Source organism: Lontra canadensis, unplaced genomic scaffold, assembly GCF_010015895.1.
Source record: "Lontra canadensis isolate GAN:19392208 unplaced genomic scaffold, GSC_riverotter_1.0 scaffold190, whole genome shotgun sequence".
In the NCBI taxonomy this organism is placed as follows: Eukaryota; Metazoa; Chordata; class Mammalia; order Carnivora; family Mustelidae; genus Lontra; species Lontra canadensis.
The window spans coordinates 1,556,458-1,627,536 of record NW_022631184.1 but is presented as its reverse complement, the minus strand read 5'-3'; the positions used below and the strand labels follow the sequence as shown (position 1 = coordinate 1,627,536).

At 50.9% G+C, this 71,079-nt stretch overlaps 1 protein-coding gene across 1 annotated transcript; it reads right to left on the bottom strand.

The window, feature by feature from the left end:
- Positions 1–41,440: 41,440 nt before the first annotated feature.
- On the bottom strand, positions 41,441–70,223 carry ZNF496 (zinc finger protein 496). Its single transcript, XM_032847576.1, has 10 exons — positions 70,089–70,223; positions 69,713–69,924; positions 68,535–68,651; positions 67,748–68,174; positions 67,163–67,346; positions 64,648–64,724; positions 48,160–48,292; positions 47,627–47,734; positions 46,784–46,897; positions 41,441–42,326 (listed from the first exon to the last, which is right to left on the bottom strand). Exons 4-10 carry the CDS (start codon positions 68,135–68,137, stop codon positions 41,578–41,580), a joined length of 1,755 nt encoding a protein of 584 aa, XP_032703467.1. The 5' UTR covers positions 68,138–68,174; positions 68,535–68,651; positions 69,713–69,924; positions 70,089–70,223; the 3' UTR covers positions 41,441–41,577.
- Between the last annotated feature and the right edge of the window lie 856 nt (positions 70,224–71,079).

The window sequence follows — 71,079 nt, the reverse complement described above, 5'->3', positions numbered from 1 at the left end:
GAAAAGGATAGGATCACCTGGTGGACTCGGTGGGTTAAGTATCTGACTCTTGGTGGCAGCTGAGGTCATGATCTCATGGGTAGTACGATGGAGTGTCCTTGTCCTGGTGCGTGCTGTGTGGGGAGCCCACGCCAGATTCTCTCCCTCTGCCCCTTCCCCAAGTCATGCCCACTCACCATCTGTCTCTCTCAAACAAATCAATGATGTTCAGAATGGAACCACTAGCCTAGTCTCCCAACCAGTTGGCTTTCTCAGGTCTAAGAAACAACTCTGGGTTCAGGCGAAGGGAAATCTCCACTGGCTACGCCAGAGAGTTGGTCAGCACATGCTTCCATTCTTCTTTTAGAAAGAGAGGGACCACGTCTGGCCTTAGATATTTCTCCTGCCCTTCAAGCCAGGGACGAGAGACAGCAGTTGTTCTGGGGAAGCAGAAGATTCCTGTCTGTGGAAGCTCCTGTGTTTGCACCTGGGCCTTCCATTAATATTCACTGAATATCCCCGAAAAGAGCCCTTACCAGGACCGGCAGAATACTCTGCCCGTCCTCGCCATCTGCTCTTCAGAACAGAGGCATCAGAGTGAGTCAAAAGAGTCAAGCCAGCTGAGCAGCCATTCCACCACTCACTGCTAGCAGCAAAGCAGCATGCAGTCACAAGAAGGCGCACCAGATTCCTTGGCAAAAGCCGACACTGACAGTTCTCACTGGGCACAGGACCACAACAGAAACTTGCCACCAATCACTGAGTGCTGGCTGTGTGAGTGAGAGCTCCATAAGAAAAGAATGTGAACCAAGGGAAGGTTGGAAATTCAGTAAGCTTAGGAGAATGGAGGAGGGCCCAGTAGGAGGGCCAGTGTCGTCCATTCCAATGGGAACAAAACAAATCTGACAGTCGTTTTCTCTTTGTTTCCCTTTGCTACACAAATGTGACCAGGTGTCTCTGAAAACCTCCGGCCCCGCCTCTGCTGCCATATTCCAGTCCCCTATCCGGCCCAATGTCCATGTATTTCTGAGACCAAATTACAATGGATCCTGGGGCCCAAATGAATACACAGGCCCAGGGGCTCAGCCAGACTCCCAGGTTAACAGAGACACAGGATTCGAATGGCCTCAAGAATGAAGCTAGTATGGAAGGAGAACCAGGCATTGGAAGTTGATACAGAGGGCCCTATTTTTCCAACAGAGCTGAGAATGTGATGAAGTCCAAAAGGACAGGACTAGAGTTGAGGGCGGGACTCAGGAGGCTCCTCAGGCCCTGGGTTTTTGGCCTGGAGGGTCAAAGATGGCGGGAATGGCCTCAGGAGAGCATGCTGGTTTCTCCCGCTCTGAAGGTGTTAGATAGCACCCAATGAAATGGTTTCCTCCTGGCTGAGAGGCTGAGTTCTGCCATCAGTCTAATGCTCCCATCCATAGGAGAAATTGGATGTCAGGCCTCTGGGGTCCAGAGACTGAACCCCCAACCTAGCGTTAGGGTTTTGTCCTGGGAGAATGGCAGGCTTGATGTGACACTGCGAAGTCAGGCTCTCCAGAGGGCTGAGTTGAGGGCGTTGCTCTGGCTGCATGTCAGGCTCCGGGATTGTGGTGTGGGGGTCCTCGGAAGGTGTGGGTGGCTTTAGGGGGGATGGAGGTTTCTCCCGCCAAGAGGGTTCTGCACAGGGCCATGGGGACCTGTTTCCTTGTGGGTGGCAGCCAGAGTCCTGCATTGTGAACATGGGTTCCCCAGTCTGGAGGGCTAGAGAGCCAGGTCTCTGGGGATGGAAACCTGAACACCCAGCCTAGGGTTAGGGTTAGGTCGTAGGGGCATGGCAGCACCGAACTGCCGACACTGAGGTTAGACATCCCAATGCCTGAGCTGAGGGCGTGTGTTTGCAGGATCATGAGACTCCTGGTTCTTGGTCCTTGGGGGCGCCTGAAGTAGGTGTGGCCTCAGGGAGGCATGCAGGTTTCTCCCGCTCTGAGGGTTCAGCACATTTCTAAGTGGCAGGGTTTCCTCCTGGGATCAGGTGAAATTATGGGGTGCAACACAGGGGTCGCCCATCTGGAGGGTTTCGGAACCGTGCCTCTGATGACGGAAGCCTGAACACCCAACTTAGGCACAGAGTTAGGGTTAAGGTTAGGGTGATGTCTTAGGGAAAAGGCATGTCAGAACTGCCAGCGCAGATAAGGGCTCCCCCAAGGGCTGAGTTGAGGGCGGGACTCCTCAGGCCTTGTTTTTTTTTGGCCTGGAGGGGCCAAGATGGCGGGAATGGCCTCTGGGAACATGCTACTTTCTACCGCTCTGAGGGTATTAGATAGCACCCAATGAAACGGTTTCCTCCTGGCTGAGAGGGTGGGTCCTGGTGTCAGTCTGATGCTCCCATCCATGGGAGGAATTGGGTGTCAGGCCTTTGGGGTCCAGAGCCTGAACACCCAACCTAGGGTTAGGGTTTGCTCCTGGGAGAATGGCAGGCCCGATGGGGTAGTGCGAAGGCAGGCTCCCCGGAGGGCTGAGTTAGAGCATTGTTCTGGAGGCCCGTCAGGCTCCGCGATTGTGTTCAGGGGGTCTTCTGAAGGTGGGGGTGGCTTTAGGGGACATGCAGGTTTATCCCACCATGAGGGTTCTGCACAGGGCAAAATGGCACAGTTTCCTCATGCATGGCACCCAGAATCCTGCCTTGTGAAATAGGAGTCCCCAAACTGGAGGTCAACCGGACCAGGCCACTGGGGACGGGAAGTCCGAATCCTCACCCTAGGGTTAGGGTTAGGGTTAGGCCGACGGGTCATGGAAGGCCCGATCTGCCCACGCCGAGGTGGCCTCTCCCTAGGGCTGAGTTGAGGGCTTGTGTCTGCAGGATCGTCAGACTCCTGGTTCATAGTCCTGGTGGGCGCCTAACATGGATGTGGCCCAAGGGATGCATGCAGGTTTCTCCCGCTCTGCGGATTCAGCTAATTTCAAAGGGCATGGTTTCCTGCTGGGATCAGGTGCAATTGTGGGGTGCAGCTCAGGGCTCCCCCATCAGGAGAGTTTGGGAACCAGGCCTCTGAAGACGGAAGCCTGAACACCCAAGCTGGGGTTAGTGTTAGCTTCAGGGTTAGGGTGAGGGTTAGGGTTAGGGTTAGGTTTAGGGTAAGTGTTATGTCTTAGGGACAAAGCATGTCAGATCTGGCAACACAGATATGGGCTCCCCCAAGGGCTGAGTTGAGGGTGGGACTCAGGAGACTCCTCAGGCCCTGGGTCTTTGGCCTGAAGGGGCAAAGATGGGGGAAAAGGCCTCAGGGGAACATGCTGGTTTCTACAGCTCTGAGGGTGTTAGATAGCACCCAATGAAACGGTTTCCTCCTGTGAGAGGCTGAATCCTGCCATCAGTCTGCTGCTACCACTCATGGGAGGAATCGGTGTCAGGCCTCTGGGGTCCAGAGCCTGAACCACCAACATAGGGTTAGCGTTAGTGCATAGGGGCATGGCAGCCCAGATCTGCCAGTGCTGTGGTGACCCATCCCAATGCCAGAGTTGAGGGCACATGTGTGCAGGACCATGAGACACCTGCTTCCTGGTCCTTGGGGGCCCCTGAAGTGGGGGTGGCCTCAGGGAGGTATGCAGGTTTCTCCCACTCTGTGGGTTCATCACATTTCAAAACTGCAGGGTTTCCTCCTGGCATCAGGTGAAATTATGAGGTGCAGCTCAGGGGTCCCCCATATGGGGGGTTTGGTGGCCAGGCGTGGGATGATGGACCCCTGAACACACAACCTGGGCTAGGGTTAGTATTTGGGTTAGCGTTAAGCTTAGAGTTAGAGTTATGTCTTCAGACGAGCCAAGTCGGAGCTGCCAGCACAGATATTGGCTCACCCAAGGGCTGAATTGAGGGCGGAGGTCCCGCAGCTCGTCAGTCCCAGGTCTTTTGGCCTGGAGGGGTGAAGATGGTGGGAATGGCCTCAGCGGAGGGTGCTGGTTTCTAGAGCTCTGAGGGTATTAGATAGCTCCAAATGAAACTATTTCCTCCTGGTTGAGGGGCTCAGTCCTGGCATGAGATTCATGCTTCAATCAACAGGAGGAATTGGGGGCCAGGCCTCCAGGTCCAGAGCCTGAACACTCAAACTAGTTTTAGGGTTTTCTCCTGGGAGAATGGCAGGCCCAATGGGGCAGTGCGAAGGCAGGCTCCCCGGAGGGCTGAATTGAGGGTGTTGCTCTGTCAGCGCATCTGGCTCCAGGATTGAGGTCAGGGGGTCCTCCAAAGGTGGCGGTGGCTACAGGAGGCATGCAGGTTTCTCCCTCCATGAGGGTACTGCACAGGGCCAAATGGCACAGTTTCCTCATTGATGGCAGCCAGAGTCCTGGGTTTTGAAAAAGGAGTCCGCAATCTGGAGGCTAGGGGGCCAGGACTATGGGGACGGAAGTGTCAATACCCAACCTAGGGTTAGGGTTAGGTCGTAGGGGCATGGCAGCCCCGGTCTGCCGGCACTTCGGTAGCCTTTCCCTATGGCTGAGTTGAGGGCGTGTGTCTGCAGGATCATCAGACTCCTGGTTCGTGGTCCTGTGGGGCGCCTACGGTGGGGGTGGCCCAAGGGATGCATGCAGGTTTGGCCCGCTCTGTGAGTTCAGCATATTTCTGAATGAAATGGTATCCTCCTGGCATCAGGCGAAATTATGTGGTGCATCACAGGGGTTCCCCATCTGGAGGCTTTCGAGACCATGCCTCTGATGACGGAAGCCTGAACACCCAACCTAGACATAGGGTTAGGGTAAGGGGTAGGGTTACTGTTATGTCTTAGGGACAAGGCATGTCGGATCTGCCAGCGCATATATGGGCTCACCCAAGGGCTGAGTTGAGGGCGGAACTCAGGAGGCTCCTCAGACGCTTGCCTTTTGGCCTGGAGGGGACAAGATGGCAGGAATTGCCTCTGAGGAACATGCTGATTTCTACCCAACCTAGGCCAGGGTTAGTGTGAGGGTTAGGGTTAGACTTAGCATTAGGGTTATGTGTTAGGGACAAGTCATGTCGGATCTGGCAACACAGATATGGGCTCACCCAAGGGCTGAGTTGAGGGCGGGACTCAGGAGGCTCCTCAGGCGCTGGGATTTTGGCCTGGAGGGGCAACGAGGGTGGCAATGGCCTCAGGGAGCATGCTGGTTTCTACCGCTCTGAGAGTAGTAGGTAGCACCCAATGAAACGGTTTCCTCCTGGTGCTCCCATCCAGGGGAGAAATTGGGTGTCAGGCCTCCGGGGTCCAGAGCCTGAATCCCCAAACTAGGCTTAGGGTTTGGTCCTGGCAGAATGGCAGTCCTGATGTGCCCTTGCTGAGTCAGGCACTCCAGAGGGCTGAGTTGAGGCCATTGCTCTGGCGGCCCGTTAGGCTCCAGGCTTGTGGTGTGTGAGTCCTCGGAAGGTGTGTTTGGCTTTTGCGGGCATGGAGGTTTCTCCCGCTAGGAAGGTTCTGCCCAGGACCATGTGGTCCAGTTTCCTCGTGGGTGGCAGCCAGAGTCCTGCATTTTTAATATGGGGTCCCCCGTCTGGAGGGCTAGGGAACCAAGCCTCTGGGGACGGAAGCCTGAACACCCAATCTAGGGTTAGGGTTAGAGCATAGGGGTATGGCAGCCCTGACCTGTTGGCGCTATGGTGACCCATCCCAATGCCTGAGTTGAGGGCCCGTGTCTGCAGGACCGTGAGACACCTGCTTCCTGGTCCTTGGGGGCTCTTGTTGTGGGAGTGGCTTCAGGGAGGCTTGGAGGTTTCTCCCACTCTGCGGGTAGAGCATATTTCTAAACGGCAGCGTTTCCTAATGGCATCAGGTCAAATTATGGGGTACAAGCTCAGGGGTCCCCCATCTGGGGGCTTTAGGGACCAGGCGTGAGAGGATGGATGCCTGAACACCCAACCTGGGCTAGGGTTAGTATTAGGGTTAGGGTTAAGCTTAGGGTTAGGGTTATGTCTTCGGGACAAGGAATGTCGGATCTGTCAGCACAGATATGACCTCACCCAAGGGCTGAGTTGAGGGCAGGATTCAGGAGGCTCCTCAGGCCCTGGGTTTTTGGCCTGGAGGGACAAAGATGGCGGGAATGGCCTCAGGGGAACATACTGTTTCTCCGGCTCTGAAGCTGTTAGCACCCATTGAAACGGTTTCCTCCTGGCTGAGAAGCTGAGTCCTGCCATCAGTCTGATGCTCCCATCCATGGGAGGAATTGGGTGTCAGGCCTCTGGGACCCAGAGCCTGAACCCCCAACCTAGCATTAGGGTTTGGTCCTGGGAGAATGGCAGGCCTGATGTGCCAGTGCGATGTCAGGCTCTGTTGAGGGCTGAGTTGAGGGCACTGCTCTGGCGGCCTGTCAGGCTCTGGGGTTTTGGTGTGAGTGTCCTGTGAAGGTGTGGTGGTTTTTAGTGGGGTAGAGGTTTCTCCCACCAGGAGGGTTCTGTAGAGGGCCAAATGGCACAGTATCCCCGTGGGTGGGACCCAGATTCCTGCGTGGTGAATAAGGAGTCCTCAAGCTGGAGGGCTCCTGGGCCAGGCCGCTGGCGACGGAAGTCTGAATAACCAGCCTAGGTAGGGTTAGGGTTAGGCCAACAGGGCATGGCATGCCCGATCTGTCTGCGCTGACGTGTCCTCTTCGTATGGTTGAGTTGAGGGCTTGTGGCTGCAGGATCGTCAGACGCCTGGTTTCTGTGCCTGGTGGACACCTAATGGGGATGTGGCCCAAGGGATGCATGAAGGTTTCTCCCGCTCTGTGGATTCAGCTCGTTTCAAAGGGCATGATTTCCTCCTGGGATCAGGTGCAATTGTGGGGTGCAGCTCCGGGATCCCCCCTTGGGAGAGTTTGGGAACCAGGCCTCTGAGGACGGAAGCCTGAACACCCAACCTGGGCTTCGGGTTAGGTTTAGTCTTAGGTTTAGGGTTATGTTAGGGTTAGGGATAGGGTTAGGGTTATGACTTAAGGACAAGGTATGTCGGATCTGGCAACACATATATGGGCTCACCCAAGGGCTGAGTTGAGGGCGGGATTCAGGAGGCTCCTCAAGCTCTGGGATTTTGCCTGGAGGGGCAACAACGGTGGCTTGACCTCATAGGAGCATGCTGGTTTCTACCGCTCTGAGGGTAGTATAGCACCCAATGAAATGGTTTCCTCCTGACTGAGAGGCTGAGTCCTGCTGTCAGTCTGATGCTCCCATCCATGGAACGAATTGTGTGTCAGAAGTCTGGAGTCCAGAGCCTGAACGAATTGTGTGTCAGAAGTCTGGAGTCCAGAGCCTGAACACGCAACCTAGGGTTAGGTTTGGGTCCTGGGAGAATGGCAGGTCTGATGTGCCAGTGGGACATCAGGCTCTCTGGAGGGCTGAGTTGAGGGCCTTGCTCTGGCGGCCCCTCTTACTGCGGCATTTGGTGTGGGTGTCTTTGGAAGGTGTGGCAGTCTTTAGGGGGTGGAGGTTTCTCCCGCCAGGAGGGTTGTGCACACGGCCATTAGGCAATTTTTACATGTAGGTGGCACCCAGAGTCCTGTGTTGTGAATAAGGAGTCCCCAGACTGGAGGGCTCCTGGGCCAGGCTGCTGGGAACAGAAATCTGATTAACTTGCCTAGGGTTAGGGTTAGGCCGGCAGAGCATGGCAGGCCCAATGTGCCCGTGCTGAAGTGGTCTCTTCCTATGAGAGAGTTGAGGGCTTTTGTCTGCAGGATCGTCAGACTCCTGGTTCGTGGTACTAGTGGGCGCTGAACGTGGATGTGGCCCAAGGGATACATGCAGGTTTTTTCTGCTCTGTGGATTCAGCTCATTTTAAAGGGCAGGGTTTCCTCCTGAGATCAGGTGCAATTGTGGGGTACAACTCAGGGCTCCCCCATATAGAGATTTTGGGAACAAGGCCTCTGAGAACAGAAGCCTAGGAACCCAACCTTGCCTTCATGTTAGCTTTAAACTCAGGGATAGGGTTAGTGTTAGGGTTAAGGTGGTGTCTTAGAGACAAGGCATGTCGTATTTGGCAAAACAGATATGGGCTCAGCCAAAGGCTGAGTTGAGAGCGGGACTCAGGAGGCTCCTCGGGCACTGGGATTTTGGCCTGGAGGGTCAACAAGGGCGGCAATGGCCTTACTGGAGCAAGGTGCTTTCTACCGCTCTGAAGGTAGTAGGTAGCACCCAATGAAACGGTTCCTCCTGGCTGAGAGACTGAGCCCTGGTGTCAGTCTGTTGCCCCATCCATGGGAGGAATTGGGTGTCTGTCCTCTGGGGTCCAGAGCCTGAACTCACAACCTAGGGCTTGTGTTGGGTTCTGGGAGAATGGCAGGCCTGATGTGCCAGTGGGAATTCAAGCTCTCCAGAGGACTGAGTTGAATGCCTTGGTCTGCCGGCCCATCAGGGTTCGGGATTTTGGTGTGGGTGTCCTCGGAAGGAGTGAGATTATTTAGGGGGGGTGTAGGATTCTCCCGCCAGGAGGGTTCTGCACAGGTCCAAATGGCACAGTTTCCACGTGGGTGCCACCCAGAGACCTGCGTTGTGAATAAGGAGTCCCCAAACTGAAGGGCTCCTGGGCTAGGCCGCTGGGGACGGAAGTCTGAATAACCAGCCTAGGGTTCAAGTTAGGTCAACAGGGCATGGCAGGCCCGATCTGCCCGCGCTGACTTGGCCTGCTCTTATGGCTGACTTGAGGGCTTGTGTTTGTTTGCAGGATCGTCAGATTCCTGATCCGGGGCCCTGGTGGGTGCCTAACGTGGATGTGGCCCAAGGGATGCATGCAGATTTCTCCCGCTCTGCGGATTCAGCTCATTTCAAAGGACATAGTTTCATGCTGGGATCGGGTGCATTTGTACGGTGCAGCTCAGTGCTCCCCCATCGGGAGAGTCTGGGTACCAGGCCTCTGTGGACGGAAGCGTGAGCACCCAACCAGGACTTCGGCTTAGGTTTAGGCTTAGGGTTAGAATTAGGTTTAGGGTTTGGTTTATGTGTTAGGGACAAGGCATGTCGGATTTGGCATCACGGATATGGGCTCACCCAAGGGCTGAGTTGAGGGCGGGACTCAGGAGGTACCTCAGGTGCTGGGAGGTGCAACGAAGGTGGCAATGGCCTCACAGAAGCATGCTGGTTTCTTCCGCTCTGAGGGTAGTAGATAGCACCCAATGAAACGGATCCCTCCTGGCTGAGAGTCTGAGTCCTGCTGTCAGTCTGATGCTCCCATCCATGGGAGGAATTGGGTGCCAGGCCTCTGGGGTCCAGAGCCTGAACACGCACCTAGGGTTAGGGTTGGGTCCCGGGAGAATGGCAGTCTTGATGTGCCAGTGGGAAGTCAGGCTCTCCGGAGGGGTGAGTTGAGGGCGTTGCTCTGGCAGCCCATCAGGATGCGGGATTTTGGTGTGGGTGTCTTCGGAAGGTGTGGGGATCTTTGGGGAGATGGAGATTCTGCAGGAGGGTTCTGCACAGGGCCAAATGGTACAGTTTTCACGTGGTTGGCACCTAGAGTCCTGCGTTGTGAATAAGGAGTACCCAAACTCTGTGAGGCCACTGGGGACAGAAGTCTAAATAACCAGCCTAGGGTTTAGGGCCGACAAGGCATGGCAGGCCTGATCTGCCCATGCTGACCTGGCCTCTTCTTATTTCTGAGTTGAGGGCTTGTGTTTGCATGATCGTCAGACTCCTGATTCGTGGTCCTGGTGGGCGCCAAACGTGGATGGGCCCAAGGCATGCATGCAGGTTTCTCCCTCTCTGCAGATTCAGCTCATTTCAAAGGGCATGGTTTCTTGCTGGGATCAGGTTCATTTGTGCGGTGCAGATCAGGGCTCCCCCATCGGGAGATTTGGGAACCAGGACTCTGAGAACGGAAACCTGAGCATCCAACCTGGGCTTTGGGGTAGGTTTTGGCTTAGGTTTAGGGTTAGATTTGTGTCTTAGGGACAAGGCATGTCGGATCTGGCCACATAGATATGGGCTCACCCAAGGGCTGAGTTGAGGACAGGACTCAGGAGGTTCCTCATGCACTGGGATTTTGGCCCGGAGGGGTAACGACTGTGTCAATGGCCTCACGGGAGCATGCTTGTTTCTAGCGCTCTGAGGGTAGTAGATAGCAACCAATGAATCTGTTTCCTCCTGGCTGAGAGGCTGAATTGTGATGTCAGTCTGATGCTCCCATCCATGCGAGGAATTGGGCGTCAGGCCTCTGGGGTCCAGAGCCTGAACACGCAACCTAGAGTTAGGGTTCAGTCCTAGGAGAATGTCACGCCTGTTGTCCCAGTGCGAAGTCAGGCTCTCCGGAGGGCTGAGTTGAAGGCGTTGCTCTGGCGGTCTGTCTGGGTGCGGGATTTTGGTGTGGGTGTCCTCGGATAGTGTGTGGGTCTTTAGGGAGAATGGAGTTTTCTCCCACCAGAAGGGTTCTGCACAGGGCCAAATGGCACACTTTCCACGTGGGTGGCACCCAGAGTCTTGCATTGTGAATAAGAAGTCCCCAAAATAGAGGGATCCTGGGACAGGCCACTGGGGACGGAAGTCTGAATAACCAGCCTAGGCTTAGGGTTAGGCCGACAGGGCATGGCAGGCCAGATCTGCCCGCGCTGACGTGGCCCGTTCTTATGGCTGAATTGAGGGCATGTGTCTGCAGGATTGTCAGACTCCTGATTCGTGGTCCTGGTGTGCGCCTAACGTGGATGAGGCCCAAGGGATGCAGGCAGGGTTCTCCCGCTCTGCAGATTCAGCTCATTTCAAAGGGAATGGTTTCATGCTGGGATCATGTGCATTTTTGCAGTGCGGCTCAGGGCTCCCCCATCGGGAGAGTTTGGGAACCAGGCCTCTGAGGACGGAAGCTTGAGCACCCAACCTGCGCTTCAGGTTAGGTTTAGGCTTAGGCTTAAGGTTAGGGATAGGGTTAGGGTTATGTCTTAGGGACAAGGCATGTCAGATCTGGCAAAACAGATATGGGCTCACCCAAGGGCTGAGTTGAGGACGTGACTCTGGATGCTCCTCAGGCACTGGGATTTTGGCCTGGAGGGGCAACCACGGCGGCAATGGCTTCACGGGAGCATGCTGGTTTCTACCGCTCTGAAGGTAGTAGATAGCACCCAATGAAATGAATTCCTCCTGGGTGAGATGCTGACACCTGCCTTCAGGCTGATGCTCCCATCCATGGGTGGAATTGGGTGTCAGGCCTCGGGTGTCCAGAGCCAGAATACGCATCTTTGGGTTTGGGTTGGGTCCTGGGATAATGGCAGGCCTGATATGCCAGTGCGAATTCAGGCTCTCTGTAGTGCTGAGTTGAGGGCGTTGCTCTGGCAGTCTGTCAGGGTGCGGGATTTTGGTGTGGGTGTCCTCGGAAGGTGTGGGGGTCTTTATGGGGCATGGAGTTTTCTCCCGCCAGGAGGCTTCTACACAGGGCCAAATGGCACAGTTCTCACATGGGTGGAACCCAGAGTCCTGCGTTGTGAATAAGGAATCCCCAAACTGGAGGGCTCCCGGGTCAGGCTGCTGTGGACGGAAGTCTGAATAACAAGCCTAGGGTTATGATTAGGTCAACAGGGCATGGCAGGCCCAATCTGCCCGCGCTGACATGGCCTGCTCTTTGGACTGAGTTGAGGGCTTGTGTCTAAAGGATCGACAGACTCCTGATTCGTGGTCCTGGTGGGCGCCTAACGTGGATGTGGCCCAATGGATGCATGCTCGTTTCTTCCCCTCTGCGGATTAAGCTCATTTCAAAGGGCATGGTTTCTTCCTGGTTTCAGGTGCAATTGTGGGTGCATCTCAGGGCTCCCCCATGGGAAGAGTTTGGGAACCAGGCCTCAGAGGACGGAAGTCTGAGCACCCAACCTGGGCTTTGAGTTAGCTTTAGGCTTAGGGTTAGGGATAGGGTTAGGGTGAGGGTTATGTCTTAGGGACAAGGCATGTCGCATCTGGCAACACAGATATGGGCTCACCCAAGGGCTGAGTTGAGGGTGGGACTCAGGAGGCTCCTCAGGCACTGGTATTTTGACCTGGTGGTGCAACGAAGGCAGCAATGGCCTCACGGGTGCATGCTGGTTTCTACTGCTCTGAGGGTAGTAGGTAGCAACCAATGAAACGGTTTCCTCCTGGCTGAGAAGCTGAGTCCTGCTCCCATCCATGGGAAGAATTGGGTGGGAGGCCTCTGGGGTCCTGAGCCTGAACATGCAACCTGGAGTTAATGTTCGGTCCTGGGAGAATGGCAGGCCTGATGTGCCAGTGGGAAGTCAGGTTCTCCGGAGGGCTGAGTTGAGTGCGTTGATCTGGCGGCCCATCAGGCTCCAGGATTTTGGTGTTATTGTCCTTGGAAGGTGTGGGTGTCTTTAGGGGGCATGGAGTTTTCTCCCGCCAGGAGAGTTCTGCACAGGGTCAAATGGCACAGTATCCACGTGGGTGGAACACAGAGTCCTGCGTTGTGAATAAGGAGTACTCAAACTGGAGGGCTCCCGGGTCAGGCCGCTGGGGACAGAAGTCTGAATAACAAGCCTAGGGTTAGGGTTAGGCCGACAGGGCATGGCAGGCCTGATGTGCCCGCACTGACGTGGCCTGCTCTTATTGCTGAATTGAGGCTTGTGTCTGCAGGATCGTCAGACTCCTGATTTGGGGTCCTGGTGGGCGCCTAAGGTGGATATTTCCCAGGGATGCATGCAGGTTTCTCCCACTCTGTGGGTTCAGCTCATTTCAAAGTGCATGGTTTCCTTCTGGGATCAGGTGCAATTGTGGGGTGCAGGTCAGGGTTCCTCCATCCGAAGATTTTGTGAACCAGGCCTCTTAGGATGAAGCCTGAGCACCTAACCAGGGCTTTGGGTTAGGGTTAGGGTTAGGGTTATGAATTAGGGACAAGGCATGTCGGATCTGGCAACACAGGTATCGGCTCTCCCATGGGCTGAGTTGAGGGCGGGACTCAAGAGTTTCCTCAAGTGCTGGGATTTTGGTCTGGAGGGGCAATGACGGCGGCCATGGCCTCACGGGAGCATGCTGTTTCCTAGGGCTCTGAGGGTAGTAGATAGCACCCAATGAAACGGTTTCTTCCTGGTTGACATGCTGAATCCTGTGGTCAGTCTGATGCTCCCATCCATGGGAGGAATTGGTTGTCAGGCCTCTGGGGTCCAGAGCCAAACACACACAAACCAGGGTTAGGGTTGTGTCCTGGGAGAATGGCAGGCTTGATGTGCCAGTGGGAAGTCAGGCTCTCTGGTGGGCTGAGTTGCAAGAGTTTCTCTGGCGGCCCGCCAGCATGCAGGATTTTGGTGTGGGTGTCCTCTAGACGATGTGGCGATCTTTAGGGGGTTGGAGTTTTCTCCCGCCAGCAGGGTTCTGCACAGGGCCAAATGGCACATTTTTTATGTGTTGCACCCAGAGTCCTGCGTTGTGAATAAGGAGTCCCCAAACTGGAGGGCTCCCAGGCCCAACCGCTGGTGACTGAAGTCTGAATAACCAGCCTAGGGATAAGGTTAGGCCGACAGGGCATGGTAGGCCCGATCTGCCCCTGCTGACGAGGCATCTTCCTATGGCTGAGTTGAGGGCTTGTGTCTGCTGGATCGTCAGACTCCTGGTTCGTGGTCGTGGTGGGGGCCTAACATGGATCTGGCCCAAGCGATGCATGCAGGTTTCTCCCACTCTGCGGATTCAGCTCATTTCAAAGGGCATGGTTTCCTACTGGGATCAGGGGCAATTGTGCGGTGCAGGTCAGGGTTCCTCCATTGGAAGATTTTGTGAACCAGGCCTCTTAGGATTAAGCCTGAGCACATAACCAGGACTTTGGGTTAGGGTTAGGGTTAGGGTTTAGGGTTATGTCTTAGGGACAAGGCATGTCGGATCTGGTAACACAGATATGGGGTCATCCAAGGGCTGAGTTGAGGGCAGGCCTCAGGAGGTTCCTCAGGCCATGGGTTTTTGGCCTTGAGGGGCAACAAAGGCTGGAATGGCCCCAGGGGAGCATGCTGGTTTCTAACTGTCTGAGAGAAGTAGATAGCACCCAATGAAACGTTTTCCTCCTGGCTGAAAGGCTGAGTCCTGCCGTGAGTCTGGTGCTCCCATCCATGGGAGAAATTGGGTGTTGGCCTCTGGGGTCCAGAGACTGAACACGCCACCTAGGGTTAGGCTTGGGTTGGGAGAATGTCAGGCCTGATATGCCAGTGCGAATTCAGGCTCTGTGGAGGGCTGAGTTGAGGGCGTTGGTCTGGCAGCCCATCAGGCTCTGAGATTTTGGTGTGGGTGTCCTCGGTAGGTGTGGGGTTCTTTAGGGAAGATGGAGTTTTCTCCCACCAGGAGGTTTTTCACAGGGCCAAATTGCACAGTTTGCACGTGGGTTGTCACCCAGACTTCTGCCTTGTGTATAAGGTGTCCCCAAAGTGGAGGGCTACCCTGCCAGGCCGCTGGGGTTGGATGTCCGAATAACCAGCCTAGGGTTAGGTTTAGGCCGAGTGGGCATAGCAAGCCCGATCGGCCCTTGCTGACGGGGCCACTTCCTATAGCCAGGTTGAGGGCTTGTGTATGCAGGAAGGTCATACTCCTGGTTTATGGTCCTGGTGGGCGCCTAAGGTGGATGTGGCCCAAGGGATGCATGCAGGTTTCTCCCGCTCTGCAATTCTGCTAATTTCAAAGGGCATGGTTTCCTGCTGGGATCAGGTGCAATTGAGGGGTGTAGCTCAGGGCTCCCCATCGGGAGAGATTGGGAACCAGGTCTCTGATGATGGATGCCTGAGCACCCAAACTGGACTTTGGGTTAGGTTTAGGGTTATGTTTAGCGTCATGGTTAGCTTTCCGAAACTAGCGCCCTCTACGCGACTCTTCATATTTTCAACACACTCATTTCCACCAGCTTCCATTATCGACCCTCTCAAAACTGTCGCGAGTCCGTAATAAACCACATTTCCTGACCCCGTTTGAAGCCTTTTTGACACTGCCACAAATGGGTGTCCGCCTGAAGAGGTTTCACTGAACACAGACCTTCCTATGGTCACTGGGATGGACTCCGAGACTATGGCCCCATATGCGACTCTTCATGATTTAAACACAGTAAGTTCCAACAGCTTCCATTTTTGACCCTCTCAAAACTGTCGTGAGTCCGTCATAAACCACACTTCCCTTACCACGTTTGAAGCCTTTTCGACAGAGGTAGACAGTTTGGATGAACACAGCTAGTACTCTGCCATTCCGTGTTTTGGAAGCCTAAGGGTTGTGGCCTGCACTTAACCCAGATTTTCCAACCTGTCCAGAGTCCATCCTTGTTCGAATCTTCTTTCCTCAACTGGGAAGAGACTGCCACGAATGGGTGTCCGTCTGAAGAATTTTCAATGAACACAGACCTTCCTTAGGTTCCCGGTATGGAAGTCCGAGACTAGGGCCTTGTATGCGACTCCATGTTTTCAACATAGGCAGTTCCAACAGCTTCCATTTTTGACCCTCTCAAAACTGTCGTGAGTCTGTCCTAAAGCACACTTCCCTTACCACGTTTAAAGACTTTTAGACAGAGATAGAGAGTTTGGACAAACACAGTTCGTGCTCTGCCATTCCATGTTTTGAATGCCTAAGGGCTGTGGCCTGCACTTAACCCAGATATCCAACCTGTCCAGAGTCCGTCCTTGTTCAATCTTCTTTCCTCAACTGGGAAGACACTGAAATGAAGGGGTGTCTGCCTGAAAAAGTTTCACTGAACACAGACCTTCCTATGGTCACTGGTATGGACGACCAAGACTAGTGCCATGTACGCGACTCTTCATGATTTCAACACAGTCCGTTCCAACAGCTTCCATGTTTTGACTCTCTCAAAACTGTCACGAGTCCGTCCTAAAGCACACTTCCCTTACCACATTTGAAGCGTTTTCTACAGAGGTAGACAGTTTGGATGACCACACGTCTTTTTCTGCCATTCCATGTTTTGGAAGCCTAAGGGCCGTGGCCTGCACTTAACTCAGAGGTATACAACCTGCCTAGAGTCCGCCTTTGTTCTATCATCTTTCCTCAACTGGGAAGACACTGCCACAAATGGGTATCCGACTGCAGAAGTTTCACTGTACACAGACCTTCCTATGGTAACTGGTATGGACGTCCGAGTTAAGGGCCCTGTACGCTACTCTTCATGTTTTCAACACAGTCAGTTCCAACAGCTTCCATGTTTCGACCGTCTTAATACTGTTGCGAGTCCATCCTAATGCACACTTCCTTCACCATATTTGAAGCGTTTTTGACAGAGCTAGATTGTATGAATGACGACAGGTTGTGTTCTGCCATTAAAAGTTTTGGAAACCTAAGGGCCGAGGCCTACACTTAACTCAGAGTATACAACCTGAGTAGAGTCCATCCTTGTTCTATGTTGATTCCTCAACTGTGAATACACTGCCACGAATGGGGTCCGCCTGAAGAAATTGCACTGAACACAGACCTTGCTATGGTCACCGGTATGGACGTCGGAGACTAAGCTGCTGTATGCAACTCTTCATGTTTTCAACACAATCAGTTCCAACAGCTTCCAAGTTTCAACCCTTTCAAAAACGTCGTGAGTCCGTCCTAAATAAAACTTCCCTCACTACGATTGAAGAGTTTTTGGCAGTGGTAGACTTTCTTGGATGACCAATGTCGTGCTCTGCCAATCGACGTTTTGGAAGCCTAAGGGCCATGGCCTGCTCTTACCTCAGATTATCCAACCTGCCTAGAGTCCGTCTTGTTCTATCTTCTTTCCTCGAATGGGAAGACGCTGCCAAGAATTGGTGTCCACCTGAAGAAGTTACATTGAACCCAGGTCTTCCTATGATCATTGGTATTGACTTCCCAGACTAGGGCCCTGTATGCAACTCTTCATATTTTCAACACAGTCAGTTCCAGAGCTTCCATGTTTCGACCCTCTCAAAACTGTCGTGAGTCTGTCATAAACCACACTTCCCCTATCAGGTTTGAAGCCTTTTCTACAGAGGTAGACAGTTTGGATGAACACAGTTCATGCTCTGCCAGTCCATATTTTGGAAGCCTAAGGGCCCTAGCCTACATTTATCTCATATTATCCAACCTGTCCAGAGTCCGTCCTTGTTCTATCTTCTTTCCTCAATTGGGAAGACTTTGCCAAAATGGGTGTCCGCATGAAGAAGTTTCACTGAACGCAGACCTTCCAATGGTCACTGGTATGGACGACCAAGACTAGGACCCTGTACGTGACTCTTCATATTTTCAACATGTTCAGTTCCAACACCTTCCATGTTTAGACAATCTCAAAACCGTCACAATTCCGTCCTAAAGCACATTTCCCTCACTACGTTTGAAGAGTTTTCAACAGAGGTAGACAGTTTAGATGACCACAGTTCGTGCTCTTCCGTTCCATGTTTTGAACGCCTAAGGACTGTGGCCTGCACTTAACTTAGAATATTCAACCTACCGAGAGTTCGTCCTTGTTGTATCTTCTTTCCTCAACTATGAAGACACTCCCGGGAATGGGGATCTGCCTGAAGAAGTTTCACTGATCACAGACCTTCCTACGGTCACTGGTATGGACGTCGGAGAATAGGGCGAAGTATGCGACTCTTCATGTTTTCAACTTCGTCAGTTCCAACAGCTTACACTTTCGACTTTCTCAAAACTGTCGGGAGTCCATCCTAAAACACACTTCACTCACTACGTTTGAAGAATTTTTGACAGGGGTAGACTGGATGGCCACAGGTTGTGCTATGCCATTCCATGTTTTGGAAGCCTAAGGGCCATGGGCAGCACTTAAATCAGAGTATACAACCTGCCTAGTGTCCGTCCTTGTTCTATCTTCTTTCCTCAACTTCGAAGACACTGCTGCAAATGGGGGTCTGCCTGAAGAAGTTTCAATGAACACAGACCTTCCTATGGTCACTCGTATGGACGTCCAAGTAGCGTCCTGTACATAACTCTTCATGTTTTCAACACAGTCAGTTCGAGCAGATTCCAGGTTTTGACCTCAAAACTGTCGTGATTCCATCCTCAAGCACACTTCCCTTACCAGGTTTGAAGCCTTTTTGACAGCGTTAGGCAGTTTGGTGATCAGTTTGTGCTCTGCCATTCCACGATTTGGAGGCCTAATGGCCATGTCCTGCAGTTAACTCAGGGTATCCAATCTGACCTTAGTCCATCCTTGTTCTGTCTTCTTTCCTCAACTGGGAAGACACTGCCTTGAAGGGGTGTCGGCCTGAAGAACTTTCACTGAACAGAGACTTTCCAGTGGTCACTGGTATGGATGTCCAACTAGGGCCCTGTACTCGATTCTTCATGTTTTCAACACAATCAGTTCCAAAAGCTTCCATGTTTCGACCTTCTCAAATCTGTCGTGAGTCTGCCCTAAAGCACACTTCCCTCACTACTTTTGAAGTGTTTTCTACAGAGGTAGACTATTTGGATTACCACAAGTCGTTCTCTGCCATTCCTTGTTTTGGAAGCCTACTGTACGTGGCCTGCACTTAACACAGAGTATCCAACTTGCCCAGAGTCTGTCCTTTTTTCTATCTTCTTTCCTCAACTGGGAAAACACTGCCATGAATGGGTGTCCACCTGAAGAAGTTTCACTGAACACAGACCTTCCTATGGTTACAGGTATGGATGTCTGAAACCAGGGCGCTGTACGCGACTCTTCATGTTTTCAACACTGTCCTTTCCAACAGCTTCCATGTTTCTACCCTCTCAAAACTGTCGTGAGTCTGTCCTAAAGCACACTTCCTTCACCACATCTGAAGTGTTCTTCCTTCACCACATCTGAAGTGTTCTCGACAGAGGTACACAGTTTGTATGACCAAAGTTCGTGCTCTGCCATTCCATGTTTTGTCCCCTAAGGGCCGTAGCTTGTACTTAACCCAGAGTATCCAAGCTGTGCAGAGTCTGTCCTTGTTCTACCTTCTTTCCTCAAAAGGGAAGACACTGCCACGAATGGGAGTCTGCCTGAAGAAGTTTCACTGAACACAGTCCTTACTATGGTCACCGGTATGGACTTCTGAGACTAGGGCCCTGTGCGTGACTCTTCACGTTTTCAGCACAGTCAGTTCCAACAGCTTCCGTGTTTCGACCCTCTCAAAACTGTCGCGATTCCCTCCTAAAGCACACTTCCCTTACCACATTTGAAGCCTTTTCGACAAGGTACACAGTTTGGATGACCACAGTTCGTGCTCTGCCATTCCATGTTTTGGATGCCTAAGGACTGTGGCCTGCACTTAACCCAGTGTATCCAACCTGCCCAGAGTCCATCCTTGTTCTATCTTCTTTCCTCAACTGGGAAGACACTGCCACGAATGGGGGTCCTCCTGAAGAACTTTCACTGAACACTGACCTTCCTATGGTCACCGGTATGGACGTTGGAGACTTGGCCCTTGTACGTGAATCTTAGTGTTTTCAACACAGTCATTTCCAACAGCTTCCATGTTTTGACCATCTCAAAAATGCCGAGAGTCCATCCTAAAGCACACTTCCCTTACCAGGTTGAAGGCTTTTAGACAGAGGTAGACAGTGTGGATGAACACAGCTCATATGCTGCCATTCCATGATTTGGAAGCCTAATGGAAGTTGCCTGCACTTAACTCAGAGTATCCAACCTGCCCACAGCCTGTCCTTGTTCTATCTTCTTTCCTCAACTGGCAAGACACCGCCAGGAATGGGTGTCTGAATGAAGAAGTTTTGCTAAACACAGACCTTCCTATGGTTATCGGGATGGCTGTCGGAGACTAGGGCCCTGTATACGTCTCTTCACATTTTCAACACAGTCAGTTCCAACAGCTTCCATGCTCCGACCTTCTCAAAACTGTCACAAATCCGTCCTAATGCACAAATCCCTTACAAGGTTTTAAGCCTTTTTGACAGAGTTAGACAGTTTGGATGTCCACAGGTCGTGCTCTGCCATTGCATGTTTTGGAAGGCTAAGGGTCGTGGCCTGAACTTAACCCAGAGTATCCAAGCTGCCCAGAGTCCATCCTTGTTCTATCCTCTTTCCTCAACTGGGAAGACACTGCCAAGAATGGTTGTCTGTCTGTTGAAATTTCACTAAACACAGACTTTCTTATGGTCATCAGTATGGACGTATGAGACTAGGGTGCTGTATGCAACTCCTCGAATTTTCAACACAGTCTGTTCTAAAAGCTTCCATGATTCAACCCTCTCAAGACTGTCACGAGTCTGTCCTAAAACACATTTCCCTCATTTCATTTGAAGAGTTTTCGACAGAGGTAGACTGTTTAGATGACCACAGGTCATGCTCTGCCATTCCACATTTTAGAAGCCTACAGTCCATGGCCTACACTTAACTCAGAGTATAAAACCTGCCTAGAGTCCGTCCCTGTTCTATCTTCTTTCCTCAATCGCAAAGACACTGCCCCAAATGGGGGTTTGCCTGAAGAATTTTCACTCAACACAGACCTTCCTATGGTCACCAGTGTGGACATCCAAGACTAGGGCCCAGTACGCGACTCTTCATGTTTGCAACACAGTTAAACAACTTCTATGTTTCAACCCTCCCAAAGCTGTTGTGATTCCATCCTAAAGCATACTTTCCTTACCATGCTTTCCTGAATGCTCTCTGTAGAGTTCTGGAGGGTGGGAATAAAAATAGCAGCCTCCCAATCTCTGGCCCAGAGGAGCCAAGAGCTTGGAGCCCCACTCCTCAGTGTGCCCTCAGAGAAAAGCTGTCAATCACTCCCGTATCCCTGGCCTCTACCTGTGCTCTGAGCTCACCCAGCCTGTCACCAAGCGTCTCTGTCTCTGGCACAGAGCACCGCCTGGATTCTCCAAACCCCACAGGTCTCTGAGCTCCTCTGGTGGGTCTCCCTAGATCTTGTGGGGATGCCACTCACAGAGCAGTGGCCTGTGCCATGGAATAAATTTCGAGGTAACCCCGAGTTGAGAGCTCACTCTTCGGCTTTGTCTCTGTAGCCAGCTTCCCCACTCTAATACCTGTGAGCTCTGTGACACTCAGATACCCGCGCTCCTTCTGTGACCCCGCCGGACCTGAGGCCACGCTGTCTCCACATGGGCTTCTCCCCGGCTTAGCCTCTGGAGCCATGTCCTCAGTGGAGCAGACTTTTTTAAAAAGTCTTGATTTTGTGCTCTGTTGCTCCTCTGCTTGCCGGGAGCTGGCCCCTCCCCCCACGATCTATCTTCCCGTCGCTTTGGATTCACTTCTCCACCGGTCCTACCTTTCAGAAAGTGGTCAATTTTCCATTTCTAGAATTGTTGCTCTTCTTCTCTTCAATCTCCTGTTGGGTTTGTAGGTGTTTGCAATGGTTTGATAAGCTATCTAGCCGATCTTCTGCTGCCTGATGTCATCTCAGCCTGCTACTTCTCCCCCACATCTCACTTATAAAGTTACTTCTCAGGGCCCCTGGGTGGCTCAGTCAGTTAAATGTCTGCCTTCAGCTCAGGTCATGATCCCAGGGTCCTGGGATTGAGCCCTGAGTCGGGATCCTTGCTCAGAGAGGAATCTCTTTCTCCCCTTGCGCATTCTCTCTCTCAAATAAATAAATGAAATCTTAAAAAAAAAAAAAAATGAAACTACTTCTCACAGAAGCCTTCCTGTAGGCAGGACACCAGGGTGCAAGATCACCTGCTCTGGGATTCCCAAATAGACCAAGTTCACCCACTCGCTTCTCACAAAATCCAAATGCAGAGAGACAAGTGGTGCTAAAACAAGAAAGGATTTTATTTCAGTGATTCCACCACAAGGAAGACAGCCACTAATGTCTCAGAGACGGTCTCCCAAATGCCAAAAATACTTGCATGTTTATATAAGGAAAACGTGTGGTTTAGGTGAGTGGGTACACGCAGGAATGCAGTGAAGGTCAAACCATTATTGTCTTGCTGTCAGTCAAGGATGTGTTCTTGCTGGCTCAGGACAGTCCTTATTTGCTTGAAGGGGTAGTTATGGAGGATGCTTTGCCCTCAGGGTCTTCCACCAAAGCCAAGAGACAAGTTGGAAATAAGAGCCCAACTAGAAAGTTTGAGGTCAAAATGGAGGCATCCTAAATCCATTTTCATTCCCTGACCCCACAGAGTAACGGGAAACTTCCCTGATATATTCTCTCTGTATTCCTAATCTGTGATCTTATCACAGCAGTAATTTAAAAGTTACTTGTGCAATTTGTGATCTAATGCCTGAGATTGCAGCAGTGGTTTCAGCATGTTAGAAATGCCCAGACTACCTAGACAGGCTGCCTGAATTGGATTCTTGGGTCAGCTGTGTCTCTTAAGCCCATTTCTTAACCATTGTGCCTCACTTGTGAAATGAGGGGTTAATTGTGTCTGTTCTACAGGATGATTATGCAGATTCAAGTTGGCTTGTAGAAAGATTTTCCAGGCTTTTCTAATTGACATGGAGCAGTTGCAAGTTTCTTGCAGGTCATAGGATAGTTCCTGAACTTCTTTTTCTGCTTATTAGTTCATCAACCAAAGGAAGGGGGGTATACTGTGGTTTAGATAAAGTCTTGCACAATGCAGGTAGCTTTCCCATCCTAGGTCCAATGATCCTGACCTAGAGCAGAGCTCAGGTTACGGGTTTTATAGACACTACATCTCTGTCTACCAAGCCCAGGAAGCCGTTACTGAGCAAACCTCTGAGGCTCAGAGCAGTTAAATGAGTCCAGGAAACCACCTAGGGCCATCAGAAAGTAGTGAGACCAGAATCTGGTCAGGTCTCCTTCTTAGGTCTTTCCACTACACTCATGAGTTCTTTGGGAAAACAGATGAAAAGACAGAGGCTGGGGAGGGGCAGGAGATTAGAGGTGGGAGAACTATATACCTTCAAGATATCTGTGGTCAGTGTTTCCATGGCTCACCCTGGGCATTTGATCTGATTATCAAGACAAAAGGTACACTGGAATACAAGATACCCAGAAATGGGCACCACCACCCAGCTTCTGCTGTAACCCTGAAAGCAGTGCCCTGGATTTCCAAAAAGAGCTATCACTCTGAGTAGCTGGCATTAAGGAGTTTATGTCCATCTACCAGCACACAGCAGCCAAGCCAAGGGGTTCTGGCCTTTTATAAGTTCCTCACCACCTGACCAGCTGCTGAGGTGGCAAATTTGAGTGAGACACAATGAGGACAGCTCCTAAGTCTTCCAGGTAAAACCAGTCCTCTCTTCCCATAGTATCCCCTCACCTCATTTCAAAGCACATTGGGATCTTCTGATTTGAAATTATATTTTTTCCTTCTCTGGATTTGTCATGACTATTATGAGGGAACAGAAGGCAAGTTGAGGACAAAGCTGAAGCTGACACCATGCAACCAACCTCCCTCCCACCCCATGGGATATATGTGACATTCCTCAGGCCCTCCGGGTGCCCTAAAGGAAAAACAAAAACAAATATTTAACTTGTAGAGATCACAATCCTGCAAGACCTGAGTTTTCCTCAGTTTGCAAATGTCCTAGTGACTTATAAAGAAGAAGGTTTCTTATCAATAGCCTAACTTCCAGAGACAAGTAACTCAGTTCCTGAAGCTCTAACAACACCTTCCCCTCCATAAAATTTAGGGAAGCTGAGGTGAAAGGAAATGTAAATAAAACTGAATTTCTTTTAAACCTATAGCCCATTGATAAGGGCCTGTGATAAGAGGAATGTCACATTCCTCTAGAAAGCTCCCAACTATCTTACCGTTAATGCCTTACTAGAAGGAAAAACAACCTTAACTTGACAAATAGCAAACCTCTGGTATCCTGTGAGTCTTCCTTAATACATGAAAGTTTCTTTCAAAACCTCCCTTTTTTCCATACCTTCCCCAATCCCATAGTATATTATCAGTCACCCCTCATAACCCGAAGGCAGCAGCTCTTTGTGTCCACAGATACTGTCCCGATGCTATCTATAAACCACCATTTTGCACCAGATGTCTCAAGTATTCTTTCTTGGTCACTGACTCCAGACTCCACCCCACTGAACCTCACCTAGATTCTAAAACTACATCAAATACACCCTTACTTCCCAGAGCCTGAAGCTCACCAAGGCTGCAGCTCAGTTTTCCGCTACACCCTGTGACCTGGACCCTGACCTACCTGGAGCAAACTTGCTGGCTAGATCAACCCCCCTGCAACACATACACACACACACTAGTCTTTCCAGAATGACCTTCACCCAGGCTTAGGGGGATGAGCTCAAACTGGGGGAGGAGCTGGTTGTCTGGTTTCCAACAAACAAACATTTGTCTTAGACTTCTTCCCAGGTGTCCATTGATGTAGTAAAGAACATTAGGGTTCAAAGCCAATGGCCAAGAAAAAATTCTTGAGATGTCTTTGGTGCAAAAGGTGGTTTTATTAAAGCACAGGGACAGGACCTGTGGGCAGAAAGAGCTACACTATAGGGCCCATTATATACTTTCAAGTTGGGAGGGGGTTAGGGAGAGCAGAAGCCTCTAAGGAATTTTAGAAACAAAACTTTCAGGACCTTGAGGGGGCTAGCTATTGTTGGGAAAATGTCATTTATAATTTTCTAATGAAACGTTAGTCATGAGACCCTTTAGATGTATATTGGTAGGCCATATGCTTGGGGAATGATTGCCAACATGTATCTTGTGGGGGTTTAGAGATAAAGGAAGTTTCCAAAGGAATTTTTATATATTAAAGTAGATTCACAGGATCCTGTTGGGGGGAGCGGGTTGGTCGTCCTGGGATTGCCTTTTGCCTTTAGCAAAGTATTAACATCGAGGCAATTGAGTCCCTAGAGGAATGTCACTCTGCCTGTTTCAAGGATTATCAGTGGGCTCTAGGTAGTAAAGAAATGTAATAATTTTTATTCTGCCTTTGTTTCCTACATCATCCAAGAAGATGCAGAAAAGCAATTTTCTTTCCTCTGCCTCTGAAAACCTAGTTCAAAATCTCAAAAAATAGTGACAAAAATCATGTGTTCCATGTTCTCAGACTGTCCAGCCTAGAGGGAGAAAACTGTATCTATTACATTTATCCCCCCTCCAAGGAGACTTCCGGGGCTGGGGTGGAGGCAGTGGTAACACACAAGGCCTTCTGGGCCACCCAGCACCTTGCTCAACATGGCTAGTAAAGCACACCATGGGTGAGGCACTTTGCAGCCCACATCCTGGGACATCACGATTAGCAGATGATGGAAACCCCACACAGGTGCAATTTACAGTAAGCACTGAAGGACATCAGGATATGCCATCCCAAAATATGCCACCGTGGGGTAAGTACAATTTTGAGCTAAAGGCATTTGAGTTCCTGGAATTCCTTATTTGCCTAAAAGCAGTGCCTTGCAAATGAACTGATATCCTAAATCCCCTCCCCTCCTGGGAGCTTCACCAAAAGTCAATAAAGATTGACTTTTATCACAAGGAAGGAGATTAGAAGTCACCAAATGGACACAGATTTTGTTATAAACTGTTGTACCTCCTATCTGTTCTCCTAAGGGCCCTGTAAGTCCTTTGTGTGTCCATAAGTAAGTCTTATGGAAGTCTTATAGAATTAAGACTTCTAAGAAGTAATTTGTTCTCCCCTCTGGCCCTCCCCACCAACTATTAAGATGGTATATAAGTCCCAAAGTCTAACCACCAACTTGAATCACATTTCTCTATGAATTTCTGTCTACACATGCATAAAAATCTGTCTTTTCTCTTGCTTATCTACATTTTGCCAGTTTAATTTGGAGGTTCCTAATTAATGAATAGAAAAGGTTAAAGAAAGAGTTTTTTCCTCCCTTGCAGTACTCAGTAAAGACCAGCTGAGACCAGGCACAGAAACCCGGCTTTGAAACATGGAGATAAGACAGGAAATTGGGACAAATAGAACAGGATGGTACAGATGACCATGGACCCAGAGCAGATGCCAGCCCTGGATGAGGGAAACTGAGCTTCAGGAAGAGATGCCCCCCTGCAAGCCACAGAGGTGCTCTGAAGCTGGAGGAATCTGCAGCAAGTGATGTGAAGAACAAAGGCAAAAGAAATGCAGATGAAATTAAATTTCTTCACAATTTGCAGCCCATTGACCAGTACTTTTGACAGGCAGAGTATGGCATTCCTCCAGAAACTCACAACTAACTGCCTTCTTTTTAATGTTTCACAGGAAGCAAAGTGAAACCCTACTTTGACAATAGTGAGACCTCCAGGATCCTGGGAGTCTTCTTTAACATATGAAAGTCCTTTTGGAAACAAGGCTTCCAGGATCCTGAGAGGGTTAGGAAAGGTCATTTGTTACTGTCTAATAAAACCTCAGTCATGAGACCCTTCAGATATATGAGTGGGTCGTATGTTTGGGGGAGGATTGTCAACATGTATGTTGGAGGGCTAGATATAAAGGAAGTTTCTAAAGGGATTTCTATATGTTTAAAGCAGACTTACAGGATCCTGGGGTGGGGGGTGGGGGGTTTAGGCTAAGATTGCCTTTTGCCTTTAGCAAAGTATCAACCTTGAGGCAGTTGAGTTCCTAGAGGAATGTCTGCCTGTTTCAGGGACTTGTCAATGGGCTGTAGATAATAAGGAAATTTAATAATTCTTATTATGCCTTTGTTTCCCACATCAGCTCTATCCTGACCACCAAAGCCAAGGATGCACCTTTATGCAAATATCAATAGCAGTGAGAAAAATTTCCCTCTTAGGAGACAGTGAATTCATTAGGGAGAATTCCTTGTCATGCCAATGTTTTGACTCTTGTCCCTCTAATTCCATCCCAGATAAGGGGATAGTATAAAGGGATTTTAAAACCAGAATCTGCAAATGAAGGGTCCCCCTGGTGTAGGAAAGAAGTAGGGTTTGAAGCTAACAGCCAAGAAAGAATTCTTGAAGTGTCTTTGGTGCAAAAAGGTGGTTTTATTAAAGCACAGGGACAAGACCTGTGAGCAGAAAAAGCTGCACTGGGGTCATGAGAAGTGGCCCATTATATACTTTCAAGTTGGGAGGGGGTTAGGAAGAGCATAAAACTAAGGAATTTGGAAGCGAGGTTGCCAGGACCTTAAGGAGGCTAGTTGTTGGGAAAATGTCATTTTTTTACTGTCTAATAAAACCTTAGTCAGACCCTTGAGGTGTATATCAATGGGATGTATGCTTGGGGAATGATTGCCAACATGTATCTTGCGGGGCAGAGATAAAGGAAGTTTCCAAAGGAATTTTTATATGTTAAAGTAGACTTAGAGGATCTTGGGGGGTTGGGCTAAGATTGCCTTTTGCCCTTAGCAAAGTAAGCAGTAAGTAAGCAAAGTAAGCATCTAAGCAGTTGAGTCCGTAGAGGAATATCATTCTACCTGTTTCAAGAACTTGTCAGTGGGCTCTAGGTAGTAAGGAAATTAAAAAATTTTTATTCTGCCTTTGTTTCCCACATCATCCCTTCCCTGTGTTGAATTTTGCTCAGTTTGTGAAAGGCAAATTCATAGTCAAGGCAATTTAATCTCAAGATGTCAGGTAGGAGAAGAGGGTGGGGGAGCATGGAGTTTCAATCTTGCCACTCAAAGTAGAAACAATGGTAGTTTCTAGAGTTGGGAGCGATGTCCTGATTTGGAGCATAGCAGCCTCTGAATGGAGAAAAACAGGCCACAATATTCTTCTCAGCCCACCTTCCTGCTTCTCTAGTAGGTGGGCTTGGATAAGCTCCTAAGCAGGGAGATGCAGAATAAGAGGTGTCAGGATGGTGGGCAGCTGGTGGTAATAGGGGGCAGGAAGGAAAGGAAGAAAACAGATTCATGGGGCCTCTGTTTTCTATCTGTCAACTCAAGGCAGTGGGTTATGGAACTTATGGAAAAGAAAAGAGGGCAGAGGGGTGCCTGGGTGGCTCAGTGGGTTAAGCCTCTGCCTTTGGCTCAGGTCATGATCCCAGGGTCCTGGGATCCAGCCCCACATTGGGCTCTCTGCTCAGCAGGGAGCCTGCTTCCTCCTCTGTCTCTCTGCCTCTACCTACTTGTGATCTCTGTCTGTCAAATAAATAATAAAATCTTAAAAAAGAAAAGAAAGAAAGAAAGAAAGAAAGAAAGAAAGAAAGAAAGAAAGAAAGAAAAGAGGGCAGGTGTTTGTTTAGGCTTCTAGGTGGACACCCAAGTATGGAGCATGGTAGGTGGTCAAGGGCACCAGCTTCTGGAGCCCAGAGATCAGGTGTTCACCAGGGGACATCATGTTCACATGTCCACTATAAACCGCCTTGAATACTGTCCAAGCCATGGCATGGGTGCCACCAGGGAGTCAGGGACACCCTGGGTCTGTACAGAACCATCCTTAGAGAAACCAAGGAAGCCTCTCTGTCAGCTAGGGCAGAGTCAGTTACATCCATGCAGCATGTCAGAACCTCAGTGATGGCTCATCTCATCTCTAAAGGTCATCCTCCTGGCTCCCAATTATTTACCCTTTTGAAGTTCAGTCATTCTTTGAAAAGTTACATCCTAAGAAGTGCTTATAGATTGTGCATAGATAATATATAATATATAACATATACTTCCTCCCACCCCCTTCTTCCTTCTCTAAATGGGGAGCAAAGTCAGCAAGGAGGGGAATGGCAGGACTCTAGCAAGAGGTGGGACTGGTGAGTGACGAGAAGCACCAGAATGGGGATGTCCAGAGCTCTATATAGCCCTGACCCATGACTTCCCCTGGCTGTGCTATGATTTATTCTGGCTGGCTTCATCATGATAATGCCCAGGACACTCAAGGGACTTGGAGAATTTCAGCATGAATTGAGAGGCTTGGAACAGAGCTCTGTCTTAAGCAGACTTAAATTTACTTTCATGAGGAAAAGCCAACTATAGGCCTGGCCAGCTGTTAACCTTGCCATAAGGTTACATTTTTAACTCACTCTAGACTTCTTGCCACCAGTTACCTGAGAAAGTGGGGATTTTGCCTTTGCAGCACAGAATTGGTCAAAAAAGTGGGAATCTAGGGGCACCTGGGTGGCTCAGTGGTTTAAAGTCTCTGCATTCAGCTCAGGTCATGGTCTCGGGGTCCGGGGGTCAAGGCCCAAGTCAGGCTCTCTCTGCTCAGTGGGGAGCCTGTTTCCTCCTCCTCTCTCTCTGCCTGCCTCTCTGCCTCCTTGTGATCTCTGTCTGTCAAATAAATAAATAAATAAAATCTTAAAAAAAAAAAAAGAAGTGGGAATCTAAGTGTGATGATTGATGTATGTGTCAACATGGCAGGGCTATGGGGGATAAATATCTGGTCAAAAAATTTTTGGAGGGGTGCCTGGGTGGCTCAGTGGGTTAAAGCCTCTGCCTTTGGCTTGGGTCATGATCCCAGGGTTCTGGGATCGAGCCCCGCATCGGGCTCTCTGCTCCATGGAGGGCCTGCTTCCTCCTCTCTCTCTGCCTGCCTCCCTGCCTACTTGTGATCTCTCTCTCTCTGTCAAATGAATAAATAAAATCTTAAAAAAAATTTTTTTTTTGGATGGGGTGCCTGTGTGGCTCAGTAATTAGGCATCTATCTGCCTTTGGCTTGGGTTGTGACCACAGGTTCCTGGGATTGAACCCTGTGTTGGGCTCCCTGCTCTGTGGGAAGCCTACTCCTCCCTCTCCTACTCCCTCTGCTTGTGTTCCTTCGCTTGCTGACTCTCTCTGTCAAATAAATAAATAAAAATCTTTAAAAAAAAAAAAAGAGTGGAAAAAAATTTTGGATGTTTCTGGGAAGGTGTTTTTGGGTGAGATTAACTCCTAAATCAGTAGGCACTGAGAAAAGCAGATTGCTCTCTGTAATGTGAGTGGGCCTCAGGCAATCAGATGAAGGCTGCTATGGACTCTATCTGCCCCTAATTTATATATTGAAAACTAACCTAACCTCAGCCTAATGCTATGAGGAAGTGAAGCCTTGGGAAGTGATTAGGTTATGAGCCTATGATGGGATTAGTGCACCCTATAGGGAGATCCAGAGAGTTCCATCACCCTTTCTACCATAAAGACACAGCAAGATGTCTGCTTATGAACTAGGAAGTGGGTTCTCACCAGACACCAGATCTGCTGGAGCCTCCATCTTGGACTTCCCAACCTCCATAACTTTGAGCAATGTTTAAGAAACATTGTTTTGCCACCCAGTCTCTGGCACTTTTGTTATTGCAGCCCAGATTAAGACAAAAGCCTTAATAAAAGCCTGACTTTTCCCAAGAAAGAAGGAATTCTGGGAGCAGATTGCCTTTGGACTATAACTGCAAGTCTTCCTGAGCATCCAGCCAGCCAGTACCTCCTGTAGATTTCAGATTTGCCAGCCCCCACATTCAGGTGTGCAATATCCTTAAAATAAGTTCCTTTCTATATATGTATATATACACATCCTATATTGGTGCCATTTCTGTGGAAAATCCTGATAGATACTATTAAGATTTATTTATTTTATTTATTTTTATTATTTTTTTAATTTTCTAAAGATTTTATTTATTTATTTGAGAGAGAGATAGAGATAGCAAGAGAGAGCAATATAAAAAATATAAAAATATAAAATATAAAAAATAAAAAAAAATATATATATATATAAAATTTAAAAAAATATTTTAAAAAAAGCAAAAAATATATTTGCACACTCCACTGACTGAGCCAGCCAGGTGCCCCTCTTGACAGATACCATCAAATAAAAACAAAACAAAACAAACAAACAAACATAAACCCAAGAGGCTCCTGGGTAACTCAGTGGGTTGGGCATCTGGCTTTGGCTCTGATCATGATCCCAGGGTCCTGGGAAGGAGCCCCAGGTCAGGCTCTCTGCTCAGCGGGGAGTCTGCTTCTCCCTCTCCCTCTGCCTGCTGCTCCCCCTGCTTGTACTTTCTCTCTCTCCCTCTCACTGTCAAATAAATAAATAAATCTTTGAAACAAAAACAAAAACAAAACCTTCAACTGAGTAAATTCAAAGATTCAATTGACTTTAGTCAATGATTCATGAATTAGTCAGCATTGTCTAGTGGATAGAAGGGAAGGAACTCTGAGGTGCTGTATAAAATGAAAGACCTTAATAGGCAGAGAGGGGCAGGGGCAAGAAAGTCATAAAGAAAAGAAATTATCATTTCAGGCGAGGTCACTTTTGTGGTAAGGGTGAGGACCTATCATGCAATTTACCTTACTAATGTTGATCAGGAAATTCTAGACTGAGTGGTTGAAAATTCTACTCTAGAATTGGATTGGGTTAGTTATTAAGTCTTGATCTGGCTTAGCAAGAGGGACTCCACTTTGAACTTGTTGTTTCTTTTTATCAACACACTGAGATATCGTCCTGTCTCTCCTCTCATCAACCCCAGTGTTGCAGACTGGGATCCTGGCCCACCAGCAGACATCCTGGGTTCTTTCCCCTAGTCTAAGATCTCACACAAAGCCAAATTGTCCCCTCCTGCCAAGAAGGGTTCAGGTAACTATCCGTGGATCTTTCAGGTTTAACATTCCGGGCTCTTGACTGAGGAGATCATTTCTGGGGGAGTATTTCTTTATTGTTGAAAACCAGACTCTCAAGGGTGGTTTTAATTTGTTAGCATGGTAGAACATTACCAATTAATTGGCTGGATTTGATTATAATCCTCCCTTGAAAGAATCAGATCCTCAGTAATCACCATAGTGAGTTCAACAGGCCCCCCTCAAAGATCTGTTCCCTGGAACTTGTGAATGTAAGCTTATTTGGAGAAAGGGTCTCTGCAGATTAACTAAATTAGGGCTTTTGAGATGAGACAATCAAGTATTATGGTTGTTCTTAATTCCAGTGAGATAGAAGATATGGTAAAGAGACAAAGGCGGGGCTTGGGATCCTGCAGCCACCAGCCAAGGGATGCCTAGAGCCATCCAAAGCTGGTGTAACTGGGGGATATCACAACAAACTGTCACAAACTCTGTGGCTTAAAACATTCAGAACGTGTTCTGACACAGCTCTAGAGGCTCGAAGTCTGAAATCAAGGTGTTGAAGGCCTAGGGTCCAGTCATTTCTTGCTTCTTCCAGCTTTCATTGGCTCGAGGCTCCCTCATCTTGTGGACACTCACTCCAACCTCTGCCTCTGTCCTGACAGACCTTGCTCCCAGGTGTACCCTCTTCTATCTGTGTCTCTTCTTCTAAGAACACTTGTCATTGGATTTCAGGTAATCCTGGATAACCTATTCCAAAATGTTTAACTTGATTATATCAGCAAAGACCCTTTTTCCTAAATAAGGTCACATTTACAGGTTCCGGAGGTTCAGACATGGACCTGTGTCTTTTTTTTTTTTTTTTAAGATTTTATTTATTTATTTGGCAGAGAAAGAGATAACACAAGCAGGCAGAGAAGCAGACAGAGAGAGAGGGGGAAGCAGGCTCCCCGCTGAGCAGAGAGCCTGATGCGGGGCTCTATCCCAAGACCCTGAGACCATGACCCAAGCCGAAGGCAGAGGCTTAACCCACTGAGCCACCCAGGTGCCCCATGGTCATATGTTCTTTATGAGGGACAGAATTCAATCCCCTCATTCCCACCCAGTTCCTTAGGGCCTTCTCTTGCTTTCCCCTGGGGCCATGTTTTATTGCATTTTATTTGCAGTTTATTGTTGTCTTGCTTATACCAGATTCTCAGGAATCCTTAATGAACATTCTTTCTCCCAAGAACATTTATTTAACTTAAGATTTCACTCTTAGTAGTGAGGTCTCCTGTGGAGTCTCGAGATTAGTAACAAGAAGCAACAGATAGTGCAAGGATGTGGAGAAAGGGGAACCCTCTCACACTGTTGGTAGGAATGCAAGCTGGCACAGCCGCTCTGGAAAACAGTATGGGGGTTCCTCAAGAAGTTAAAAATAGAACTACCCTACAACCCAGCAATTGCACTAGTAGGTATTTACCCAACGGATACAAAAATACTAATTTGAAGGGACACATGCACACTGATATTTATAGCAGCATTATCTACAATAACCAAAAAGTGGAAAGAGACCAAGTGTCCATCAACAGGTGAATGGATAAAGAAGATGTGATATACACATACAATGGAATATTACTCCAAGCAGCTTTTTCTGCATATGGATCCTGTCCCTGAGCTTTAATAAAACCAGATTTTTGCACCAAACAAACAAAAAGCCACAATGGAATATTACTCAACCATCAAAAATAATGAAATCTTGCCATTTGCAATGAGGTGGATGGAGCTAGAGACTATTATGCTAAATGTAATAAGTTAGTTAAAGACAAACACCATATGGGGGCGCCTGGGTGGCTCAGTGGGTTAAAGCCTCTACCTTCGGCTCAGGTCATGATCCCAGGGTCCTGGGATCGAGCCCCGCATGGGGCTCTCCGCTCAGCAGGGAGCCTGTTTCCTTCTGCCTCTCTGCCTACTTGTGATCTCTGTCTGTAATATAAATAAAAAATATCTTAAAAAAAAAAAGACGAACACCATATGATTTCACTTATATTTGGAACTTAAGAAACAAAACAAACAAGCATGGGGGAAAAATAGACAAACCAAGCAGCAGACTTTTTTTTTTTTTTTTTGGACAGAGATCACAAGGAGGCAGGGACATGCAGAGAGAGAGGAGGAAGCAGGCTCTCTGCTCTCTCTCAGCAGAGAGCCTGATTCGGGGCTCGATCATAGGACCCTGAGACCACGACCCAAACTAAAGGCAGAGGCTTAACCCACTGAGCCACCTACATGCCCCAAGACTCTTAAGTATAGAGAACAGACTGCTGGTTACTGCGGGGTGATGGGCAGGGAGATGGGCATTAAGGAGGGCACTTGTGATGAGCCTTGGGTTTCTATGTAAGTGATGAATCACTAAATTCTATACCTGAAACTAATATTTTACTCTATATAAACTAACTGGAATTTGAATAAAACTAAAAAAAAAAAAAACAAAAAAAAGTATGGTGCCTCATTGGGTAGTGAGGGGTAGATATTTGTGCCTACTCATATGGAGAGTCCCAGGAAGAGCATTTAGTAGATGTGGCCACTGGTCTAAATGGTTCTGCATTAAATCAGCCCCCTGAACAATCTTGAGGTCTTATATCAGGACCCTGACCAAGGTGTTCATAGTTCATGAGTATTCTTCTTCTTCTTTCTTCTTCTTCTCCTTCCTCTCCTCCTTCTTCTTCTTTTGAAAGGGAAAGGGGTAGGGAGGGGCAGAGGGAGAGAGAATCTTAAGCAGGTTCCATGCACAGCACAGAGCTTAAATCACAACCCTGAGATTGGGACCTGAGCTGAAATCATGAATCAGACACTTGAGGAGCCACTCGGGCACCCAAGGCAAATTTCTTTTATGTCCTTCCCACTCTTTCTATCCCTTGACCTTTACTAATGTGCTTCTGTGCTCAGGGTTGTGCTGGTCTCCTGCTTCCAAGGGTTTTGTAGATAAATTGTGATTACAAATGCGGTGGAAAACAGGTTTCCTGGGAGTAGGAAACGGAGTCATTTCATGTCTTATAAACCTCTCTACCTGATCTGCTTCAAAATGAGAGGCTAGAAGAGACCCCCTGACTGTCATTTCTTTGGGGTGCAGGGGCCTGCCTTTCCTGTGACTCTGCTATTTTGTTGACAGTTTTGTGCAATGTGACATCTGGAAGAATCCACATGGAGCTGCTCCCCCCACCCCGAAAAGCACCCCAGTCGTACTAAATGCTTAGGGAATGCTGTAAAGTGAATTAATATGCTCATCTAGAGCATTCTTCTCTAGACCAATGAAGAATTTGCAAACATTCACCTGGGCTGCAAACCATCTAAGAAAGGGGTCACATTGCCAAAACCCAACTAGGTGGGAGTTTCCACAGCTGTGAACCGAAGGAAGCATGACTAGGTCACTGCTGTCAAAGACTAGGTGTCTGTTTCCAGCTCCCACTTCTAAGGAGTAGAATGCAAAGTTTAACACAAACCAAGGACGGTAATTGTGGATGGGAACCGCATGGTGTCTGTCTGGAGCAACAGATAGCTAGCTCCATGTTTGTTTTCTCATGTTTAACACACCCATACCACCACTCATGGCTCCTTTACATCTGGGAATTTCCTAAGACAGGTACAGACGGGCATTCTCTGTGGTAGAGACAAAGGGGATGGGTGCAGAGAAATACCTTCTCAAAAATCACATGGTATTAAACCCAATCACCTGCAACCCCTTACCACACCAGGCTAACTCCCTGAGTATGAAGTATTTCTTGAAAAATTATCTTCTAGGAGTTGTCTCTGGTTACAAATGTTTAGGAGTGAAGGTCTCATGTGTGAGAATATTCACCTGCATGCATTTCTTCTCAAAGTTTGAACTTGATTCTCCATCTGGAGACTGAACTCATGGTGATGTAGTTTTTGGGGGGTGGTGTTGGTGTTTTGGTGGGGTCTGGAGAAAGAATTCCTGAGATGGCTTCCATGCAAAAAAGTGGGCTTTTTTGTTGTTTTTTTGTTTTAAAGATTTTATTTATTTATCTGACAGACAAAGATCACAAGTAGGCAGAGAGGCAGGCAGAGAGAGGAGGAAGCAGGCTCCCTGCTGAGCAAAGAGCCGATGTGGGGCTCAGGCTCAGGCTCCGGCTCCATCCCAGGACCCTGGATCATGACCTGAGCCATCCAGGCGCCCCCAAAAAGGTGGTTTTGTTAAAGCAAGGGGACAGGATGCATGGGCAGAAAGAGCTGTTGTCTTGGGATGGTGAGGGGCAACTGATTATATACCTTTCAGTTCGGGTGGAGTGAGGGGAGGGAGTAAAATAAAGGAAGTGCCAAAAGGCCTTTCATATGCTGAAGATGTACAGATTCTGGGAGGAATGTTCCCCTCTGTCTATTCCAAGTATTTGTCAATGGGCTGCAGGACCTAAGGACTTCTACCTACATTTCCTTCTGTGTTTCCCACATCAGTGGGGCTGATCTACTGATCCCTCCAATGCCAGCCACCTTGACATGCATAGGGTGCTGGGGATGGGGGCGGGGGGCAGTGGCATCTGTCAAGACAAAGGGGGTAAGAGCCCACCATCTTTGAGTAAAATCCTCAGAGCAATGGCCACTTTGTTGTTCCCCTAGTATATGATCGGTTGATTCTTTTAGCTCCTTGAAATCGTGAAGTATCCACAGTACTAGTTAGTACTAATAAAACCGGCTATTCCTAGGAAATTTCCTCCAGCATGCAGTTCTCTTCAGACTTGCAGCTCCAGTGGGTTCTGGGAACAACAGCATCTCTATGAAGCCAGCAAGCTGGCATCCTTAAGTGAACCAGTGAGGTCAGGCTGCAGCCAGCATGGGGGTCTAGACAGTGGCAGTAGGGACAAGACAGGAGCAGAATGGGTCCCATACTCTGAGGTGTCCTCTCTTAATGAGGTTCTGTAAGAAACCTCCCAGAGACAGTGAGGCATAATAATGAATATATCTGGTCTCTGTCCCTGGTTCCTGGCACAGATCTTCAAAAACCCTGCAAATATCCGGAGAGGTAGAAATGTCTTTGTTATGCTGACGAGGGAACTGCTCCTGGACAGGGGGGCCAGTAGCCTCAGGGTGGGGCTGATCACCAGGAAAACCAAGCACTTAATGAAAGGCTTAGGACTTTGGACCAAATCCAGCTCTTGGGCAGAGAGGAGGGAGGAAGGTGCAGAAAGTGGTGTCAGCCGCACAGGGCCCTGTAATGAAATCCCACCAACAGTTCTGGACAGCTCAGCTTGGGGGAGCTTTCTGATAGTGAACTCAGTGTTGTGCTGGAAGGAGGATGCACCCTGACTCCACAGGGAAAGAGCACAGAGACCTTCCCTGACCCTGCCCTGTGCAAGGATTTTCCATGTGGCCAGTCGTCACTGTATCCTTTATAATAAAAACGAACTATAAGGACAGTGCTCTCAGTAAGTTCATTGGAAGATGAGGGGTCATTGGAGCCCTAATTTGCAGCCAGCTCAGAAGAAGTGTGAGTGGCCCCTGAGATGTGTGGCTGACACCCAAAGTGGGGAGTTTTGTGCAGGATTTTGCCCTTTAACCTGTGGGATCTGATGTTAATCCCAGGTAGTTAGACACCTTACGTGGTGGACACTTATGTGGTGTCAAAGAATTGGCATGAGGACAGTGAGTGGCAGGCTTTCCTGGGGGACCCGGGGCCTCTATTTCAGTTTCTAGACAGTAGAAATGATGGGTCCAGCCTTCTAGAACCCACAATCAAAGTTCCATTTTCTTAACAGATGCTGAGCTGGATGACATAAACAGATGAACACATTGAGGTTCCTGCCTTTGGTGAGAAGCTGTGGAGAAAATTTTGAGAAGATGCACTATGTATCTATGTGCTCTCTTCTTCCCAGCTACAACGTGGGTCTGTGCTCACCGTCTCCGAGCCCTAACTGCCTACCTGCCTAACAGCTTTTCACAGGACAGGGAGAGTCACCAATGGCAGCTATATGAAAATCTCCACACAGGGATTGGAGACTGCTTTCAAGATGCTGCCCCCCACCCCTGCACACCTGTCCAGGGGGCTGTATTTGCTAGAACACCAGGTCTGCTTCTATAAATTTGGTGAGTGCACATCCAGACTTTTGCCTTCTTGAGCACAGATTAAAGGGAGTTGTTAGTGAAGGTTTCAGATCATGACCACAGAATGTCATCCTAACACCAGCCAAGCCATTTTGAGTAGTCAAAAGGGAGATGATACAAATATAGTCCAGCTACCCACCATCCCTGTCTCCCATTCCTACTCTCTCACCCCCACAACTGGAGGAGTCAGTGTTTGCTGAAGATGCAAAGTGTTGGTATGATTTCCACCTGAGTTTATATTCTTTCCCACGGCAGATCATCCTCTGGGGAAACACTCAGGGAAAACACTTAGCACTATCCAGAAATCTCACTCTGAATTTACCTTCACAGTGGGCTGGAGGCAGGCAGGTCCTGTCTCTTCTTAGAGCCATGCTTTCAAAAAAGCTCCATGTTAATTTGGGTGGGATCAATTTGCCGCTACTACAGGCTGTGTCTTTTCTGACCTGCTATGTTTTTTGAGCAGGTATCTGAGTACCTCCATATTTTGATAAGATGGAGCAAGACCTAGTTATTTTTTAAGCAGAAGAGGAAGAAAAGGGCAATCTCTTGCCAATCGCTTGTGTGGTGAGACAGCCTTTGTCTTGTAGAGGTCACCAGTTTGCCTGTGAGATCCTCGTCTGTAGCAAAAATATTGGAGGTAAGCCACTGGCCCTTCACACCTGTGTGTTCCCGAGGAATATGCTTTCCCATTTCTTCTGCAGAGAATTCTGCATCTTATGTGGAATTTCTCTGGTTTCAATGTACTGTTGATTATATGTACATTAATCATGGTGCCCTGATTGTAGGCTATGGTTTCCAGAAAGAATCAAGTTCCCAGCAGGTGCTTGATGGTCAAAGCAGGTATGGACAGAACCCCAGGGGTCTGCCCTTGATGAACTCATGATCTCTAATAACCAACTTCTGGATGCTGGGTGCCCTGCATGTGGGGTGGGGCGGCAAATCATCCAGGCTTCCTCCCATCGCTCCTTTCCTGTCCCGTCTGCCTTTTTGGTTCCTGTTCTTAACTTGTAGCCTTGTTGCATGGAGCACTGGTGGGCAGTGACCATCTTTTTTTTTTTTTTTTTCTTTTTTTCTAAGCTCTATTCATTTATTTTAGAAAGCATGTGTGAACAGGCGGCAGAGGGAGAGGGAGAATCCTCAAGCCAACCATCCTCTGAGCATGGAGCCCTCCAGGGCTCGATCCCAGGACCCTGACATCATGACCTGAACCCAAATCAAGTCGGTGGTTTGACCGACTAAGTCCCCAGACACCCTGACTGGCAGTATCAACTTTTGTTGCTCGTAGAAAATGTGCCTAGCCTTGTTTGATAGGACTGGAGACCATTAATTCCCCTACATTATGGAAGCAGAAGAGCTTGTGCCTCGTCCCAATTCTGGTTTTGGCGGAGGAGGGAAACCATCTCGGGGGAGAGCAACTTGGACCAATCCCCAAGTCTAAGGCCGGTGTGGACGTGCATCCTCTCCTCTCTTCCATCTGTGTCATGGTGGGACTTTGGAATGGCGAGTCTCTCCCACCACTGGTCTCATCTTTATTTTGCCTAGATGGGGCAAGTGTTCAGGAGACATAGGATACACCAAACCCTGGCCAGTTTTGACTTAAATGGCTATGGTGTGACCAGGTGTGTAACCTACACCTGGTATAGGGAAACCTTTCCTTCCTCTCTCCTCTAGATCAGATGACTGAAACTATCTGAGACTTAAGTTTCACAAGGCGATGTCTGACATGCAGAAGGGCCATTTTCAATATCCTCGCGTGCCTACGTTCTCCAACTGACTGACCAGACTGTGCTTCTACTTTTTTTTTAAAATAAAATTAAGTCTAACACGAATATTAATCCAGAGAATTTTTATTATGCACCTGTTATGTTTGTGGGAACAGTACCAAGGGATGAGAGGAACAGGGAGGGCAGATGCTTCTCAGATGTGTGGTCTCTGAACCTCATGGCAAGGTAAACATCTCACCTGCCTGCCCAGCTCCCACAGAGGAAGGAGGAACCAGATGGGCCAGCTCTCCTGTTTTCCCCAGTGTATGTAGCCCTGACTTCTGCATGGCAGGAACCTGGCATCTGAGCTACACCAGCCTGGGCAGTTTCCAGGGGCAATGTCAACTCCCAGATTCCTGGTCAGCTTGGTCAGCACCTTGGTCAGCTTTGGGTCACTGAATGCAAGAAGGCCTCACAGTACTTGATGGACACTCAAAGAAATGTACAGCCTATTACATCCCATTTGTTTTCTATTTAGGACCCAATTTTACCCGTAAAATACACAAGTGAGTTGAACAATGCTTCTTTTAGACAAGTTTCTTAAGTGGGTGGGTTAATATACTCACCACCAATGGGAGAGCTCAGGTGGATGGGATAAATGTGTGGAGTCCGGTTTCTATTTGGAATTTTCCTCTCTTTTAGCCTTAAAGATTTGGGGGGTTCTTTTCCCCCTCTTCCTGGCAGATCAACACAAGAGACAAACTATTTAGAAACAAAGAGCCCCAAGAGTTTATTTTTTGTTGAAGGTATGACCAAACGGTTTTATTGCATTTACTGTCCCTGGGTGGGTAGGTACATCTACGCAGGCACAGGACCTGGTAACCCTTTCACTGGTTTGGGGGAGTAGCATCTCCATGTGGTCATGAAGGGGCCATCTGACATGGTGCAATGGCAGCTGAGGGGCCTGGACATAAAAACTATACAAAACCCCTGCCTGGTCATTGCTGACTTTTACAACTGGCCACAGCGACTCATCAGCCCCCACATTTCCCTGTCATCGGGACACTAAAGGACTGCGTTTGTCCACAACAGTGAGCCCAGTGATCACTGCTCAAGTTTCCACTACCAGTGGTTGCTCCCAGTCCACAATCACGGGCTGCAGACTTCAAAGGTTCTTGGGCATTGGACACCCACCCTGGAAACAGAAGGTTGGGTCTGAATCCTGCTTCTGATGGACGGGAGAGCAAGCTCGTTTGTACTGATTCTTCCATGAACTGGGAATGGAGCAGCACTGCAGGTCTATCCGGTGTTGTGGGCTGAACTGTGTCCAACCCCACAATGTGCAGGTTTAAGTCCTAACCCCAGTACGTCAGAATGAGACTGGAAATAAAGCCCTGGCAGATATAATTAGTTATGATGGGAACAGACTGGTGTCAGAAGGGTAGGACTTAGGCTGGTGTCCTTACAAGGGAAGTGTGGAGACAGACATATACACAGAACACCAGGTGAAGATAAAGCATGGTGATGCTTCCAACAAGTCACGGAGTGTCAACCACTGCTAGCGACTACCTGCTAGAGGAGACAAGTGACACAGACCCTCCTTCTCAAAAAACCAACCCTGCTCACACCTCCATCTTGGACTCCTTCCTCCAGAACTCAGAAGATGTGTCTAAGCCAACCCACTGTTACAGATACGACTGGCAGGCTGAGTTAATGCTCATTAAACATCTTGTCCCCTCCCCACCTGGGGGACTGGCAGCTGAGCACCCCATTCCTAGACGCGGTGGGGTGGGATGAGGTGCCTTAGTGCTCTTCAAACGATGACCACGCTCCCACCCCACAACCGTTTTATCAAGGGCCTCCCAGAGTACAGAGAAACATTTCTGGGAGAATGTGCAACAATGTAAAAATGTGGGCTTTGCCTTCAATGAACTTACATTCCCTAATAACCAGACACCATGACAAATAAAAGGGTGGGACTTTTCCCCCCTCCAAGCCTCCTGATGACGGTGGACTGCTCCTATGGGCCAGATGGTGATGGGGACTGAATTCTGAGGATCGGACATGGCTTGGGGTGCTTGGCCTGCTGCCCACAGGCACCAGAGGACACCTGCCTCCGGGCCTTCCTCCCAGCCCACCCCCACACGGGAAGCTTCTTGTTGGCACACAGAAGTACAGTTACTCCCAGACTGAAGGACGGGGGAAGGCAGGATGTGCAACAGGGACTTATGAAAGTGTATTTAAGACTGGTTGGCAAGGGATAGACCCCTGTGGGGTCACTATGGTGGAGGAAACCCCGGGTCCTTCCCTGCTTGGAAAGCAGTGCAGGGGTTCTCTAAGACCTGGAAAGATGGAAAAGTCAAAGCTGGTGGAGACAAGCCCTCCCTGCTTTTTGGCACAGCAGAGACAGAACAAATGCTCATTCAGCCACTATCTCGTTTCTACCTGAGAGCACAGGGCAGGAAGGTGTGACTCTGTCCTGGGGGAGGTGCGTGGTGGGTGGGGTGTGGGACCAGTCAGTGTGGAGAGGCTCACCCTGCCCTGGGGTGTGAGGAGGGAGACGGGATCAGGAAAGGGAACTGGACGGGAGGCTGCCCTGCCTGGGGAAGGAGCCCTGTCCCGGGAAGGGGGAGGAGACATACTACCAGTCCCGCAGGCCTCCTCAGTAGGAGTTCAGAGCCTGCTTGGAGCGGCGCTTCATGTGCAGACGCTGGTGGCGGAGGAGGTCGCAGTTCTGCGAGAAGCTTTTGACACAGTAGCGGCACTGGAAGGGCCGCGCCTTGTCCTTCATGTGCACACTGCTGCTGTGGCGCGCCAGGTGCTCAGGCCGCTGGAACGCCTTCCCGCACTCGCGGCACTGACAGCTGAGCTTGGGCGCGCCCTCGGCCAGCAGCGCACCAGGCCCAGCGCCCGCCCCCTCTCGCTTCTGCGTCGGCTCCAGTCCCCGGGTCTGCAGGTGGATGCGCCTGTGCGACAGCAGGTGTGAGTTGAGGCGGAAGCTCTTTCCGCAGGCGCCACAGCGGTGAGGTTTCTGGGCCTCGTGGCTCTCCAGGTGCCCATCCAGGTCCTCGCTGTCACTGAACAGCTCCCCGCACACCGAGCACTCGTGCGGCTTCTCCTGCTCTCTGCGGCTCCGCAGGTGCCGGATGAAGTTGACCCTCCAGCGGAAGATCTTCCCACAGTTCGGGCAAATGTAGGACTTCTTAGAGGACGACGTCTGCACCTCGCCCCCAGCCTCGGCGCCACTCCGGTGGGAGGCGGGGAGACTGCGCGGCTTCTCGGTGGGGCTCCGCGGCTCATCTGCACAGTAGGGGCCGTGCTGGGAGTCCTCGTCCCCAGAGCTGGACAGAACTATCTCGATGGTCACCTCCTCATCTAGGCCGTTCTCAGGGGTCAGCGCGTCACCTCCAGCTATGGGAAAGCCACAGGGAGTGAGGTCAGCAGTGCTGCATCAGCCACATCCCCACACCTAGAAACCCCAACCGGGAAGGCTCAGCTTGATTCTTTCCCACTAGGCCCCAAATCCCAATCTTTGTTTTTCCTCTCTAGGCACTAAGACCCTTCAAGCCCTAACGACTTGTTTCTATCAGTGTCAGTCAAGTCGTGGCCATGCACATCAGTTAGGACTGCCCTACTTAACCAGAAATCGGGCATCATAAAGACCACGGTAGAGAGAAAGACCCCATATCCTATAAAGGCAGTGGCCGGAAGGTGCCAGCTACTAGGGGCTGAGCACCGAAATCCTTCAGAGTCTCTGTAAGACTTCTGACACCAACAGCCCCACTGGCTCCGGGACACCACCCAATGACCTATTCTTTGCCAGATTATACACACAAGCCAACTGGGGTGACACACTCCGGGCTCAGGGTTGAGGACAGAGTTAGCCTCACTGTGCTGATGATGTCATGACTGTCTGACTGTTCCTACCACCCAGGTCAACTATGTCACCTTTGAAGCCCACCAGCAGCCACCATGGGGATAGGTAGTGGTTCTAGAGTTTATAACCTAGTCTGAAGCAGACTCAATGAATCCCAAGTCTGTGATTTAGAAAAAGTGGGTGGGCAGTGGAGTGCCTGGCATGAGGTCCCACGCGCAGCAACCACTCTGGTGTTCTGGATGTAATCTCTGGAACAAGGAGAGTTCTGTGAGGTTAGGGCACCTGAGGGCAGGTGAAGCCAGAGAGAAAGAAGCAGGGCAGGGAGACTAAGAAGCCAGAGAGCAGGAGACAGCAGGCAACAGCAGAGCCATGGGAGCATCTGTTCCTCAGAAGACAAAGGTCACGGGGTTCAGCTTGATATGAGGCTGGGGGGGTGGGAAAAGACAAGAATATCTGGAAAATTCCCAGTTTCATCCATACTGGAGAAGACGACAAAGCATGTTCTGGAGAGAACACGGAGGGGCTGGGGAACCACCAGGTAAAGGGATTATGGATGTGAGCCACAGATCCAGGCAGGCAACAGAGATGAAATAATCCAGGAAAGATCCGTAAAGGACTCTCCTGTTGCATGGCCTGAGCTCCTGGGGACTGCAAGGGCCCAACACTGGTTCTGAGACTTGTGTCTGAGTAGAAACACTGCCAGCCTAGACTAAAGAGCAAGAGATGGATGAACCTTGGGGTTCAGACCTCTGGCATTCTACACAATTGGCCAGAGAGCTACTTATCCTTGATGCCCAAGGAAGACTGGCTGCCAAGGCTGTCCTTCGGGAGACAGGACTCCAACTGCATCCCCGAGCCCGACGGCGACAGAGCCCTGAGCCCATTGCTACCTGTAAGCCGCACATTCTCATGGAATTCCAACCTTTGCCTGGGGGCCATCAGCCTTTCTTCTTCCTAATTTCTCCCTTTTGAAGATTTTATTTGACAGACAGCATGAGCAGGGGGAGTGTGAGAGAGAGAAGCAGGCTCCCCGCTGAGCAAGGAGCCCTACACGAGGCTCGGTCCCAAGACCCCAAGAGCTGAAGGCAGAAGCTTAACCAACTGAGCCACCCAGGCACTGCCAATTTCTCCCTTTTGGAATGAAAAGGTCCATTCTAGCCTGTCCCACAACTGCATTTTGGGAGGTACATAACATGAAGTCTGGTTGCACAGGTTCACAGCTGGAGGGGAACATGCCTGGTTTTCACCTACACCTGATCTACAGGATATTTAGGTGAGATGGATGTAGGGCGGATGTAGAACAGACTAAGGGATGTTTGGAGAGGGTGATTATCTGCTGCATATGAAGAGGACAGGAATTTTGGGGCACCTGAAGGCAGAATGCAATGAGCCAAAATGCATCCCCTGAAAAATCTGTAAGCCCAGTACCTTGAATATGACACTATTTGGAAATAAGGCATTTCAAGGGGTAAAGAAGTTAGAATGAGGTCATCAGGGCAGGTCCTACTCTAGCAGGTGTCCTTCTAAGAAGAGATCAGGGCATAGACATCCAGAGATGGGCCATGTGCAGATGCGGGGAGGAGACCTCTGTCCGCAGGCCAAGAAGGGAAGCCTCAGGGGAAGGACACTGTGCTGCCCCCTTCAGCCTATGCTTTGAGCCCCCCGATTTCTGAGAAAATCAGTGCTGCTTGAGCCTCTCCATCTGTGGTTCTTTGGTATGCAGCCCTAGGAGACTAACATAATGCATATGGGGTCACATCCACTCCAATCAGAGTAAACAGAAACAAATGCAGAGCTTCTACAGAGGGAGGAATAAATCGACAATAATGCTGTCATGTGTTATCAACACAACAATGTGAAGAACTCCTAGTAGAAGAGCTGAGACTCAGAGGCGTGCCCAAACACCAGGGGAAGAGGGACAGGAGCTCAGTGCTCAGTACTGAGAAGTAACTCAGGGTGTATGTGTGGGGGCGGTCAGGATTACAGGAGGGAAGGCGGAAGGAATTACTGGTCCGAGGGCTCTTTCGTGAATTAGTTAATCCTCAACAGTAACCACCTGGCAGTCAAGACTGTTATCTCTGAGAGACAAAGTTGCCCAGGGTTTCAGGAGAACGGAAATGTAGCCTGTGCTTGGCTAGCTGCAGGCGGGAAATGCCAGACCATGGGGTGTGCTGAGAGCACACGCATGGCCACGGGGGCAGCTCCTGCCTTGGGAAGGGTACTCATGGTCTGCAAACGCACTGCTCGCTCCCTGAGATGGAGGGCTGAGTCACGGCAGGGTCAGAGAGACAGATGAGAAAATAAACAAATAAAAATCCAGGCGTTATAAGAAATACATTCTTGTCATGTTAGAATGGGGAGGCTTTTGGGGCGCTTGGGTGGCTCAGCCATTAAGCGTCTGCCTTTGGCTCAGGTCATCATCCCAGGGTTCTGGGATCGAGCCCCTCATCAGGCTCCCTGCTCAGCAGGAAGCCTGCTTCTGCCTCTCACACTCCTCATGCTTGTGTTCTGTCTCTGTCAAATAAATAAATAAAAGCATAAAAAAATGGGAGGCTTTCTCATAAGACACAAAACCTGAAAGGAGATGATGAAAAATTTACATTTTTTAAATGTAGAAAGGGGCGCCTGGGTGGCTCAGTCGGTTAAGCATCTGCCTTCAGCTCAGGTCATGATCCCAGAGTCCCGGATCGAGTCCTGCATCAGGCTCCCTGCTCATCGTAGAGCCTGCTTCTCCTCCTGCTTGTGCCCCCTCACATAAATAAATAAGATCTTTAAAAAAATCATCAAATGTAGAGAAAAAGTTATGGGCTGACATATAAAATTTTATAAAAGGGGGAGAAATTGTGTGCAAATACCTAAGAGGCAACAGATCCAGGCCCATAATTGAGAGTTTCTAGGAGATTCCCAGAGAGGACACGCAATGGCTCAGTGAGGTGCAGACAAGAGCCAGGAAGCCCTAAGCCCCAGTGTGAGGGCATCAGGCACTGGGGCCTTTGAGAGGTAGGTGGGCCTAGTAGCAGTCTTGAAGGTGGGAGCCCTGTGCTGGGATGAGCACTTACAAGGAAAGGAAGAGATGGGAGAGCATCAACTTCTGTCTCCAACAGCAGGCGTAGGGAAAGGCCACGTGAGCACACAGGGCGAGGGCAGGCATTCCATGGCAGAGTGTCCTCACCATCCACAGAGCCTGCCAGCACCTCCGAGGCTGGCCCTGACCCCATTCCAGGACCGCGAGGAGGGAAATGTCTGCTGTCTTGGCAGACCTCTTGGGAAGTGTCATCAGCACACAAGGTGCACACACAGCACCTCGCACAGACTACATGCTGCCATAAGGCTTGGGTCCAAGCAGAGCTCACCCCATGGGAGGGGAACACAAACCAATACCAGGACTGCAGAGTATTATGTAGGCAATGCACAGAGAAAGGACCCTGAGCATGAAGAGAGAGTCCAGTGAGGCATTACAGCGACCAGGCCAGGAGCACCCTGCATGCGAACGGTGGGGGCCCAAGCCCCTCCCCTGCTCAGAGGCCATGGGCGACCAACGCACTTGGAAACCTAGCATCCCTCTTTGTTCTCAGACAGCCACACTCAGTGTCTTGCCCATTCAGAGCCAAATCCCTGACAGGGCCTAGGGAGGAGGAGGTGGAGCTGAGAACAACCCCGGCTGGTTAGCATCCACCTTCTAAAGAGGTGCTGAAGGCACGCAGAAGCCAGCAAGGATGCCAAGGCCTGTCCTGGGTACTCCTCAAGCCATGACCACCCTCAGCACGCAGAACCCTTGTCCGGTGGCGGAGCCCTGGCTCTCACCCACAGAGGGAGGGCAAGGAGAGGAGGGGAGGGTCCCAGACTAGGAGAATAGCGCTATAGCATATAGTCCACAGGAGCCGTCAGCAGGGATCTCAGAGACCCAGGGACCCCCTCCCCAGAGCAGCACGCATACACACGCGCGCACACACACCGCACACACAGGTGTGCAGCCTCCCTAACCCAGTACCTGGGCAGGTGTTCTGAGTGAGTGTCATCTGCTGGCAGGTCTGGAACTCTGGCACCTGTAGCTCATCCCTTTTTCGTCTCTCTTCTATCTGGAATGGCTGGAGGGTTGCGCAGTCTGGAGAAATTAATTGGTTGGAGAATAGCCCTGGGTTCAGTAAAGTGTTGTAGACAAGACGGGTCACCCCCTGAACCTGGGTGCTGAACTCAACAGAACTCCCAGCGCTCACTCCCACTTTCTGTGCTGGGTGTCTACAAGGTCCCCCACCTCACGCAGATGCTGCATACTCGCAATGTGCAGAGTTAGCCAGGGCATGTGCACGCTTGTTCCAGGCGGGCATGGGGCGAAAACCTGGTCTGCTCCATGCCAGCTTTAGGGTTCCAAGGGGATGGGGGTTGCTGCTGATACCGCACAGAGCCCACTCCCATGAAGAAGCAGACATTTCCAGGGCACGGAGGCTACAGACATGACCTCGGTGGACACGGTGTGGGGGAGGATGTGAGAAAACACCATGGCCGAGCCCCAGCTCCTCTCCGTGTGGCTGGGTGCCAGACAGTCTGAGCATCCACTCTTCCTCCCCAACCTGACTTCTGGGGAGGATCTGAGCTTACCTGTGGATGGGCCACCTAGTTAGCATAAGCCAGGCCCCACTTGCAGCACAGGGAAGGATTCCTGTCATACCCTCACCTCTGGCTGAGGGGAATGGCAACGTGCTTTCTGGCAAGAGTCAGGGAGGAGGCCAGACAAGGTGTAGGAGAAACACTGGGCTGCAGAGAGATGGTGGCGGAAGCGGGCCTGCCTCTGGCCAGTGGCAACCTTCCACCCAGTTCTGGAACCATTACTCACCCAAGTATGAGACCTGGGTCACATCCTTTCCTTGGAGGTCCTGCAACTCGGGGACCCGGGGTTCATTCTCCTCTCCCTGGGAGAGATCCAGCTGGGTGCCTGGGTCATCTGTTCACGAAGGGGAGGACACACACCCATCAGCACAGGAAGCCAGGGAGGGTGGAGGGTGGACCCCACACAGGTCCAGAAAGGAGAGCCGGAGACATGCACATCGGGTCACAGCCCCCATGGGGGCCAGGAAGGGCTACTGAGAGGAAACAGGGAGGGGACAGGAGGAGCATATGAAGGGAGGAGCTGTGGTTAGAGGGGTCTCCTTCAGGACCATCAGGGAAACAGAAGCAAAACTAGCCATGCCTACACGTAATAGAAAACCACGCGCATGGAAAGCACGTTACATTTGGGTTAGTATGCAAACCAGCCAGCTAGGCCTGATGTATGTGCAGTCAGTAGACCTGAGGGGTCAGGGGTGAACACTGAAGCAGAGACTGGCCCCGCAGTTCTCTGATTTCAGGACAGAGGCAAGGAAGGCTTACTTGGAGGCAAGGAGACTCCACAGTCCTCCCCGATGATGAACTCTCCATAGAAGCCAGTCTGTGCAGGGTCTAGAAGGGACCAGTCCTCTTGCGAGAAGCAAAAGATCATGTCCTTGAAGGGGGACACCCGATTCTGAAACCGCAGAACAGGGACACCTCAATCCCGGGTCAAGCTCGGGCAGGCATGCGGGGCGAAGGGCAGAGCCTCCAGCAAGACAAGTGAGCCAGGAGGCTGCCCGGCGCCAGCCCTCCCTTACTCCAGCTGGCATCCTCTTCACGCCCCTCTCATCTGGCAGGTGCCTCACAGAGTGGCTGGGGGTGCACAGGGACGGACCTCCGACTCGGTGCATGGTAGCTGGACACCCGCAACTGTCAGGTGGGCAGACGCGGGACGCCCAACCCCAGTACCCATGTTGATATCCCACTTCCAGAGTTCATTCTGTGTGTGGGACTTTTCATGGCAGCATTAGTAATACTGGGTAATAGCAGCAGACTGAACACGGCCTCTGAATGGGGCAAGCTGCCGGGCACAGCACACACCCGTGAGGAAGCAGGAGGGCCTGTCTGCACGCAGAAGGGACCCTCCACGGTCTGCTGGTGCATGAAAGCTCCTGTGCAGAGGGCTGTCCAGCCTGTCCCCACGGGGAGGAGTCTCACCATCTGGGACGCCAGCAACTGCTACAGGGGCCACAGGTTACTACTGCAAGGAGACATTTCTGACACGTTTGAGTCATGGACCCCAGAAATGTGTCAAAATTGATTTTAATCTAAAATCTGATGGCATATCCATGTTAATATGCCTCTTATTCCCTCACATACACACTTCCTTTTTTGTTTTTTAAAGATTTTATTTGACACACAGAGACAGACAGAACAGGAAAACAAGCAGGGGGAGTGGAAGAGGGAGAAGCAAAGCAGGGAGCCCAATGCGGGGCTTGATCCCAGGATCCTGGGATCATGACCTGAGCTGAAGGCAGACACTTAACTGACCAAGCCCCCAGGCGTCCCACATACACACTTCTTAATTCTTAAAACTGAATCTGGAGACAGGAGATTGAGGCAGCAAACATGAGGGGTACAGAGCCACTCAGGCAGATGTACCAAGTTACCCCCGTTCATATATGGTGCCAGATTCTCGTTCCCCTGACCACCGAGAAACTGCAGGCATGTGTCAACCCAACCAGCGTGATTCTTTGAGCAAGGTGACTCTCGCCCGGTGGGGCTGGTCTGCACCAGCCCAGAGGGCCTGCCTCCCACCACCATGGGGTGGGCTCCCTGGCATCGACTGCCGAGCCGTGGACAGCCCCACGCAGCAAACAGTGACCCAGCCACCATGTCCACAGGGCCACAGCAGACAGACCACTCCACAACACCCTCAAACTGCCCAGGGTTCAGTAACCTCATCCTGTGTTGTGTGAATTATGAGTCTTTCCCTTTTAAGGAAAAAAAAAAAATATTAGAGTTGCAGAGGTGCCTGTAACAAGCAGTTAGGATGGGGAACTGCTGTGTTAACTTTCTAATGGGGACCCCAGAAACCTTGCTAAACTAAGTGTGACTTTATACATCTACCATCAGGGGTTCAAGTGGAAACAGTCCCAGCTTTGCGCTTACTTGGTTTTGTTTCGGGTTCCCCACGCCCCCAGGGAGCAGCTGATTGAAAAGGATTGTAAGTATCCTGCTCCCCTGTGTCCTCAAGAATTTGGGAAATAGGACCTCATGCACACTGAGTGGAAACGCATGTTTGTGGACCTCTGGGGATACGTCACAAGCACGCCCACTGTTTCCGGGAGATTCAGAGGCGCAGGCAGGAATGTGTGTCAAACACTGCGGAACACCCACTGGGTGGAACCACATGAAGTTTCCTCTGCACGCTTTTCCCTCGTGTTTGATGGGGCCCTGATCATGCATCGTCTATGATCAAAGAGATAAAACACGCAGGTCCCCAGCACAGAGATGTAAAAACTACAAATACTAACAGCCTTTGCTTCAGGTCGGCGGGTCCCACAGGGGCCTGTGGTCTCCTCCTCTGCGCAGCTGTGGCTCCGAGCTCCACCCCTAGGGCCGGTGGAGGGAGGACACAGTGTGGGCCTGGAGCTACCTGGTCGGTACCTACCTCAGGACAGCCACCAGATGTGAACCCAGCCTTAAATCACACCACAGCACCGTTCTGCATGCTTCCCAATGCTAACCTTGGCGTTCGCTTGCCCTCGCATTCAGCTGTATTTCCGTGCACATGTGTCTAGTCCACGCACTTACACGGAGGTGTGATTTCAGAACGCCGCTGATTCACCCCTTCTTCTGTCAGTAGCGTTGGGTGCCCCGCAACAGTTTGCTGCTACAGCAATGGTTCAGGGAGTTCTCTCATGGGCCTCCCCTGTCTGTGGGCAAGGGACTCTAGGGACACGCAGCAGAGGAGTGCTGGACCCTACTGACACGTATCTTCCCCTATATGAAATACCCCCGCATGGTTCTTGCCCCAGACTGCGCACCTGTGTCTTGTCTCCCCACTGTGTTGCCAGCACTGGGTGCCAATACTGTCATGCTCCAATAACCAGGTGAGTAGCCGTCCTAGTGGGAGCCCACCCTGCTCTCCACCAACCTCTCCTCTAGGTTTAGTGGCCAACCTGTGTTTGTCTGCTTTGAAATGCCTCTGTTTTCTTTGCCTATTTTTCTATCTTCTAATGGCTCCTTTTTCTTTCTTTTCTTTTTTACCAGCTCATTTAAAATTGTGGATATACTTCACTCTTATATAAAAGAAAGCATAATATTATTTTAATTTAATTTTTTAAAAAAGATTTTATTTATTTATTTGACAAAGAGAAATCACAAGCAGGCAGAGAGGCAGGCAGAGAGAGAGGGGGAAACAGGCCCCCCACTAAGCAGAGAACCCGTGGGGCTCGATCCCAGGACCCTGAGGTCATGACCTGAGCTGAAGCAGAGGCTTAAACCCACTGAGCCACCCAGGCGCCCCATATTATTTTAATTTTAAAATAAAAAAATTCCAATCACTTTAGGGTGGTATAAAAAAATCAGTAATGTTAGTAGTACAGGATAGACTGCAGGAAAACGCTGACCACTTTAGTTTGGAGATAATTTTGGTTAAGTGAGTTTTGACGTAAACATGTGGTTTTGGAACAAAACAGACCAACACAGAAGAAAAAGTCATGACATAAAATTTAACCCACATGAAAGAGCAAAATCCTAATCAGTGGGGAAAGGGAAAAGATAATTTTTTTTCCAAAGATTTTATTTATTTATTTGACAGAGAGAGACACAGCTAGAGAGGGAACAGAAGTAGGGAGAATGGGAGAGAGAAAAGCAAGCTTCCCGCGGAGCAGGGAGCCCGATGTGGGGTTCGATCTCAGGACCCCAGGATCATGACCTGAGCTGAAAGCAGACTCTTAATGATTGAACCACCCAGGCGCCCCAGAAAAGATAATTTTTATCTAATGTATTTGATATAGTTGGTTGACAGGAAATAAAACTAGATCCTGATCCTTGACCAAACTAATATAAAAATAAAAACCTTAGGGTACCTGGTTGGCTCAGTTGTGGAGCCTATGACTCTCATCTGGGGCAGTGAGACTGAGCCCATGTTGGGTGTACAGGTTGCTGAAAACAAATTTAAAAATTAAAAAAAAACAAAAAAAAAAAACAAAACAGGGGCGCCTGGGTGGCTCAGTGGGTTAAGCCTCTGCCTTCGGCTCGGGTCATGGTCCCAGGATCCTGGGATCGAGCCCCACATCAGGCTCTCTGCTCGGCAGGGAGCCTGCTTCCTCCTCTCTCTCTGCCTGCTTGTGATCTCTATCTGTCAAATAAATAAATAAAATCTTTAAAAAAAAATAAAAAAAAAACACACAAAAAAACCCCCTAAAAACCTTAAAGTACCAAAAGGGCAAGAAAAAAAAAAAAGGGGCTTCCAGGGAGTAAAAATAAAGACCATGTTAAGAAATAATGGGCAGACACATAAAACTTAGAAGTATGCTCAGTAATGACACAGCATGAATGAGATTAAGACAAATGAAAAATGGGAACACAGGTCCACCACGAATGAATGAGAAGGGGGGCTGAGAATATACAGAGCACCTGTCTAGAGAGGCTTCCATATCCATTAAAGAGGGAGGCAAGAAAGTAAATACTTCGAAGTATATGAGAAAAAGTTCACCTTGACTCGTGCATGAAAACACGCCTATGAAACCATCTGATGAAGACTGGAAGACAGGTGAGGAGATCTGTCTGCAATCCTGACCTGCAATCCTGACCATTCAGCATGTGCTAGAAACACTGCTGGCAGAAGCCACAGCCCCTGTAGTTATACCCAGAGAACTTCTGTCCCCTCACCACCTCCTGCTGGCCTCCGCCATCTGGGGTCTCCCTCTACCTACCAGGACTGCCCTACACCAGCCAGGGTCACCTCTACCTGCTGGGGACAACGGCACTGGCTGGGACCCCCCTATGCCAGCCGGGGTCCCTTCTACCCAATCCAGTCATCCCACATCCAATTGGGACCCCCCACTTTTGGAGGACCTTGGCCCTAGGACTCTCCCCTGATTTCCCAGGGATCTCTAGGGACTCTCCCTGGTACACTGATGACCTCCCATCTGTGTAATTCTTGGGTGAGGACCCAAAGCCCGGGGTGAACCCGCCACATGGCCCCTGCCCACAAGGATGATGGGTGTCCCCTCCCACCCTTCGGAGGGAACCCTCCCTCCCTCCCTTTCCCCACCAGCTCTGCGGTGGCAGAGCCCTTGTTCTTCAACCAGGGCGGCTCTATGGGGTGGTCTGGAGATGCGAGGGCAAACAGGTGGGCTGCGAGGCCCTGGCGGCGGGGGGGTGGTCAGGACTGCTTTCCCCGGCTCTCCCGCTTGGTCCCCTGAGTCTCCGTTTCCCAGTATGCAGAGAAGCTGGACCAGGGTGAATCTGCCTGTGTTAGGAGCCGGCTGGGACGCTGTCCTGAGGTGGCTGTTCCCAGCTGCCTTGCTCCTTCTTCCATGGTCCTTGTCCCTTTGTTTCACCTTCAATCACCTGCCTGGTTTTCCTGGAAACCAACTACAGCTCTCCCGACTTCCTCTATTTTTAGCACTTCTGCCCTCAATACTCATACTCCTCATTTTGGTCCCCTCTTTAATCTTTGTTAACTGGTCTCATCTTGAATCCAACAATTCCGTATGGGAAGGACTGCTGAACAGGGATTCCAGCCCATGCCACTGGAGGGGTCCCTTCCCCTAAATCCCATGGCCCTGACCACCAAGTAATATCACTCCAATGGCCCACCAGCTTCCTAACCTCAAACCACATTCTGGTCTATAAATGAACTCCTGCTAGACAGACGCCCCCCTCCCTGCCCTCATTCAGGAGGAAGCAGCTACTGAGGCCTCTACCCAATGCCAAGGATCTGTCCTTGTCTGTCTGTCAGGGGGCACGCAGAGGCCACTTCTGGAAGGCTAAGTAAGACAGAAGGGCCCATGGTAGCCCCTGGGTTGGGTGCAAACAGGGCCATCGGGCAGCCCACCTTAGAACAGCCACAGGCCAGAGTGGGCCAACGGGCTACTTACCACTGAGTACAAAAAAGGGAGCATTCCTTATGTTCCCAAACCTCCTCACCGTCCCACCTTCCTCCTGAACCACCCCCCACCCTCCTGGCACATGGCCTCGGCTCTGCCGTCCAGCCCGCTACTCCCTGGCCCTGGATTCAATAAACTTCTATCTCCTCTCAAACCCTTGAACCACTGCCTCACTGGAGAGGCCAAAACTCCCACCACCCAATCACAGGACATGGTCTGGAATATTCTGGAAAGGTTTTATCCTGATAGGTAAAATTAACAAGGTTTCTGGACAGCAGGCCAATATACAAAAATCATCTGTATTTCTATATCGCTGTGTATGAGCAATAACTAGAAGATGAAATAAAAAAAAAAAAAGGCTAGACCACTTACAACATCAAAACCATGGACTTCTTAAGGAAAACGCATACAAACTCTACTCTGCGTGTCGCCTGAACACAGAAGGGTTGAACATATTTCTAGACCATTAAGACGTCAGCTCGCCCCACCATGACCTACAGATTCTAGGTGATCCCACACAAAACCCCAGGGGGCAGTTTTACAGAAACTGATGTACTAATTCTGAAATGAATGTGGACAAGCAAGCACTCAGACCAGTGGAAAGAATTCTGAAAATAAGGAATCAAACAGGAGGACTCACACTGCCCAGCTGCAAACCTTCCTATGAAGTTACGGTGGTTTGGTGTAAAGAATCAGAGCACGGATAAACCACGGTGCAGCCCAGATGCCCAGATGTACGTGCACAACTGATTTTTTTTTTTTAATATCAGAAGATAATTTTTTAAAGGTTTTATTTATTTGACACAGAGATAGAGAGTACAAGTAGGCAAAGTAGCAGGCAAAGGTAGAGGGAGAAGCAGGCTCTCCACAGAGCAGGGAGCCCGATGTGGGGCTCCATCCCAGGACCCCAGGATCATGACCTGAGCCGAAGGCAGTCACTTAACCGATTGAGCCACCCAGGCGCTCCCAGACAACTCATTTTTGATGAAGGTATCAAGGCCACTAAAGGAAAATCTTTTTTTTTTTTTTTTAAACATTTAGATGCGCTTTTTTTCTTTTTTAAAAAGATTTTATATACTTATTTGACAGACAGAGATCACAAGTAGGCAGAGGGGCAGGCAGAGAGAGGAAGCGAAGCAGGCTCCCCGCTGAGCAGAGAGCCCGATGTGGGGCTCGATCCCAGGACCCTGAGATCATGACCTGAGCCAAAGGTAGAGGCTTTAACCCACTGAGCCACCCAGGCGCCCCAGGAAATCTTTTCAGTGAGTGGTGACTAACAACTAAATATCAACATTAAAAAAATAACTCCACACCTCATATCAAACACAAAAAAATAACCTGAAATGAACCAACGACCTAAAAATGTAACTAAGCCACAACTCTAAAACTTCCAGGAGAAATTCTTTATGATTTTGGGGCAAAGATTTCTTAGGACATAAAAAGCATAAATGACAAAGAAAAGAAAGTGATAAACTTGACCTCGTGAAAATTAAAGATGTCTGACCCTCTAAAGACACCATTAAAACAAGGAAACCACAAACTTCCAGTACATGTATAGGACAAACGACTGTCCTCCAGAATATATGATTTATACAAAGTTCTTAAAACACGGTAAGATGGATACACAGCTGGCTCAGTCATTGAGGGTGAGTCCTGATCTCGGGTCTCCAGTGTGACCCTCATGCTGGGTGTGCAGCTTATTTAAAACTACACTGTAAGACAAGGAACCCCGTCATAGACAGGCTATTGGACACTTCACAGAAGATAGATACACTTCGTTGAGTCAAATGCAAACAAAAACCATATGGATATTTTAATGACCAAAAGCATACTTTTTCTAAGAAAATAAAAAGTGAGGAAGAGGTGCATTCACTAGGTGGGAGCGTAAGCGGTCCAGGGAAAACAGCCATCTTTTGTAGAACTGATCACACACTTACCCTCCAACAACTTCACTCCCAGAGAAATAAAAACGTGTCTCTGCATGAAGACATGCAAATGTTCTAGAAGTTCCTTTGTAATGCTGAAAATGAAGTGACTGAAATCCCTGTGGACAGGGGACAACAGACTGGCTGTCGCCACATGCGATGCTACTCATCGATGAACAGGGTCTCACCACTGACTCGCACACGTGAGTGATGCCCGGATCACTGGGCTGGTAAGAGGAGCCGCCCCTGGGCCACATCCCGTACGATTCTGTTCATGTACAGTTCCAGGAGAGATGCTCATGTTCAGTGGCAATGGAGAGAGGCGAGGCGCAGGCGTGAGGGCCTGGCTCCACCACAAAGGGGCACCAGGGAGACTTGGGGGTGGTGCAGAGATGCTCCCCATCCTGACTGGGGCAACCAGGACAGCAGTGCACACACTTGTCTGACACTTTGCAAGCCGGATGCTGAAACAGCTGCACTGTATGCAGATTATAGCCCCAAATCAGCTTGTTTTTTAAATCGGGGCTTGAACTCAGGACCCTGAGGTTACCACCCTGGTGCTCCTCAAAATTAGATTTAAGGAAGTACAAATAAAGACAGCATTTTCCACCATCGTTCTGGTGAAGATGAGAAACAATTCTAATATAAAAGAACAACTCCCTGTGGAACAATCATATACACACACTCTCCCCATACAAGGTGTTAACCCCCGGAGACCTGTACTCCAGCGATGGAGCCACACAGACTCTGTGGGGCACGCGTGCCGGGGTGGACACAGCCCAGCCCATGGGCTTGCCACAGTGTGTGGCCTGCATCTGCGCAGAGCTAACTGCCACTATGTGAGGAGGGCCAGTCTCCACCTGTTGGAATGATCATGGACATTACAGACCAGGAAAGCTCACAGGAGGGATGCTGGACACCAGACGCGAACCCAGAAGCATAACCCTGGTTGCACATTATCTCAACTGAAACTTCCAGAACGTGATATATATATCACACTCATGTTTGCAGCTGGGCGTGCTGTGGCCGGAGAGATAAAGATGCGTCTGACGCTCTGTAGGGTCGGGGAAAAGATGAGCCTAGGCTGGAAGGTGGGGCAGGGAGACAACAGAGAAACTAAAGTGAAGGTCATTTGCAAGTCTCTGTCCTGCTCTCGCAATCTTCCTCAAGTTTGGAGTCCATTACAAAAGTTAAAATAAACAGAATAGTTCAGAAATGTCTACGGTTGAACAGGAGTTGGGAACCGGCTTCCAAATCTCACAGACATGGATGAACCACTCAGTGTCTCCATACAAACACACCTTGTCTTAGGAGGTCCACGGAGCCTGAGCAGCTGCGTCTCAACGGCCACAAGGAAGAGGCCAGTGTGGGGGCAGCACACAGTCCACAGAAGGGATGACAGACTGCGGGAAGCCATGGGCTTGCAGCAGAGAACCAGGTGTCGGTCTCAGAGTGGGTCACAAAGGGCCATCCCCATTTGGGGATGCCACTTTGGCATTAAGACTTTCCAGCTGAGGGAAACCAAAGAATAAGAATGTAGACAACGTGCTCTGCTTGCCCCGTCTCTGCCTAAAGCCAGCACTGTTCTTCCTCATCAAGAGCCCCCTTGACTCTCCCCTGCCCAGAAGAGCCAACAGCCCTTAACCCCCCAGACAGGACAGCATTCTGGTTGGCTCAGAGACAACATCAAACGTCACCTTAGTGCCCATCACCATCCGCGTGATCCCCGGCCAAACAGTCCTTCAGCCTGCCTGCCTGGGGTTCTCACACAGACACATGAAGTGCCCTCTTCTCTCCTGCATTCCGCCCGTCAGCCCCTGCGCAGGCCAGCATTGAGCCCAGGAGAGCACAGAAGGGGCTTGCTCCCGACGGCCTGCAGAGGAGGAAGACACGGGAAGCGCCACGGCTGGTCAGATAGAAGGAAATCAGAGCTGTCTTACAGCAATGCCTGCTGGCTCTGCAGGTTCTGGAGAAAACAACGGACTACACAGCAAGGCAAGAGTTATGGGTTTCCTTCCCTTCACCCTTGGATCAGTGCCCGAGAATGGAGGAACGAAACACAGTGGGCAGAGACACTCATGGCCTCACTGATGCAAAACTGAGCCCGGAGGCCAAGTGGGTGGGGTCATGGACTCGGCCACAGAGACCTGGGGAATTTTGCACTGCAGGAACACATGCTCACATGTTGGCAGCAGCCGTGGTCTACACTGACCCCACGTATCATCCTAGCCAGGCAGAAACAAAGGACACAGAAGAGTCTGGAAGAACGTTACAGAACATGTGGAGATCTCAGGTAACCGGGAACGTGTCACAGGCTTTCCCTTTCTCAACCTTGCCAAGTTTCATCAGGAAAATGGATTTTCAGAGACTTCTGCGTCCTTCTGACACATGGAACAGATATATTTTCCCTAACTCTTGCCTCCAGAACAGAAATCCCAGGCCGTTGATACCTAAAACCCATATTCAAGACTCTGATAGGTGGAGAGAAGATGGGCTTTTGGCCTTGGACCAAAGAACTACAGCAATGAGCCCCTAGCCCTGCTCATGCCAGCAGGGAGCACGTGGGAGTCCTGCCTTGTGCCTTCAGTGGGGCACCGTGAGCTTCCCAAACCCCCCTACCCCTGTGCGCCTGACCCACGCAGGAGCCCCCGCCGTGGCTGTCCACCCCCCCACCCCATGCCCCAGCCCGACTCAGGAGCCCCTCCTATGGCAGTGCCCTCCCCCACGCCCCCACCCCATGCAGGAAACCCCCCATGGCTATGCCCCCCTCAATGCCCCAGTCCCACACAGGAGCCCCCCCATGGCTGTGCCAGCGGGGACCCCGAGGCAGCTTGACCCTACCTTCTGCTGGAACAGTGTCTGAAGGGAAAACCCAGCTGGACAGATGGTTTCAAGGAGACCCAGGAAGAGTGTGTTTGTCTGTAGAAAATCAGCCTACACCAAGTACCAAGAACCAGAGTGAACACAGAAGATGTGAAGAGCGAATTAAGTGGAAACAGCAGGACTGCAGAGCAGAGGGCTCAGCGGCTGCTCACGGCAGCAAGAAGGGGACAGAGGACAGAACCTGCCCGTGGGGAGGAGATGGAGAAACCCGACGTGCAATCTGAACGATGGGCAGAGAATAGACTGTGAACAAGTGAGCAGAGCGTCAGGAACCTGGGCAAGGGCCTCGGGACAGCAGAAGTCCGGTCGGCCAAGTCCTGTGGGCAGAGGGGGTGCTTGGAATTGACGGGAGGAGAAACCAAGTCCAGAATTCGTGCATATGTTAAAACACACAGCCCCGCAGACCCAAGCGGAGGGAACCAGAGACAGACCATCCAGAGAAATTGTGGCAAACACACCATACGTGGACTGGGGACTCTGGAGACAGAGGAAGGGCACGAGCACCCCAGAAGTGGCCAGGGAAGGAGGATCCCTTCCCTGAGGGAGCAAAGACCCTTCGGAGCTTTGATGAGGAAGCATGGAGCCCTCCGTCCCAAGATCACGACAAGAGCCAAAATCAAGAATTGTTTCTTAACCAACTGCATCACTGGGGCACTCAAGAAGTGAGCTTCTTTTAGACAGCAGAGTTAGGTCAGGTTTCTTAGTCTACTCTGCCAATCACTCGCTGTGATTTAACGGATGTGTTTAAGGGTGCCTGACTGGCTTAGTCGTAAGAGCATGCGACTCTTGATCTCAGGGTCGTGTGTTCAAGCCCCATGTGTGGTGTGGAGTTTCACTTAAAGATGTATTTAGACCATATATATTTTAATGTAGTTACTTCTTCCTAAGGATTTATTTATTTGAGAGAGATTGCACATGTGGGCGGAGTGTGGTTGGGATTCTCTTTCTATCCCTTCCCCCCTCCTGTTCGTGTGCTCACCCTCTCTCTCTCTCAAATAAATAAATAAATCTTTAAAAGAAAAGAAACTCACTTCAAACATAACGGTACAGGCAGGTTGGAAGTAAAAAGATGGAAGGTATGTATGACACAACCATTGATCAAAGGGACGAGGAGTAGTCAAATGCCAGATAAGGCCCACTTTAGAGCAAAGAAAACGAGACAGAACATTCTGTACTAATAAAAGGGTCGTCCCCCAAGAAGGCACAGCAACCTCACCGTGTGCGTCCCACACCAGAGAGCTGAGAAACAGGACACAAAGAGTGACAGAACTAGAAGGAAGAGATGAATCGACCACTACTGATGGGGGCCTCAATTTGACTTCTAGTCAAGGGACAGAAAATACGCAAGAGCAGAAGCACACAACCTGTGCGTTCGGTCCACACCACCCACAGCACCTACACTGTTCCCAACACGCACACGGCTTGGCCAGACAGGCTGCGCCGTGGCTCACCAGATCCTGGGAGGAGCGGAGGAACTCCCAACAAACATGGAAGAGCCAAAAGCACACGCAGCGCATTCTTGGATCACGATGCAATCAAACCAGACATCAGGGACAGAAAATAAAGAGAAAATCTCCAAGCCCTTGGAAATTAAACAGCGCATTTTAAAACAATGCTTGGGTCAAAGAAGAAGGGTCAGGAAATTTTAAAAAATCACTGAAATGAATGAAAGTAAAGCCACATCATTACAATCTGTGGGATACAGCTGAAGTAGTTCTCAGGGGAACGGTCACTGCATGGAAACACTTACATTGAAATTCCTCAATGTGAGGGGAAGTCTCAGATCCATAACCGAAGCTCCCACCTCGAGAGCCAAGATCACAAAGAGTAAGCAGGCAGGCAGAAGAAACAGTCAAGATGACAGCAGAAATCAATGAAACCAGAAACAGAAATTAGAGAAAAATCAATGAAACATAGTTCTCTGAAAAGATCACCAACACTGAAAACCTCTAACAAGACTGACATGGAAAAGACAGAAGATACCAATCTCCAGTATCAGAAGTGAAATGGGTTTCGCAGCCAAACCAGACGGATGATACAGGAACAGCATGAGCACGTCTGCACACATGGATCTGACAAGCTCGAAGGAGGTAGCTGACTGAGAAACACCAGCACCCCCACCATCACAGAGGCAGGGTGGATAGCTCTAGGACCACCAAGGAAGTCAGGTCTATGATTAAAACACCACTTCCCTTCCACCCCATGAAACCTCCGGCTTCCCACGGTGCCATCAGAGAACTCTACCAAACGTCAAAGAATGAAAACCAATTCTAAACAATCTCCTTTAGAAATCAAGAGTGGATACAACCAGATTCGTCTTATGAACCTAATATTACCCTGATACCAAACTCAGACTGTTCTCTCCCCAAACGGCAGCTACAGAAATCCTTAACAAAATGTAGGCGACCCTTGGACTATGCAGGGGTCAGGGGCACAACCCTCCCCCTGCAACACACACCCCATGTATACCTTCTGACTTCCCCAAAACTTGACGCAAAGAGTTGATGAACACACAGTTTATATGTTATATGTATTCCATGCTGTATTCTTACAATAAATGAAGCAACAAAAGGGACTATTATTAAAAAACCTTAAGAGAAAGCACATTGAGGTTACTATACTGTATTTGTAAAAAAAAAAAAAAAAGCAAATGGACAAGCGCAGTTCAAATTCGTGTTCAAGGGTCAACTGTAAATGCAAATAAAATTTGGCAATATACCCATAGAATGTTATTCCGTGACCAGGAGAGGTTCGTTCCAGGATGCAAGACTAGTTCAATATCCACAAATCGATAAATATTATCCACAACATTAACAATCTACAGAAAATACATGTGACCAACAGCAACAGAAAAAGTTTCGACAAATTTCAACAGCCACCCATTATAATAAAAACTGTAGGAAAACAGGGATCGAGGAACTTTCGCAACTGCATGAAGAGTATTTCCAAACCCCTAAGGCTGCCATGGTCAGGGTCAGTGAAAGACTGAATGAACTCTTTGCCATGAACCCTGGGAACAGGCAGGGACAAGGCGCTCGGCACCGCCTCCCGACTTTGTGCTGGGAGCTCTCGGCGGAAGGAAGCCAGCACAGGGAACAAAGACATAGACTGGAAAAAAGTAAAATTGTCTTTATGGGCAGAGAGCGTGACTGCATACACGGAAAATCTAGAGCACGCCGTTTAAAAACAAACTGATGCATGGATCCAGCAAGGTCACAAAATCCAAGAGAAACAACAAAAACCAACTGCACTTGTTCTATTAGAAACGAGCACTCCTTCTGGAAAAGGACGCAGCAGTTTCCCACAAAATAAAATATGCACATACCATACAATGCAGCAAGTGCAAACCCGGGCCTTCCTCCCAAAGCAAGAAGCTGACACTCCCACAACAGCCCGCAAGCCGATATGTACACCAGCTTTATGCAATGCGGCCCCAGACTAGAAACAAGCCAGAGGTTTCAATAGGGGAGAGGTCAGGCACACTGCGGCGAGTCCATGCTGTGGAATCTCATCGCACACAGGAGGACTCGAGCCACAGACACCTGCAAAGCCTGCCACAGCTCCGCTGTTTGCAGACTGAACACAGTCCCCAGATGCAGGATCCATTTATAAACGTCTGTGGTTGGGCAGCCCGAGGCTGCTGTCAAGGGCAAAGGGAAGGATGGTTCCGAGGAAGTGCATGGTCCGCATCTTGTGTGCCTCCACACAAACGGGCCGGCCATGACCTTCTACGGTATTTTCACTATACACGATCGCGTAGTGTAAAGAGTACAAGGGAGCTCTGTCATTTCTGGCCGCTGTAGATGAATGCAATTAACCTCAGACGGAAAAAGATCAACAGCACATTTACGCATGTGTGCCTGTGTTCACAACAGCACTGCTCACAGGGGCCAAGATCCAGATGCAGACCAGGGACAAGTGAGCAAAGAAAACTCATCACATATAAACTGTGCACTGTTACCCGGCTGACCAGAACAAGTCACACAAACGCTGTGCACTCTTACCCGACTGACCAAACGCATCACACACACTCTTACCTGGCTGACTAGAATGCGCCAAACACATGCCGTGCACTCTTACCCGGCTGTCCAGAACACGTCACACACACATGGTACAGTATTATCTGGCTGACCAGACCGTGCCACATACACGCTGTGTACTCTTACCTGGGTGACCAGAACATGCCACACACACGTGGTGCAGTATTATCTGGCTGACCAGAACGCCTCACACACACGCCGTGCACTCTCACCTGGCTGACCAGAACGCCTCCCACACACGCGGTGTAGTATTATCTGGCTGACCAGAACGCCTCACACACACGCTGTGCACTCTCACCTGGCTGACCAGAACACGTCACACACACACGGTGCAGTATTATCTGGCTGACCAGAACGCGTCACACACACGCGGTGCAGTATTATCTGGCTGACCCAGAATGCATCACACACATGCCACGCACTCTTCCCTGGCTGACTAGAACATATCACATACACACCGAGCACTCTGACCTGGCTGACCAGAATGCGTCACACACACCGAGCACTCTTACCCAGCTGACCAGAACACCTCACTCACATGCTGTGCAGTATTATCCAGCTGACCAGAATGTGTCACACACATGCTGTGCATTCTTACCCAGCTGAACGGAACGCGTCACACACACACTGTGCACTCTTAGCCGGGTGACCAGAACGCCTCACACACATGCCGTACAGTATTACCCAGCTAACCAGAATGTATCACATACATGCTGTTCAATCTTATCCAGCCTCAGAAGGGAAGGAAAGCCCATCACACAAAAGTGTGACGGAACCTCGAGAACACCACACTGTGTGTAACAAGCCAGTCATGAAAACACAAATGCTGTAAAGGTGTAACTGCACTTACATGAACTATAGGGAGTAGCCAAATTCACAGAGGAGGCAGAGCAGCCATGTTGCTGGGGGTGTGGGGGAGAGAGGAGTTATTTCCTAACCAGCAAGGGGTTTCCACTTCGGAAGATGAGATGGAGGCTGTCTGCACAGTGGTGTGAACATACCTACTCTCCCTGAACCCTTAAAGACACTGCTGTACATTAAAAATAGTTAAGATGGTAAATTTTATGTAGTATGTATTTTACCACAATTAAAAATTTAAAAATTTAAAAATGATTCTGAAAAAATAAGACCTTTGTGATGGTCACTTCCAGTGCACTGAGCAGAAACTGTCTTCAGGGGAGCGGTAAGATGGTGCTGACTCACCGAAATCCAGCTTCCCGTTGTACAGGAGGACGTGGAGACTCAGAGGGATACCAGGCTCATTGGACTCTGAGCTCACAGTGCTTCTCTGCATGTCGTACCAGTCAAACATCTCTATCTTTAGTAAGAACTGGGCATTTTACCTTCTCTGGGTCAGTCTGTTCCACAACTGTCACGGGACATCGGTGATGTGGGAGTGCACGCTGCACACAAGAGCCCTTGGATACCGCTTGAAGGGAAGACACACATCCCAAGCCACATACCCGCCAGCTCCTCCCCACCGTGAGCCAACCCCACTCCCACGTCCCAAGTCCCACAGGATGCATGGTGCTGAGGCATACCTGGGACCACCAGACAGTCCTCTATCTGCCAGGTCCACACCTCACATCACCCACTTCTCCACGGCACAAGACCACATCGCCTGCCAGGCCGGGAACGTGTCAGAAAAATGGAGGAGGCACGATGAGCAGCTGCAGCCAAAGGCAGCAAAACGGCCGGAAAGAAGGGAGGGAGACCCCCATTGGACGGGCTCTCTATTTGCATGGGGACACGTGAGCAAGGACGCCTTGCTTGGCTGTGTGTAGTATCACATGGGAACATACCACGAAAAGTCCTGATGAGTGTGCCTGGCTCTGTACGGTACTGAAATGACAAGTGCCTTCTCCCCTCACCTCCTAACACTTCTGGAATATAATCACTGTGACGATTAGGACAGAAACAGATACGCCGTGAGGTTCCCCCATCTTTCCCAGGGGGACCCTAAGGTGTCCAGAGGATGGCGCACATTGACCTGAGGCTGTCTCTGCTCACGTAGCGTGGTGGGGGCAGGGAGGGGCAGCACTGGGGAGTTCAAGGGCTCTGGAAGAAGTCACTCACCGGGGGTAGCTGGAGGGCCGTCACGGGCTGTGCATCCCTCAAACTTGCTTCCTGAAGAAGGGGGGTGTCTTGCAGAACTGAAAGACAGGGAAAGCATGTCTCCTTCCTCGTCCACAGGAGGGGGGAGTACAAGGCGATGCACATGAAGAGTACTGCAAACCACAGGAATCTCTGTCACTGTCCTTTCCGATGTAGCCACGAGGGGCCTTAGCAGGAAGGGCATGCCTGGGTTCAAGGCGGCTTTCTGTGCATGAGTGACGCCTACTTTCTCTTCTTGTTTGCTGTCCCTCCCAGTACAGTGAACACACACTATTCTATCTGCATCAGGAGGACCATCTACCTATTTGAGATTTGACAATCTATTACTCAACACACTCCGCTGCCTCCCACAGGTCCAGAGATCCAATACCGGGAAAATAAAGGTTTAAGCTCTATGGCATTGAGGTGTCCCTAAGAGCTGCCAGCAACAAACATCACTGTGCGACCTGCAGTCACTTATTTACAAGTTGAGAAATCACACAGCTCCGGAAGAAAGACAGCTACCAACCACGAGCAGCTCCCGGCAGAACCGTGGGCCGGGCGCTTTAAGCGCCAGCAGGTGTGGGAGCGTGGCCCACCAGCAGCCCGGTCAACCCCTCTGCTCTGCTGCAGGAGGACTCCTCTCCTGCCTACACCACACCACCTTGCTCGGCGTTGCAGATGGTGAGCCATATGCTTGCCCTGCAGGGCTGCCCTGAAAAACAAGTTGTTTTGAACCCTGCTTCTTCCGCAGACGAAGACTTGGAAAGCAGGCGTCTGCAGAGTCAGAGCAAATCCAGGAGAAGCCTACCTCACATGCTGAATCCCCCCCAACCAAGCTGATACTAGCATCTGGCGTGCTTCCCCTTGCAGGGCTGGGACAGCAGCCTCCAACACAACGAGGGTGAGACAGGGCAAGCTCAGGGGCAGTGACAGGTGACCGCCCCACTGGCCCAAGTGCAGGCTGTGTGGGCTCGGATGTGGGAGGACTGCTGTATTTCCATTTTCACAAGTGCTTCCTTCCAGGTAACTACAGCCCTCCCTCACTTGTCCGTAAGAGAAAGGAGTACAGGGACACCATGAGAATCACTGGAGAGCTTTCAGTCTCCAATGAAATCTACCTTTCAGGAAGACCTGCAAGACTAGGAACTGTATGGCTTCTACTGGAGGTTCATCCCCCAGTGACCAATCATGAACGTGTAACTTCAGAGTATGACTGCACTCGGAGATGAAGTCTTCCAAGGGGTAACTGTGGAACAGTGAAGTCCCATGGGTGGGTCCTGATCCAGTGACTCGTGTCCTGATCAAAAGGGATTAGGACACAGATGGACATTCAGAGACAACTCTGTGAAGATGCAGGGAGGAGCCTACAAGCCACAAAGAGGAGCCTCTTGAGAAAGCCACACGCCCATGCCCTGCTGGAGGGCACTGGCCCCCCAGAACTGTTAGAATATGCGTTCCTATTGTGTGAACTGCCCAGTGGACGGTGCTTGTTCACAGAAGCCCCAGCGAGCCCCAATGGCCAGCAGCCCTGACGTTAAAAAAGAAAAATGAAGCCTTACACAGAAGGCAGATTAATTACACACTGAGAGAAATTTAAGATGTTTTTTTTTGGAAACTAAAAACCTTACTACATTACAAAGGACCACTTGTGTGAATCACAAGCATGCACTCCTGGCTTTCTCCAGCTGTAATTACAGGACAATGTGGCAAGTCCTCCCAAACTGACCCTCCCATCGTGGATATCCCCTTCTTCACCCTGAGGGCACTGCAATTCCCATGATGATCATGGGCAGCTCGGGGTCCCTGCTCTCAGCATTCTGTGGGTCTCATACTTCAATCCTCAACAAACCCAGGAAGAGTGCTTGATTTGTTACTGGGGATGCGCCTCCAGTAAAAGCCACATAGTTCCTAATTGTGCAGATGTCTCTAAAAAATGTCTCTAGATTTCTTTGGAAACCGGGACTTGGAGTATGCCCTAGGTCAGAGCTCGAGGATTCAAAGCTGTCAAAACCACCTGCCTCCAGCCACGGGTGCTCTTCCCACAGAGAGCCAAATGCATCTAGCTGACACCCAGGCACTGTACCCTGAAAACACCAGCCCGTTCCCTGCGAGGCAATTTTGTATTTTCTATGACACATCATGAGGGCAGCTGTTTTGTAGCTGAAGAAAGAGCGGTTCAGGGAGACAAGGCACAGCCGCGCACAGCTGCCCACACAGGCCCTGCTGGGTGATGGTGCCTGGCTGGTCCCCAAGCCGACAAGATCCAGAGATGCACCCTCCAAGAGATGGGCAGTGGTCCCTCTGGGAGGGCCTAGCACAGTGAAGAGGGCAGACATGCTCATCAGATTCTAACTGAATCACTCTAGGGAAGGACCCAGACTCCCAACATAGTTCATGGCTCTTCAGTGGATGAGAAGGAAATACGGACACCGAGAGCTGCTGCCAAGGGCACGGGTGGGGTATGCATGCCCCTCCCCTACCCCCTTGGCAGTACCTGGATCCCCACTGAGCTGGCCTGGTGGTCTGCTCGGGAGCCCGGGGCCTGGCACCAGGGCCACAGACTGCGTGTCCTGGCTCTTGGCAAGGTCGCTCTGGGCTTCTGCTGGCAGCCGCTCCTGCTCCTGGTCCAGAGGGCCGTCCCCATCCTCGATCACCACAGGGTCTTCACAGTGCTTGAGCTTCAGTTCCAGAGAGGGTTTTTCAGGGCCAGGTGGAGAGGTCCCTGGCCAGGAGAGAGCTGGCGGCCAGAGACTGGACCAATACCACCCATCCCTGGACCTGCTGAACACCCTCTTGGTGGAGCGCCAGAGGCTCAGACAGGGCCTTCTACAGGGCTGTGAGGTCAGGCCCTTTGAGGCACGGAACCCGTTTTCTGAGGAAACTAAACTGCAACCTGAGCCTCACTGAAGCCTGGATCTCCATAAAGAGTTTCTCACCCCTGGCCAGAGAACATGTGATACTGCCGAACATCCAAGGACACAGCTGCCCCTCTCCACAAATGTCGTCCAGACCCGCTCCCTGCCTCTCCCGCCCAGCAACCCCCAACACCCACTAGCCCAGTGTAGCACCCCCTGCTCACCCACTGCCAGGGTCTCCCCGGCTCCCGCTCCAGCGCCTCCACGGCTGCCACCGCCTGATCACCACTCTCGGGTTCCTGGGCCCGCACCCAGCCCTGGATCTCCCGGGGCAGGATAGCCAGAAACTGCTCCAGCACCAGCAGCTCCAGGATCTGCTCCTTAGTGTGCCTCTCCGGCCGCAGCCAGCCCCGGCACAGGTCCCAGAGGCGGTGCAGGGCCTCCCGGGGGCCCGCAGCCTCCTGGTAGCGGAAGCGGCGGAAGAGGCGGCGGGAGGACTCAGGGCTGGGAAGCTCCCCCTGGGGGCTAGGGTTCTCTCCTGGTGGGCTCCTCATTTTCCTGGGCTCCTCACTTTCCTTTGGAGCCAAGACTCGGGGGCACAGGGCTGTGGGCATGATGGGATTTGATGGGGGTCAGCAGCAGAAGACGACCCTATTTCCAAACAGAAATCACTGGCTTCAATGTTCTGGTCTCCTGTGGTAGGTTTTTGGGGGCGGTGATGGGGAGTGTGGCAAAGCCCCCAGAGACCAGCCCTCTGGAGGAGTTCTGGGACATGGGAGAGGGGTCAGCATGGCTGTTCCTTACACAAGGGGGGAGAGGGAAGTACCACCCCACCCCCAACAGCACCATCATGTGATTCCCCTAGCCAGGTGACCAGACACGCAAGGCGGGGGTGGGGGGCGGGGAGTCTGGGAGAAAAGCACTAGCAGGACAGGACACCAGTGTTTCAAGCAACCAGCGTCATGGACGGACCACACGCAGGAGACAGATGGAGTGAAGGTGCTGTGGTACCTTCAGTGGCCAGGTTCTCCTGGACAGGACCTGAGACCCACACGCTGAGCAGGACGCTATCTTGAGGCTTTGGAGCCAAAGTCGCCGTCCTTGCCCTTGAGACCTTTGCAAAAAGAGCTGGAAAGACAAAGAGAGACATGCCTGGCAAGAGCCTTCAGAGCAGACCCAGGACCAGAAGTCAACCCTGTGTGTGGCTAGGGCCGAGGACCGGTGCTGGACCTGCCGGAGTGAGCCCCAGCCAGCAGCGAGGACAGGATGAAGCAGACAGCCCCCAAGACAACAGACCAGAGATGCAGCCACATCCTGTGTGTAACCAGAGAAAAATAACTGTGTATTTAGTAACAGCAGTGCTGCCTATCAGCCTGTGCTCCTCACCCCCATGTCATCCCCAAACCATGGTGAAGGCGACAGCCCACAGCTCCCGGCTTCCTCAGGCAGGACAGAGGGGCAGTGTTCAGGGCACAGGGATTCCGGGGGGTCCCCCACACCTCTCCAGGGACATCCGAGAGCAACCATGGCTACTCTAGACTGGGGGACTCCAGGAAAGTGAAGGGTGCATGGGGCCCACAGCCCCTTCCCTCATCCTCAGGCTTCTGCCACGCTTGGACAGCAGACTGCATAAGGCTACCCCCACCCACGCTTCGCACAACAGCATGCGAGGCCACAGTAGCAGCAAAGGCCCCTGACCTGCCACCAGACTCCAGGTTCTGGACCTCTTGGCTTCCCACCATAAAAACAAACAGAGTAGGACACCAAAGGACTCTGAGGGTGTGTACGCCAGCCGCTGGAGCACCAGCCTAGCCCGACTTGCCCCCAGCTCCCAGGAGCTCCGCCATCCCACAGCTGCAGGGCCTCTAGAACGCTCAGGGCTGCCCCAGACTCGTGCCCCACCTCCACCGCTCAGGACGCTGCGGGGCACCCTCAAGCGCACAGCCGGGGCCCTTTTTGTCAACCGGGCACCCGGCACGCAGGCGGCTCGGAGGAGATGCCTGATGAATGAACTCACGTTCGTCCCGGGGGCACCCCCGGAGGGGCGGGGCCTGCGGAAAGCAGCTCCGGGAGGACTCCGCGGGAGCAGCGGCGAGGAAGGAGGACTGCAGGCCAGGCCAGGCGCAGGGGCCAGCTTTTCTCGCCGCCTCCCCGCCAGACCGCAGTCCCGCCAGCTCCCGGCTGCTCACCTCACCGCCCGGAACTCCTGCCGGGCGCCCAACTCGAGTCCCTCCTGCTGCGGCGGAAGCCTCCGGCAGCAGCTCCGCATCCTTCCAGCCCGCTCCTCCGGGCGTCCCTCCTGAGGCCGGCCGGTTCCTCGCAGGGGCCGACGCCGTTCCCGGCTCATCCAGAAAACCGCGGCTGCGCTCGGGAGTGGAGAGGTGGGAGCAAATGGAGGCGCCTGCAAAACAGCATTTGTATCGCCTTACGGCCCCGCCCGCACCGTCCCCGCCGCAGGGCTCCCGGCAGGGCGGCTGGGGCGCGCGGACAGCCGGGGCGCGCGGGGAAACGGGGCGCGCGGGGAGCCGTGCGCACGGGGAGCCGGGCCGCCCAGGCCGCACTCACCCCCGCGGCGCGTCCCCGGTGGCTGGCCGCGCGAGCCTGGCCGCCGCGGAGCCCGCCGGACGCGCAGGAAAGGAAAGGCCGGAGCCCTTCGGCTCCCTCCCCTGGGACACTTCCTGCTCCGCTCTAGGACCGGGGAGGTCTCCGCATCTCAGTGGTTCGCTCCCCCGCCCCCCGGCCGAGGTGTGCGCGGGGGGTGACATCCGACACCCCCGGCACTGCCCGGCCGGCGCGCCCCGCCCCGCCCCGCCCCGGCTCCGCGCGCCCGGGTCTGGGCGTCCGGCCGGGGGCTTTGCGGGCCCAGCGCGCCGCGGCAGCCTGGACGACCCGGGGCCCGCGGGGGGGGACGCGCGCCGGGGGCCGGCGAGCGGGCGAGCGGGGACGCGGGCGGCGGCCGCCGGGCGCGCTTGTGCCGAAAGGGCAGTGTGGGGGCTCCTCCCGCCGCTGGTCTCCGCTGCCCGGCCTCCCCCGGGACTGCGGGCGCCGGGAACGGCGGAGCGCGACCCCCGAGCCGCGCCCAGATGCTGGAAGTGGGAGGGGGGAGCGAAGGAGGTGAGCCCCGCTCCCGCGCGCCGTGGGCCACTCCATCTCCCGGCCCGCCTGTGACCTTTCCGACCCCACGCCCTGGCGGATGCAACCCCCTCGCCGCCAGAACCCCTCCCCTCCGCCCGGCTTGCGGCAGCCCCACAGACCCCTCCTCCCCGCCTTGTCCATTCTGGGACGCCAGGCTTTCTCTGGATGAAGCCCGCGCTTTCTTGGGATGAGGCCCGTTTTCGGAGTTAACAGTTTAAGAAAGGATGCCCGTTGTAATGGCCCTTCTGAGCATCAGGACAACGCTGTGGAATGCGCAAAGGGGCTGGGGTCAGTCTCGACCCCAGTGGGTGGGCTGCTGGTTTTAGTGGAGGAAGCAGCTAGATGTTCCTATTGTGGCAGAGAAAGAGGTTATGGGCCTTTGAAGTCCGGTGGCAGTGAGGGGCAAGCGGGAATCGGGGCC

Bases quoted from the DNA above. Each gene is read 5' to 3' on its own strand.
- ZNF496 (XM_032847576.1), bottom strand. From the start codon at position 68,137: ATGCCCACAGCCCTGTGCCCCCGAGTCTTGGCTCCAAAGGAAAGTGAG. The intron at 64,725-67,162 runs GTACTGCCAAGG...CCTGTCTTTCAG, and splicing joins CCAGCTCAGTGGGGATCCAG to TTCTGCAAGACACCCCCCTT. The intron at 42,327-46,783 runs GTACTGGGTTAG...GCTTTCCCATAG, and splicing joins CACTCAGAACACCTGCCCAG to CTGGAGGTGACGCGCTGACC.